The sequence below is a fragment of the Enoplosus armatus genome, chromosome 7 (genome assembly GCF_043641665.1).
Source record: "Enoplosus armatus isolate fEnoArm2 chromosome 7, fEnoArm2.hap1, whole genome shotgun sequence".
In the NCBI taxonomy this organism is placed as follows: Eukaryota; Metazoa; Chordata; class Actinopteri; order Centrarchiformes; family Enoplosidae; genus Enoplosus; species Enoplosus armatus.
The window spans coordinates 6,717,249-6,769,820 of NC_092186.1; the positions used below are offsets into that span (position 1 = coordinate 6,717,249).

General features: G+C 40.6%; 2 protein-coding genes across 5 annotated transcripts; one reads left to right on the plus strand and one right to left on the minus strand.

The window, feature by feature from the left end:
* Positions 1-283: 283 nt before the first annotated feature.
* On the minus strand, positions 284-25,143 carry gabrb3 (gamma-aminobutyric acid type A receptor subunit beta3). 4 transcript variants are annotated; one of them, XM_070908539.1, is made up of 10 exons: positions 25,064-25,143; positions 24,876-24,967; positions 24,682-24,749; positions 13,598-13,818; positions 12,129-12,211; positions 11,374-11,511; positions 9,352-9,504; positions 3,291-3,535; positions 1,770-1,850; positions 284-631 (listed from the first exon to the last, which is right to left on the minus strand). In XM_070908539.1, exons 1-10 carry the CDS (start codon positions 25,141-25,143, stop codon positions 284-286), a joined length of 1,509 nt encoding a protein of 502 aa, XP_070764640.1. The 4 variants fall into 4 exon arrangements, with proteins under 4 accessions (XP_070764640.1, XP_070764639.1, XP_070764642.1 ...); XM_070908538.1 differs by having other exon boundaries at positions 1,764-1,850; XM_070908541.1 differs by lacking the exon at positions 1,770-1,850.
* Positions 25,144-29,555: 4,412 nt separating this feature from the next.
* On the plus strand, positions 29,556-49,452 carry gabra5 (gamma-aminobutyric acid type A receptor subunit alpha5). The gene is made up of 9 exons (XM_070908542.1): positions 29,556-29,641; positions 29,856-29,980; positions 31,766-31,833; positions 32,386-32,606; positions 35,964-36,046; positions 42,761-42,904; positions 47,357-47,509; positions 47,757-47,968; positions 49,162-49,452. The coding sequence occupies exons 1-9, from the start codon at positions 29,559-29,561 to the stop codon at positions 49,450-49,452; spliced, it is 1,380 nt and encodes a 459-aa protein (XP_070764643.1). The 5' UTR covers positions 29,556-29,558.
* Positions 49,453-52,572: the final 3,120 nt, after the last annotated feature.

Genomic DNA, 52,572 nt, shown 5'->3' on the forward strand with positions numbered 1-52,572 from the left:
GCCTCTACCCGTGAGATACAATGTCCCAGATCTTCACAGGTCAGAGCAGAGAGCAATTCACAGGATGTGAAAGTCTTTGTAAGATGCATGTTCTGTAGATAAGTCCGTGCATATACAGGTGCACACGATCTGAGTGACGGTCAAACTCATCACTCGCTATGATAAAAAAAAAGTTCGAAAGGATTTTACCGTATTATGTTCCTTACATAAAGAAGTCTTCTGTCATTCAAAAAAAAAAAAAACCAAAAACGAGACAGAGATGGGTTTAAAAAACACCAACGTGTTAATTGACGTAGTAAAGCCAGTAGATTAAGTTGAAGAGGGAGAAGCTGAAGGGGAATATTATCCGTGACAATCTGTCGATGGCGTTCACGTCAGTGAGGTCTGGGATTTTGATTTTGAGCTGCGAGGATCGTCTCCGCAGACGGGTTTTCTTTAGGTGTGCGTTCCTGTCCAGGCTGAGGCGGCCCGACTCGCGCAGCCCGCTCGGCTTCCTGTACTGGACCCCCGAGTTGTCGAACACCATGGAGGAGGAGTTGTGGGTCTCGCTCACGGTGGTCGCGATCTCATTCCCTCCCACCTCGTTGTGGATCTCCAAGGTTGTCAGCAAAATGTTCCCCTGGGAGTCGACCTAGGCACAACAGACAGGAGCGCTGTTAAAAATGGGCTGTGAGCTGAGGCTTCAGTGACTGATGACACATGTGCAGCACGCGTCAGGCCCCCGGGGCCCGCCGTCTTCTAGCTGACAGATTACAGCCCGGGAAACAGAGAGCGGCCTTCAAAACCAGGTTTCCCGTCCCAAAGTTAAATCACTTCTCACAAATCAGCTCAAGGTTGGACTGGATGGCTCTAATACTAATGTCACGACAGCTATTGCTTCCCACACAAAAACATATAAATCATTCAGACCTCTGTGGCAAAAATAGAGGCACAAGATGTACAACAGCAATAAAACAATGTGGTTACAAGACATGAGAGGAGGTGACAAGGTGAATATTTATTTTCTTACTCTGTCAACTTCAGTGCAAACTAATGACAGAAACCGGTCTTACTCCTTGATGTAACAATAAAATATGAACATTGTGAGACGCACCTCAGACCTCATCTGTAGGTCATCTAGATATAAAATAAACAGCCTTCTACACCGGGTAAAATCCACAGATCAAGAATAGAAAAAAGGTAACCTTTTGACTTTTGACTGACCCAGTGATTCTAAACAGGGTTCACATTTGGAAATTGTCCCAACAAGCTGTGAATCACACTGAAATACTCTCTCCCTCATTAGCCTCATGGAAAAACCAATGCTTCATTATATGTAATGGTGTTGTAAGAAGCAAAGAGGTCATTTCTGCATATGTTCAGGTCTTGTGATCTTCAACATATACATATTTTATCCCTGCGCATGCTTCATGATATATTGCTAAATCCTCAACTTTGTTTATCAGGTACTAATAGACAATAGACTTTATTATATAATATGATATAATAAAGACAAAACATGGATTAAAATCCTTCCTTATAGAGTGGTTTGTTTGCATTTACCGTACAGGATATCAGGGCCACAAACACATAAAGACAATAAAAAGGTAAGACACCACAGAGGAAGAGGGAATGTACTTATATGTGATGGTGATTATGACAGAAATGGCTGCTGTGTATTAAGCATGTTCTTTTGTTAAATGAGGAGGTCAAACTTTGCCCCGCAGCAGCAAAGTTTCAGTGGAGGTTTCACAGATGTGACACAACAGGCAGTTGTGGCAGACACTCACCCGCCGTGAGTGACGACGCCCTTGTACCTGATTGGACTGTTTAACGGACGAAGACTTGCAATTGCCTCCTTCCAGAACGGACTAGCCGGGAGAAACACAAACAGAAACCTCTTTCGTCTGAGCTTTGGTCAGGTGTTAGCTTGAGGTGCTCGCAGAGCGTCACAGTCAGGAGGCAGAGAGGGACGGTGGGAGGACACGAGTCCAGGGTGGACAATTCATTTGAAACCATTTCATCAAAGTGAGATTTCATTCCCACCAATGTGCATGTGATACAGATGAAAATAAATAAAAATCTATACTCAAACTTTCACTTTCATTTCCATGTTTAAAAATTGACACTATAATTCAATTGTAATCCATTAACATCACTTTCAATGTACTCTAATGGATAATCCTGCCATTTTCAATGTATGTAAAATGTACTTTTGGAGCTTCCATTGTCGCGTGTTGGATCCTGTCTTTAAGAGTAAGCTCTGCTTACGGAGACTAAACTTGGTTTTGTGCAACAGTTCCTAATTTTGAAGAACAATGACAGATTTTCAGAAACCAGGATTTGAGTAAACTTGCCTACTTTCAAATTAAAATTTAATTTGTCATCTCACAACATAACATACATATAACAATAACATTTGTGCCATTGGAGCTTCTGTTTTAACTGTAATTGCAACTACAATGATGCATTTTCAAACAAGGAAATTTGACTATTACATTTTAAAGGGCCACGCCACCAGTTTTAGAAATAAAGGTCAGTTTACTAGACATGGAGAGTACGACTCAGCCTGTGAAAACAGTCGCATGATGTTTTCGGTGGCTCTGGAGGTGCTTTGTCAAGTCTGAGAAAATAATCCTAGTGATGTCACCAGAGTTATATCAGCTCGGTAACACAGGAAGCCTGATTAAAAGATGTGGGTCTTAACCAAGCGGTAAGGGCCCAATGAAAAGATGCTGTTGGATGTGTCGTGGGAAATAAAGGATACAGCGTGTTTGGACCTTAAACCTTACGAGGGACTAAAGATCAGGATCTGTCTCTTATGAGTGCAAAACTAAACTGAGGGAGCATTCTCTGAATTTTTTCTTACATCATGTGCACACAAATAAGAAATTTAATTTCAATTCCACTAAATGATGGCAATTTGATATTTGGAGCTGTGGACTTTCAAACCTTATCAAACCCTGCTTAATGCTACTTTTGTTAAAAGGAATTATCATTACATATAATTATACCATGATGTGGACATACTATATTTATGTATATTATGTATATTTATACCATGGCTATGGAGAATTGCTCCACTGGAGTAGTAAAGGTGAACATTGCATTAGTATCATCCACAGTGAATGACCACCACTGGGGGATTGGGAATTTTCAAATTATATGCAGCGGCCGACAATAAAGATTAGCTTTACTGCAGCTGGTTGCTAACATTGCTAACAGCCTTTAAAACACCATGGCCCATTGTTCTGAACCTGTGAAATGATGAGTGTAACTTGATTCTCCGGTGTTTGGAAATGGATTCTCACCTTGGGTCTATCTAATTTTCCCCGGTCATTATTTGCCTTCTGCGCCTTCTCGGCCAGCTTCTTCTGCATCTGAGGACCTCTTCCAAAGAAGATGTAGTTGACGAAGGCATATTCCAGCAGAGCCAGGAAGACAAACACAAAGCAGCCCATCAGGTACATGTCTATAGCTTTGACGTAGGGGATCTTGGGCAGCGTCTCTCTCAAATGGGTGTTGATGGTTGTCATGGTCAGGACAGTGGTGATCCCTGGAAGAAAACACAAAAGAAAGAATTGAAATCACCATGTTGCAAATTAAAAACAACACAACTAACCTTGAATATAAACTGCAAGGTCATGAAAGAGTACAGATGCAACTTCCTGAAACAACGATGGAAGGTGACACTGACTTTCAGCATAAACTTGCAGCAGTTAGTACCTTTAGTTGGTGAAATGTGGTTTTAGATCGTCACTGACTGATATAATAGCTTTTTCAATATTTAGTGTAGAATTATTGTTTCCTTCTATTTTGTATTTTCTTTGAATCTTAAGTTGTGTAACAAAAGTCAGTATAACAACCTGTGCTTGATCAATGCAGTAACCTTCTTTATACCTTTTCATGCACAAACAATTACGTTGTTAGCCGTGTTACTGGTGCACCACTGTTTGGGCGAATGCGTGTAAATGTCACAACTACAACAAAAAACTGCTGACAGGACACCTCGAACTGCAAACAAGGTCAATTGTTTAAATTATTAATTCCTTGTATTATGAATTTTTAAACCATGAAGGTTTTATATTTGCAACTTTTCCGGAGCCTAGAAAGGCAATGTTTATGTGCGTGACGCCATCTATTGTAAAATCTATTGGCAGAGTGGGAGCGCTCGGGGGCGGGGCCAGGGAGAGAAACCCTAATGCTCATGTGCAGTGGGCCGCTCGCCACGGCTGTGGTACTACTCTCTATATATGTGTATGTGGGAGAATTCATCAGTTATAATCCTACCGCCATGTGAAGAAAGTCCAGCTTGCTAGGCTAACAAAAAAAAGTCTCTTTAAGAGTTTCTTTAATTACAACTTCAATTAAAAATCAATTTGTAGCATTACGGGGCTGAAATGAAGGTATACTCATAAGAAGGCTATTAAGTCATTAAGAGAGAGCATTGTTCTTTTTTGAGTCTAAACATGAGTCATTCTCATCAGGTGCAGGCACAAACATTTCTATCAAACCTGATTATAAAAAGGTCAAAAAAAAGCAAAAGCCTTCAAGACTGTTCAGATGAAAGTTATTGGATGCCTCTTCTGGGCCCGTTTAGCTTCGATAAGCAGAAAATGCTCCACTGTATGGTTTACTGCTCATGTAGCATACAACGGGTGAACAGACTCAGCAAATACACAATAAACAGCAGTGTAGTAATTCTCTCGATAATGTGCACCATCAACAATAAATGTGTCTGTGTTGTTTTTGTGTCTCCTGGATGGCTCACCAACCTGGACCTGTGTGTCTATTTCTGTCGACTCAGGCTTACATAATTAAACCAAAAATGTTGCACTGTACAGCACCGCATGTGTGGGAGTGTCAAGAGCACTGTGGGTTTGTGGCATCGATTTCTGCAGAACAAAGGGAAGAGCAAGAATCTAAAGTCTGTCGGAGCTCAGAGGAGAGGGTTACTCAACGCTCAATCCCTGGAACATTTGCAGCGCAGTGCTGCAGAGTTTGCTGTTGTCTTTGAAATCACATCAGCAAAGAGAACAGGGACAGATAAAGAAATGATAATCACAGGTGACATCTTGTAGATGATTACTGACCGTGTGCTAAACCCCTCCCCCGAACAGCGATTGTCCAATCATAGCCTTAGCGACCATAACTAGGCACAGCAGCTCTGTGAAGCTTTGGATTTTTTCACTTGTTAAAGCAACGTGCATGGGGCTGTAGTGAGAGTGATACGTGGCATTTGAATTGATTTGGAGGGTGGTGTCTTTTTTAGCTTTTCAAAACCAAAGACACAAGAGCAACAGTGTAAGTAATGGGATAAACAGTGTTTATCTGTTGTAACGTAAGCTGCAATCCTTAGCATGTCCAGCTAACTAGCTTACTGCCTACAGAGTGTTACTTAAAAGGCAGAGGAGCACATCATCGGCTAACTTCATTAGTTTGTGGGGTTACAGGTTATGTTACATACATATCAAGACTAGCATATACACCGTAGTATTTCCCCACTGCATGGAAGCTTATACAGGATGCTATCAGAGTTTAGGGTAATGTTAGCAGCTCTATTCAGCTTTTTATTCTAATTGGGAATATTTACAATCCAGTAAACCTAGCCAACGTTACCCTTGATAGCGTTACACTAGCCAAACACGTCGGTTAATACTGATCCTAAAAGCCGTTTCTCTTTTAATGTTAAAAGTGAAAACATACTATTTGAAAACACAAACAAGTATGTGAGCTAAGCAATACAAGAACATGCTTGTTTCTTTCAAAATCAGCCAGAGACAGAGTTTTCAGCAAACCAATGGAGCTAACGTTAATTAGCTCGCTAGCTGCAACTGATAAAATCTGCCGGTGTCAGTTGGCATTTCACCTGGCAAAATTGACGGTCGCCAGCTAGAAATGCAAAGCCTGTTGTTGTCTACAACTTTCACATATCAAGGATGCATAGTATCAAAACTCTTACTCAGAATTTTGATAGTCTATAGTATAAACCATGAAGCTACAGTGAGATTCCAAGTAAATACACAGTGTGATCTCTTAATGCCCCACTGCAAAAGTCATTTTCCACTGCTCTTATATGAAGCCTGATAGGTATCCCTGCAAATATAGCGTTCCTCAGGATACTCATACCACCATAATGGCAGGGCGAATGGAAACCTATAGTAAATCATCACATAGACAGTGATTGAATTTGGACAGTACAGTAAGTGTAAATGTTTTCTAACTGCATCGATCTCACAGTGTCTCAGACGGCGGTCTTCTAAATGAGACGAACCGACCCCCGAACAGGTCTGACCCTGCAGAGGTGCTTCCAAATCTAGCTGCTCACCAGGCCCCTCAAAAGGCACTACACTCAACACATAACATGCTCTTTCTTACAGTCAGTATTTTGTGTGCATAGATGCTGAATGAGGATTTCCATTAAGGCAAATATTCGAGCAGAGATCAATGCAGTTAAGGATGGCAGGGTGTTTTCCAGTGGTGAACTGAGCCTCGTATTTAAGTCCCAGAGGACACTGGAAAGTGTGTGAAAGATTCAGTTCAGTGTCGTTTTACAGCCTCAAACAGACTGAAAACACACAATACCCGGTTAAAAGTTTGACTGTATGACTTCCAGTATGGCGCTGAGCTGACAAGACAGTAGCTTCCTTGCTAACACACTCAAAGTACACATTTAGCTTGTGATAAGATAATTTTTTTCCTTTTTAAACGTTCTCTAGACATGTCCGGAAAGGGCAAGAATAACAATTAAAAGAACAGACATGGAAACCCACCCGAAGAGGGGGGCAGAGCCGCTAGCCATGGTGGCTACTGGTAAAATGCTAACCATGGATTTGTCACTATGAGCACCACCTTTCAGATTACACACTATAGAAATATTTAATGGTGCAGCTTTAACTCCAAACACTGCTCTGAGGCTTTAATAACATGTGGTGAACTTTTTCCAAAGTTGGAGTTATATAATGTGATAATGTAATAATAGAGTTAAACTTTAACATAACTTTAATGTAACATTGTGCTACGGACCTCTGAGACTCCAAACTAACAGCGGAAAGGAAAGGATCACTTTGTGTTAGTTTTAGAAACATGAATTGGAAAGGTCAGATCCCCCCTGTTCATGTCCTCTGCTGGCCAACAACATCCAACCCATCATCCTCTCAGGTCACAGAACGGTAAATTACATGAACTTGACATGATCTCCCAACAAACTCAGAGAGAAGTGGAGTAAAAAAATAAAACAACTTCAACATAAAAGTTTGAGTGTTGTTGTCAATGCTTACATCACAGTAATCTTTCAGTGGGTAGTCTATGTTTTTGTGTAATAGCTCTCCTTATGACACATGATGTTAAATCTGCTCTTTGTGTCCTATTTCTATAACCGTGTTTGATTTGTTTTAATTGACTGCACCTGATCCAACACACCTGTTTTAAACTGGACTGTGACAATCATTGAGCCTGCACGCTGAGGAAGACAGTAGGTGAAACATTAGTGGTTGTTTTACTTCTACATGGTAAATGAATAAATACACGACTAATCACAAATATGCAGCTAAAATTTAAATTTGTATTTCTGTTTACAGCTGACACTCACGGACTGTTTAGCACACGAAAATGTACAATTAAAGTAAAAATAAAATGTGTAACATCAGAATATTTTGCAGGTTGACTTTTGATACATTAATGAGTTTATACCATTGCAGTTTGCATTGCAGTTTATGGACACCAGTGAGATGTGATATAATAATATTTTGTGTTTTTTTTTGTTTTTTGTTTTTTTTACATATTAATGTTGAATTTGTAAAAAACTGTTTCAACTGGGGGAAATTCTGAATGTTAATTCTGTAATGTTAAAATATAGTGATCTGTGGATTTTCATAAGACAATAAATCGACTACACTATGACACTACGACAATTTAGCATCAAAATCTAAAACTACAGCAGCATCGCTTGAGCTCAACTGAGCTACTTCATATCATCACAAAGGATCAAAGTGTTGTTTGATGGAATGGTATGAACATGTCAGACCCATGAAAAAATACAGACTGACAAATTTTAACTAAAAGTCTAATCAAAACGCCCAGGTCACTCTGTTTAATGAATACAAGCTAAAAGGCTGTTTTACTTTTGGTTCAATATGTCAGATTCTCTCCAAAAAGCACCCACAGAGTGCTTTGTGTCTCAGAAAATTTGTGAAATGTTGGTGCAAAGTTACTCACAACACTGACCACTAACACTGAATCAGTAGCATCTAGGGGTGTTAATAATTAACAGTTTAACTGTTAACCGACAATAATAATTTTGATCTTTTAATACCATCAGTTAAACAGTTAAAACAAAAACAAACAAAATAGCCACGATGTTGCTCCTGGGAGACGACTGCAACCCCCCTCATCAGGCTAATGACCCAGAGGCAGAGGGGGACACCTGTATGAGACACCCCCCCCCCCCCCCCCCCATTGGATACTAGACCAGTGGAAAAGTATTCAGACGTTCCCCCTGAGGCTGGCCACTCCAGCGAGGCGCTGTCTCTGCGTTCCCCGGACATCGGGACCATCTGAGCGGGTATTCTCTGCCGTGGGTCTCAAGGGCAACAGACTGCGCACCAGACTAACCCCACAGCATGGACATGTTGCTATTTCTGAATAAAAACCAGTAGACAAGCTGTCCGCAAGTCAGGACTGAGGCAGGCCTGCCCTGTTTATTTTATTATATATACTATTTTATACTGAAAAATGCGACTACAAGTTTCTGTTTTTGTTAACCTGTCGGCTGCCTTTGATCATTAATTACAAAAGTCTGGCTCCTGTTTGCTAGACTATTCATTTTAATAAGCTATGAAATTTTTACTGTTATGCCTTCTAAAACTTCTATACAAGCGGTCTCAGCGCTGCAGGATTCAATGTGTGTCGATGTGTGAATCCTCATGCTCTGTTGTTGTTTTGCTGCTACTGCACATATAAAAATAAATAATTTCTTATGAGTCTTAATGAGTCGCAGACATTCGTCCAATCTAAATAGTTCACTTTAATCTTGTCGGTTAACGGTTAACGATTGGTTAATGAGGGTCGGCTATCGGTCAGAAGAAAAATTCTAAATTAGCATCCCCAGTTGCATCACATCCAAATTCGTTATTTTCTATAGTTTGAACCTGAGTGTTCTTTGATTCCCAGATAATTCCAGATTCATTCTCTGTGGATCTGTACGGTCTCTATGATATCATAGTTTAAAGTCTTCTGTCTGTTTCTAGCTTTGGGGCTGAGGTGGTCACTGAGCGCAAGCCTGCAGGCCCAAACTATGAAACACGACAAGACATCTGGCTGAAGGTGAAACTACGGGGCTGAGGTCAATCTACTGCACGGGACACATCATACCTAATGCAACTCTGGCAGCTGAGGCATCATAATTTATCCAGAACGACACCCAGGATAGGATGGTGATGAGGATGGAGGGCATGTACGTCTGCAGGATGAAGTATCCGATGTTTCGCTTCAGCTTGAAGCTCAGAGACAGTCGAGGGTAGGCACCTGCAGGAAAAGACAGCGAGGAGGACAAAGCCCTCTTTAATTGAAGAGGAACAAGGGAACGTCTCGCACTTTGTTTTGGTTCCTATGGCGATGGCCTCATGAACTGGTTTCATCACCATGGAAACAAGCAATCGTGGTTCAAATTGCAAATCATCTTATGAAACTTGGCCTTGAGATTGTCTGTGTGCAAATGCCACAATGCAGAGCAAAATATAAACTTTATCTATATCTATACAGTGTTAAAGGAACAGTCTGACACTTTGGGAAATATGCTCAAGAGTTAGATTGGTTAGATATCTGTTCTTTGAATTGTTAGTCTTGCCCTTTCCAGAAGATGAAGATTGATAACACTCCTGTACAATAAATATGAAGCTACAGCTTAGCAGTTAGCTTAGTTTAGTATTAAGACTGAAGACAGGGGGAAACAGCCAGTGATTTAAACAGACAAGATATAATGTGCTAATGAGGAAGCTTCAGAGGTGCTGGTAGTCTGATTTTGTTACCTTTGGACCTTTAGCTCTTTTTCAAAGCTAATATTTAAGCTAAATTTAAGCTAATCGGCTGCTAGCTGCAGCTTCATATTTATCGTACAGATATGAGAATGGTATCAATCTCATCTAACTCTCAACAAACAGATGTTTGACATTAATACATGCAACACTTTTATATAATTTACTGAATGAGTGGAGACATTGTACTGTGCGGATACTTTATGACAGCTATAACTTTAACTTTTGCTATTGCCAGAGTGACTTTCTTGCTCACTTACAAGGCACAAGACTGTGGATGAGATTGTACCTGAAACTCAAAGCAGTCTCTGTTAACATTAGGTGACCTTATTGCCCTTTAATGTTTAAGCCTGCAAGCTAACAGCGTGACTACACATACACCTGTGTTGCTCCCTGTGTGCTCGACCCACCAACTGAGAAGATGTTAGAAGCATCTGTAGACACCCCCTTAGAGCTTATTTGCATCCAGATTTGACCCTGATTGTAATGAGCTCTAATAGCCCTCTCAGTATTATGTGCTCAGAAATGTTCAGACAATATCCATCCAACATGTCATTAATTCAGCTGTGGGGATAATCCCTGTTTTGGTGCCTCTGAGTTTTTGTATTATAGGAGAATAATTCATGCTGTCGGCGCTCTTCCTCATGAATACATTACATTACTGTAAGTACAGCCCCCATTCTTTTATCAGGAGCTTGAAGAAACAGAGGGGTAATTGTCTCTCTGATATGATTCTCAGTTCTGGTGTTACAGTGAGAGAGGCCATGGTATGATGCAAATCCTGTAATCAGGAAAGCCTAACGTGTACAGGAGATCCACTGATATTTGGGCGTCTCATGAGAAATTTTATTTTCTCAATCATCTTTTTACTATGAGTGATGGGAGCTGACATGAAAACATTTTCTGCCAAGTTTTGGTTATTTCACCTGAGAGATTTCTGTTGTTTTTCGCACTTGTTTGAAGTGGGCGGGGCTCAGTGGGCAAAATGTGATGTCACATACTTCTGTGCACCAATCAAGATTCAGCAGCTTCTTGAATTAAAATCTGTTGACAGTTGTTGTTTTTTTTTGGCTCTTTCAATCATACTAGATCACACCACACAGTCCTGATGGAGCAGATTAACTGAGTTTTTCAGGGTTAAACTTCATAAATAATAACTAAAGTTTGTTTCACTTTGATGTGGCTTAATTACACGTGAATATTTAATGTCATGGAGAAATACATTTTACGTTTTCAGCTAGTTTAAGGGCATGAAATTGAACATGAACACTAGTGCAGGGGGATTTGAGTTTTGTAGTGAGGAACATATCTGATGTATAAACAATTAAATAGCACATTATTAGAATTATTGCCAGCTCACCTGTGGAAAAGACCACGTTCCTGGAAACCAGTTTGTAGTTGACTATGGAGAACTGAGGGAGCTCGATGCGTGTCACCCCGGTCACAGCAGTGTCTCCTCCTTTCCAATAGAACTCTATGTCATCTGTTGTGTAACCATCTGCAAACAGGGTCAGAGGAAACAAGGAAAGGGGTGATTCTTATGAGCTGAAAACCACTGAAAAGTGCAGCCACCTCGTTTTGTCAGAGGGCTAAAATTAATAATGTATTTTTATTTGCTTAAGTGAAATCTGGGGGCCTAATAGCAACAGTTGATTTACAGTAAGTCCTATGAATCACACGGACTTGGCTGGCTCTAAGTGCTGATTGCATGAGATGTAAATCCTCATGGGGATGTGTGTCACTGTAGGCAGACAGACTTACACCACATGCATGGGATCCATAGTTTTATGGTAGCACAGACAGTCAAACATATCGTCAGGACTGGTGAAGTTGGACTATGCTCTACTATGGAAATCACTGTCTGCTTGAAACCTTTCTGGATAGACACAGCAGCTCTAACTGGAGAGGGTGAAGCAAGCAATCTCAATGAGGTACGACAGCTTAATAAATCGAAAGCAATTCAGCAGTTTGTGCAGTTTCTGTCTGCACGAGATGAGGAGTGTAAGAACTTTTTTTTATGAGAATCACGGTGCTGTTCATATTTTTAAGGGATGAAAAAGTACAGCTGTCCGCTGTATTTCTTTACTAAGCACAACATGTGGGGCTTAAACTTACAACTCTCAATTTCCAGAGTGCAGTTCTGTTCGTCCAGCGGGTATCTCCTCAGATCCATCATGCAGGCTGCTGTCGTCGTGATTCTGAAGCCAAACAAAACCAAAGGAGAGGTATACATTTAAACTTACCTTCTTTTAAATGGTGTGGTTAATTTACGAGATGACATTATCAAAGCATAACGTCAAATAATATAGATATGCTCCCTTACAGTCTGTGTAGAGACAAGATAAAACTCATTTCAAACAGAACAAATTATTACAGCAAAACACAAACATCTTGGCAATGCAGTGAAAGTCAGACTCAATTGTCAATTACTGCTAATGGTACTTTCAGGCTTTTCAGTGCTGCCGTGTTATATTGAGAATCCAAGCCGCAGTCCAAATGAACATATGAGATGAGATATGAGCTGATGGGAGACGCACTGTATTGGCAAGATGTGAGAATTGCAGCTTAAAAGGCTTCAAGGAAAACAAATAAAACATTTAGCCACTCCATGCACCTATATTGGATAGCTATGTGACAACACAGGAGCCGCGGGTAAATGCAACCAACAAGCATTAGCGATGGATTGCTAGCCAATCGTTAAAACCACCACGGGAGGTGGTGTGAGATGTTGATAATGTGTAAATACATCAGTTTCTCCAAGACAAATATGTAATCTTTACTGCTCTCTCTTGGGTCAGACTGGAATGCGTGAAGGAAAACCAAGACTGATCCACACAGATCTGGCTAATGGAGATGCACATACTGTATGTATCAGTGCCAGTAAAAGGGTATCATATCTAACTTTTTCGGTCTTTTATCAGGATATGAGACACATGATTGGCAAGTGTAAATAAGGCTTTAGCTGCAATCAATACTTAAATCTGTCTTCAAGTAGTTGCTCCAGTTGTTCCATATTCTCCTATTCCCTCCTGGAATGTGAATTAATGGAGGGAATTTTTTTCCCTGCAAGAGGGCTGCAAGACATTTAATGTGGATATACTGGAGGAATATATTCTGTTTGTACTTTATTCATGGTTCATTCATGTTGCCTTTCATTTAGAAGTTCCTAATGGTTCCCACAAGAAACCTGGTGACGCTGCTTTCTGTTTTTATGGCCCTAAACTGTGGAATACCTAAGATCCAATGAAGCCTTAGAACAGCAAACTCGCTTTGTATCTTTAAAAAGAAATTAGAGACCTCTCTGTTTAATATGGTTTTTAATAAGTGTTTATATATTTTTTTCCTGTTGTTTATTTTTTTGTTATCAAATGTTTTACTTTATTGTTTATTTTCATTTTTGTTTTTACTGTTTTTACTGTTACCAAGGTATTAATACATCTTTGCATGAGTGGTGCTGAACAAATAAAGTACAGGTAAACATAGAGGATGTTTCGAGTTTGCATTAATTGGGGAACAGTTAATGCACGGAGGTAAATAAAGGTCCCCACCACTATTTGAGAATTTATGCTAACAACAGCGCTCACCTGAGGCCATAGAGAACAGTGCCGTCCGGGTGCAGTCGAATCATACGGTTCTTTACAGTGACACCGTGAACAAAAGACTTCTTGTCATTGAGGAAGTAGGTGTCCGGGACCCAGAGCTGGTCTGCTACTCTGTTGTCCAGAGTCAGGTTAAGAGGGATACCTGCATAGGCCAGTCTCTTATCTCTCCAATACTGCTGGAAGTACATAGTCAACGTGTAGTCCTGCAGGGAGTAAAACAGCATGATTTAGTTATACCCAACAATAAATATGAGTCAGAGAAATGCAGTGATACCTTTTGGCAGATGCCGTATAAATAAAGTAATTTTGTTTCAGACGTTTGCAATTTCTGGCCGAACTGAAGCCAGACTTTCTTACAAGGTTATCAGTTTCAACGCTGAATGTCTGCAGCCCAGAGCTCTGGATGGATTTTTTTGTAACAAAGGTGATATTTATAGAATTGTCAAACAGCTCTGATTCTCATCAGTCTGCCCTGGGTGACCATATTTCAAGACCTGTCTCAATGAGAAACCCCTCTCAGCTGTTCTGTGCACAAAAACTGGCACTGGCCCTCAGACTATGGATTTCCATTACTGCAGGCACAGCATCAACCCCAGGTTTCAGCTTAGCAACTGACCACTTTTACCAGCATGTCAAAACTAGATGGCATATCTCGAGTATACAGATAGATAGGAAGATTTCATTACATATTACCGGCCATACATGCGATGGCCATTTCAATAATTTATTGGGCGTTCATTCGGCAGCTAGCTCCACAAGTGGATCCATCAGAACACAAAAGCTTTTCCAGGCCTTTAATGGAGCTCTTTACTAGCTCGCTTGGCTTTGTTCTGCTGACTAATGTTCTCTTTAATAAATAAGCAGGTCTCAGGAAATAAACAAAAACTTGGCCCGTGCTGAAAATGCCTACATTTCAATCCCCTGGTGCAATAACATATTCGTAATAAAGTGTTCAGAAAGGCCTAGATTTCCTTTGGATATAAAAATCAATACCAGTGTTTCCTTTTTCACGCTGAACTTATTTTTTACTACGAGTTAGTCTGTGTGATTCCTCACCTAGGAAACTGCTGACCACATTTTGACAAGAATTGCATTATTTTTGTTTGATTCTCTCATTACTTTGTACACAACACACATATCGGTGCAAAGGGGCAGCTGCATCATGCATGGCTGACAAAGTGTAGGCTTGTTTTGTGTTTGGAATGAATTACACTATTTGACTGACAGTATAATATAATATTGATTCCTATGAATAATTCAGTGTGTACGTACAATCAGAAGATATATTTATTCTTTTGCCTGTTACCTCTAGTTAATGAAACTGTGTGGGTTTTAATCCAGTTAATGTCCTTTTTGCGAGTATTTTGCCTGTTAAAGAACGATGAAACTCCTGACCACATTTCTCTTGAATCTGCATCTAAAAAAAAGGCAATTTTTTCAAGTTGTTAGAGGTTCTGTAGTAGTTAATGTTATACAATCTGTTTCCAGAAAATCCCTGGCTTGAGACTTGGCTCTTTCATTCTTTGAATCTCTTTAGAGATGCCTTCGCCCTCCCAATTCTCTTTCACCCCCTGTGAACAGAAGATGCCCTCATTACGCTCCCTCCCACGCGCAGCAGAGGTGTGGGCTGGGTGAATCAGCTTTACACAACAGCTCTTACACTACAGAGATGGAGCCCACCTACCAGCCCTCTCACTCGACGTCTGGACCACAACTATTTCAGTCTGCTTTAGATCTTCAGATCAGATCAGCAGTTGTCCTTAACTGCCTTGAGCATTGCTTTAGCATCTCAGAAACAAAGCTGTGCCAGATCACTCTCACTGTACAAACACTGTACAGTACGCCCTCCTGCTCCCGGCACCCTGTGTGACCTGCAGGGCTTGATTCGAGGGCTGGGCGTATTCTCCACAGGGGTGACACCCTCAGGAACCCCCTCTAAATGTCAGTGTCCAATGGAAGGAAGTGGCTCCTAAAGAAGTGGCTCAAGTGCTGGATTATGTCAAACAGTAATTCACTTGAGAAAATATCTGCAACAGCCGTCTGTTTTTAGCAAAAGTAGGTCATTTCATCACCATCATCAGACGAGTTCCCTTTATACAACACTTCTACTTTACTACCAAACACTTCCTGTTTTAATTTGTTTTGGATTTTTTTAGGTAAAGCCTTTTACACTTGATTGTTCTAGATGTTCTTTAAAGCTCTTTCTCTCTTTTTTCTTCAACACCGCAAAAGGATCAACATCGAATGTATTTGATAACATTAATAAGGAAATGTTATTGTGATCTCCTACAGTCAGCACACTTCAAAATTGTTACCAGTCATATAAAGTACAGCAGAGCTATTAATATCAGCCAATACTATCTTCTTCAGTTTCAAGGTCTTGGTCTTACTTGATGGAGCCCCTTAAAGAATGTGAGTAGCAACGAGGATCCTGCCGGGAGAACGAATCCCCCCACATATTCAATTTTACTCAAATCAACAAAACCAAAAAAACAAATAAGGAGGAGGCTGGGCGTGGTGGAGGGAGCTGTGGTAGCAAAGGGTGTTGTCATAATACATATCAGCAGTCATAGTGAGACATGTCAGGTCATAATAGTCGCGTTGTACAACTGCATGAATATGATCGGACATCACTTGTCAGCCGATGGCCACACAGCTGGTGAGTGAGCCAGCGATTGTGAAGCATGAATGAAACAGCTGATGCCAATCAGCTAATGCGAACGTGACTTCAGTGCAGTGCTAATGCTGTGGTCCCTTTATGATTACAAATTGCTTCTGCTTAACAGCAGAATTCTGCAAAACGCTAACACAACATGTTCATATCAACGATTCCACTGAAAGTTATTAATGATAATATTGAATTATGTCCCAGCACTATTGAAAATGAACCTTCAGTGCAGACCTTGTAGACTGTTTGATTGTAATACTCCATCATATGGCAATTACATTACCAACAGCCATATCTGATACCCAAAAGCTTTCATCCAATGGAGGATTTCAAAGCGTTAACTAATGAAACAATTTTTAAAAATACACGTAGATACTCCTTACTCCAGCTTGTCTTTGGGCACCCTAAAGGGTGGTGTTGTTTGTTGCCAGATATGTAGACCACAAGAGACAGAAAGAGGTTTGTTCTCAGCACCAGTGAGTAAATGAGGCCCAGTGGGAGGACGAGACTGTCGTGTCATCTTCGGCTGGGAGAGTGCACAGTCTCATACTCAGACATGGTTACTGTGTGCCAGTCAAACATCGTCTACGTCAACTTAACACCAGGATATCTGCTGGGAATACAGAAATAGCACTCAGAGATGGCTTGCCCCGTGCAAGAGGAGGGCTTTTCATCACTCCGTAAGACAGCTAAGTGTTCCCAGTGGAATTCAAAAGTCTACTATATATGTTTTACAAATCATGCGTTTAATCATTTCAGTCTGTGCATCCTCCCACACAACATTTCACAAAGCCTTTCATTAAAGGATTTCGTTCCTTTCACCATCTTATAACAGTGTAAGTACTATTATCTTAGGAGAGCAAAGTCGCAGGTGAGCTATTTTTGTGGAGCGGAGGGATGGGGGCTCAGGATCAGACGTCATTCTCTACAGAACCATCATTGGTCCCGTGACAAACACTGGATCTAAGACAAGCTGAAAGAAAACAAGTCTTTTTAGTTCCATATCATTTTGGTATTTATGAAATCATTCAACCACAAGACAGCAGTCTTATAGGATGGAAAAGTTAACCAAAGTAAGACATGAGCTTCACACGTGGATGCATCTTGCAATATTATAGGCCACATGTTAGTTTAGACGCTCAGCACTTTGGTTTCACCATGAACTAGTCGTGAGAACAATGGCGACAGTCTTTATCATCAACTTTAAAAGTGATAGATTATGAAGCTGTCATTTAAGAACAACCATAAATTAACCGGTTTGTTAAGTATTTATGGTGCGTGTTTAGATGCAATAAAAGCCTAAAGTCACGATGGATCATAAGATATCTCTCAACATATCAGTAAGTGAGGAAACTAAAAACATTAAACAAGTAAAGCCAAGATAAGACCAAACCCACATGAGCTTACTCATTTCTCATTGGAATATAATAGGTATAAGAAACATCATTACAAAGTTTTGAAATCCAATATTTTGATCATATTTGGACAATGTAGCTTATTAATTAGCATTTTAAAATATGTACGTTTGATATGATGGTTTGCAGCAGTGATCAGGAGTAGGTATAAATATGGGGCAAATTATGACAATAGTCCGAGGACTGAAACATCTGTCCCCTTTGCTGCTCAATGCTCTACTATGTTCACCGGCTAACGTTAGTCGCTAACCTTGACTGTCTGCCATGTGGTGCTGTGCTGGCATGTACAGTGGCATTTAGATGGTGTGTGAAGCTCTTACAAATACAGTGTAAAATGGCACGATTAAAACATTTCTGATGCCCTAAACCCATGAAGGAATTGTGTGCCAGATGGAGGTCACCTCAGCTTAAGGTTCTCAGCAGTCCCTCACATTGAGCTACTGAATGCATCTGATTGCATAAATTAAAAGTTCTTCAGCCACAATTAGTTTCACCTGAGTCAGTTGTTATCAACCCAATAAAAGCACTTGAAGTACCATTTTTATTTTGAGCACCTTGTTAGAGTGACGAGTAAAACGATTCTGCTGCACAAAGGGTTTATATTCCTGCAGGGTCACATCCCGTTATTGTGTAACACTAAACGCAGCATTGTTCCAGCACAGTAGAAAACTCAGAGGACTACACTAGTACTTCTAGCCAGGTTCTCCTTACCTTGTGAGTGGCTGGAGCCCGAGGCTATTTGGGATGTTGTGTGGCTGACTTATTAACTAAGCCCTTCAATATAAATCTGGGAGAACATCTGTAGTATGAGTATTTTTAAGGGTAACGCTTCCTCCAGGCAGAAGGTGGATAATGTTAAAGTGTCAAAATGGATGGGTGTTTTAGCACATGATGGATTCGTCTTCCAGCTGACTCATACTGTGGCTGGCTACTGAATAAATGTGTAACAACACTTCTGGGAGGATCTGCTTTACAGCTTAAGGTGGTTTATGTGCCCGGACAGGTGCTTCTTTTCAAAGTGTAGAAATTGTGGGGGGTCACATCTGAAGGAGCGATGCCTAATGAATACACAAATATTGCATTTTGTTCCTGGAGTGCACTTGCATAACATGGACGTCTGGTTAAGTGAAGAGTTTTAAATATAACAACAGAATGGAAAAGGACAGAGAGCAATCTTAATTCCCAAGCTAAAAATAAAGGAGTGGAGAGAGAGAGTAAAGTCAGAAATATATTAATAATCTCATTTCCTAGACAACAAGCTCTGCAGCTCGCCCACACAGGCTATAATGGGCCAATACCTTGTGTGACTCCGGCTGTGTGAAAGCACGCCGGCTACACCACTTCTCTGAAGGAGAAAGAGCAAGTTCTGCTTTGGTCTATACAAGGACCACGAGCAGTCATCAAAGTTATTTACATTGATTTAACACTGGAAGCAGCTCTAAGTCCTGCACTTTAGATATTCCAAATGAATAATAGAAATTATAGAAGTTAACTTACAGTATGTGATGGTAAAACAGTGTGATGGCTGGCAAATAGTTCGACATTTTGGGAAATACGTATATTTGCTTTCTTACTGAGAGTTAGATAAAAAGATTGATACCACGCCCATATCTGTCTGTATTAGATAAGCTACAGCCAGCAGCCGGTTAGCTTAGCTTAGTACACAGTTAAGACTGGAAGCAGTGAGGAACAGGTAGCCTGGCTCTGTCCAACAAAATCTGCAATCAGTGCCTTTAAACTTAAACTTAAAATTAACACGTTATATCTGGAAAGCTAATACGTGTATTTTTTTTTTTTAACAATTTTGACCACATTCATTTAAAATGTTGAGAAATCGCATTTAAAGGTTTGAAGCTCATTATGTACACTTCGAATGGCTGGATAAAAGCTACAGTAACAGACAGGTTTAAGGTGTCATTTTGGAAAAAAATGTCTTGGGTTTTGCTCTAACACTTCTTATAATTCACACAATTCCCTATGGGAGAAAACTTCCACTAAGTAAAGAATAGTCTGGTTCAGTGTGAGGTATGTGGAACAGAGCGGTGTATCACATCCAAAAACATCCAGCTTCTTCTAAAAGTCAGGGAGATGAACTTGATCTTGAGCCAAGTTTTCTCCATTCTGCTCTTCTTTTTCACCACTTTACAACCTGCCTGTCAGGGAATCAGACACTGCAGCATAGACCACAATCGCAGGTCTTTCTTCGAGAGCCCCTGAACATTGAGTCTAGCCCAGTGGCAAAAAGCGCACACACACACACACACTAAAGACACATCTTTAAAGTTTTGTAAGAAACTGCCTGAGATAATGTCACATTTCAAGGTAAGAGAGGCTCCGGTGTAATGGCTACGACCCAAGAAACATTGATCATCCCTCGATAATCACAGCGGGTTGTCAGAAGTGCGGTTGGACTGCAGATAATTCAGAGAGACACAACTTCCCTACTCCTCTGGACTACATGTGAAGGAAGAGAGCCACACTACCACAAGGACCTCGTTGAAGTGTATGAAAAGAGACAAGACATGCACTGCACTGCAGATCTAATCTGTCTGCTTCCCACCTCTCTTAAAGCACGACTCTAAACTGAGCGCCGACAACTGATTTACGCTGATGTACTAAATGTAGTCTCTTATTGTATTAAAAGCTACTGTAAATAACATACATGCGCAATCATGCATGTGCACACATACACTTACTTACACATGTACATACACTACAAGCAACCTATCAGCAACTCTGGCATTTCAAAGGTGAGCAAGAGACATTTAAGGGAGGCTTATAATTTAGCCCTAAACTAGTAGTTAGCGTTAATGGAGGGTTTGTTCTTTTTTAACCCCTTCACACAAACAAAAATAGTTTGTTTTCCCTTCCTGTCTGTCCAAAGTTGTGGCTTCTCTCGATGTGGCAGCTTTGCACAGCACAGATTTCTTTTCAATCAATTCAGTTCAATTCAAGTGGCTTTATTGGCATGACTGCATACAGTACAACGTTGCCAAAGCATATCAACATAAATAAACAAAATAAACAACAACAATACTAAAGGGCATGCAGAACAAGAGGGGCTATGGATGGTAGGTAAGAGTAATATAAGATATAAACATGCAACAGATTAATTATTGATGAATAAACATTCATTATTAGCCATGACAAGCTGTCAGCGAGATGACTGACAGTTCTCATCTTCACTCAGACTACAACACGAAGCCTGACTGGACACTGGACATGCCACTCACTCACTGGGCTGCCATCAGTGTTTGCCTCAGATTTCAGACTGGAATGGCATGGCAGCTGCTCCGGAAATGTCACATTTCTACCAACAACTATTCATCACAATAGGTTTTCAAAGGAATCTGAGACAACAACAAAAAATGCCATGCAGTTGCAGAACCATACTTCCTTTAGCTTCAAGTTTCAAGAACCTTGAGCCTCGTTTCATCATCCAAACACATCAGTGATTGGTTGGAAATGCATCTGCTGGGCTCAATAGATTCTCATTAGACTTGAATCTTGTGAAAACTGAACTTGTAAGTAGTTGTTCAGAGAACATCTCAAAGGGCCTTGAGAAACCCAAGAATCAAGGTTTTAAGAGTGTAAGAAGGAAGAGAAAAACAACAGTTAGAGCTGCTACAGGTACAGTGAATCAGACAGACTGAGGTCATCAACTCCAAGTATTCAAGCCAATGCAAGAAAAGACACACAACCTGCTCCTCCAGGCTCCACCACTGACTAGGTACCTGCTTGGGGCAAATGATAGGATGGACAGAAAAATCCCTCCTCACATTTTGAAGGAGCCTCATTTTTTCTAACCTTACTTAATTTCTATAACTTCATATTAAGTGCTAGTTTTCTTTTTTTAAAAGTAACTGTGTTTTTGTCCTACTTCCATTTATTTGCGTCTCAAAGTCTCTTTTTATTTCTCTTTGTTTTTCTTATTTTCTTTTTCAGAATAACAGGACAATGGTATTAGAAAATGAGGAAATATTTGATGTGAGTAATCGCATTAATGACAGATTATGTACACGCAGAATTTATATACACCTAGACAAACGTTACAAAATGTACTTGTACTGTGAAATATGAAAGCTTGCTGCTGGTCAAGTAACACAACTAACCGACACATCTGTGAGGTTCTGTTTGGTGAAAACTGATGCAACACACAGGTTCATTGGAGACATTGAGATGCTCCAGTGAGCAAAATGTGAGAAGAAGCTACAAATGTCAAAGCCCTCTGGAGGGGGAACTGGAACGGCACTTGGACAGAAAGGAACAGGACCACAGATAAACTACAAGTGTTTGCGAGCTGCTCAGAACACCCTGATAAAAGTGATATATAGGAAAAAAGTAGTGCTGATGTGAGGTCACTTTGCCTCCTGAGTCACAGCAGAGTCCAATATGTTCAAGCAGCCTGACCAGTGATCAGTGATGGTGTGGATATTTTTGGATATCTGGCAAATCAAACAATATAATGCCTCACGGACAGGACGCGATCGGCTCCTGGTGTCCCATCGCTTGTGTCATGAGTGAATCATTTTTAGCACATGCTCGTAAGCAACTGGGGGAGTTTATTGTCTAGATGTGTTCAATTCCCTCAGCAATGAGGAGGAGATGTATCTTCCTCTGTCCCATCTGCGTGCCTCGAACCATTAACACAGACAGGCTGATGTGATCGCCACTGAGGAGGCCAAATGCTTTCATGCAGACAGCAACTCTCAAGTTAAAAGCGGGTGTGGTCTCTACCACGGAAATTAGGTTTGGCCCATTAAGTGCTGAGACTTAGTTAACTGATTGCAGATTCTTAAAGCTAATGAGATATAAAAAAAAATATGTTTGTGTCTCTCTTTGCTTGCAATCAAAGGCTTACATTAAAATAAGTTAAGAAGTGAAATTTTGTACTTAGGTCCACAATAACAGTTGCTATCAGAACAGCGAAGCTGACTAACAAAGGACATTATTCCTCCTATACATACAGCCAATTACTGTATTTAACTGTAAGTCTGACACTGTAGCCCCCCCTCAGACAACATTGAGAAAACTGCACCCCCTCCTAACATTTTGGCTAATTGGTACCATTAAAAGTGTGCCAAATCAGCTATCAGCAGTTCCTGTTTGCAGTGTTCCCATGGATGTACAGACAGCTGTCACTGGATTACTGTGACACTGAATAAAACATAAAAACGTGATGATTATCAGGTTCTGGAGTTAATGGGAGCATATTTTTTCTGTGATGTCTATCTATATTTCTATTTATGGACGTGTATTTGCAATGGACATCAGACAGATGTGGCAGTCACGGGAAGTGCCAGTCTCACTGGATCTAAAAATATGTGTAGCATGTCTGTGTGTTCAGATTTGATTGAGTTGTGACGGATTTTGACACAAATTGCGGCTCACGCCTTACGTCCGCACCCCCCTTCAACTGTCCAATTCAGTATCAATTTTCAGTTTTTTTGAAAACCTCTGCAGCTAACTTCATATTTTGCCATTTTAGAAATCCAACTACAAAATGCAAATTAATTGCACAGAACATGATTACTTTTTATCCATGGAAGAAACTGATCCAAGTATCTATAGCAACAAGACAAGCTTGATCTGCATTTTCTTAATACAACCACACTATTTAACATGACAAACTAAATTCCTAATACTCCACCATCTATCTCACAGAATATGGATCTCAGTCGTCTCTGAAAGTGTTAAGTTTCTCTGTGGTTCTCACTTAGCCACACTCCACTGCTGTGTAGAGATGCATTAAAATGCACCACGGGTACATTTCATCACACATACTTGTCAGGACAGCATGTCAGGGGCTATTTCCTCTCTGTAGCATGCGATCGGGCATCAAGCACCGTCAGCAGTTCAGACCAATGATAGACGACATACAGGCATTAAACTGTAGGGCTCATGGTGTGCCAACCTCAGCACACATGCACACTGACACTGGCTTCTGAAGGTCCGGCTTGTTTTTTCATATTTGAAAGGAGAAGACGTGGCAACCGAACTTACTGACCTCATCTTATAACAGGACCATTAGGGCATCGCTGCTAGAGTCACACAGCCAGTGAACCAGGACTGTAAACCATACCACTAGCCATAATCTGATACAGCAGATGACCAAACCGCTCTAGACAATACAAGAGAGCCCCTGTAAACTGCTTTCTGTTTACATACGAGACTGGAGCAGTTCAGGATGTTTATTTAGATTATTGTACGTTGTAATGTTTGTTCTAGATTTGAAACCACTTTCTAATAAGTCACCTTTTTATAAAGTGTTTGTGAGTAGTAACTAGTTGCTTATAGATAATTTATAATGCAGCAGCATAAAGAGGTTTTGGGTTGCCAGGTTGTGAAAATTCATTTTGGTACTACTTTTGGACCAGGCGGCATTTATCAAGGGTAATAAGTTGCAACTAATGGCTCAATTTATGGTTAATACATAATTTACCAATGACTTGTGGATCAGTTATGAGCTATTATTAAGAACAACGTCAGGGTTGCCAAGTCAATTTGCAGAACCATCTGGAGCAAAAGGCATTTATTAGCAACTTATTAACATTCACAACTGCAGACTGGATGGGTTATTGTAAAAACCCTAATGACTTGGCACCAAATATAACCGCTGACGTGATGGCTTATAAGGAAGTGAGAAATCCATAATTTGTTAATGGATTACCAACATTTACAATTGTACCGAATTGGTCAAGCACCGGTAAAGGAGATTTTTCACAACCTGGCAACCCAAAACTTCTTCTTAATAATATAGCTAAAAACAGGTCTATAAAGCATTAGTAAATGATTAGTTAATCATTAATAAAGCAATTAGTTACAACTTATAACCCCTTTATAAAGTGTGTTTTACAAGAAAGGGGTACCTTAGATTCTAATGAACTTAACCCCTTTGTATAACACTTTTCATTAATTAATTTGTTGTATATTAATGGTAAAAAGCAAAACTACAAATGACAGAGAAAATATATACAACTCACCATATTGACTTCTGACACCATGTCTATACTTGCCACGTCTATACTCATGCCAACAGCAACCGGTGGACCTGAAAAGACACAAAATGAAGTTAACAGTGGACTACACTAATTCAGTATAATAAAACAGTAGTGCAAAGAAACATACCGGGGAGCCATTAGGGTGAAACACACCAAATGAGGGACCCCCGACATACCTCCAAAGTCTGGCCGAAGACGAATATCATATCCTTTCAACAGTTTATCCACAGTCTCTTTGACGTAAGACATGTTCCCCGGTTCGTTGACGCTGAAAGAGAGAATAAGACAACAAGGTCTGTGGTAACTCTTTTGGAAGATGGACAACCCGCACCGGTGTCCGGTTTTTAACCCCACAGACACTCACCTCTGGGCACAGCACATCACTGCCACGACCAGCGGCAATGAAAGAATGTCAAAGAGCCCTGTTTTCTGGGGTCCCCACATCCCTTGTGTGGTGTCTGGGTGGATGGGTGCTGTCCAGCGTTCAACCAGTAACTAAATGAAGAAGCCACAGTGCTCACGCTCCCGCCGAGCTCCGCTAAATCAGGTGAGACTTCTGCCTCATGATGTGTACCTCTGGCGCAGCCTGTGTTAACATGCTTCATGAGGCAGAGGCGCGTTTACTTGGATGTGTCCGTCGCTGCTTGTGATACGGCAGCGGAGCCGTAAAGCCTCACGCAGGCTGCTCCGTATCCCCATCCTCCGGTTAGCAGGTTTCGGCTTTTTTTTTTCTTTTTTTTCGCGGGGTTAGCACAACAAAGTGAGTGTACGCATGAGTGTACAAGTCGGCTGTTTACAGGATGCGTCGTCGCTCGGGTTCAAAGTAATCCCTCACAGAGCCTGTTCATACTGTGGCTAACTCTTGAGTTTGAAACATGACTCTTAATGTCAGTGTGCGCGAGGCTGTCCTGGTAATGATTAGAGCCCACGTGACAGCGTATAGAACCTTCTGTGGTTGTCTCGAGACGGAGCAGAAGTTCAATTACGTGAAGGTGCAGTGGCGTGCCGATGGGGTGGGGGGTAAGGTAAGAGGTCTCCGGCCCTTTTCTGAAGAGCTTTTTAAAGAATAGTACGTGTGTGCGCCACATTGAGACACCTCCATGTTTTATTTTTGCTCAACCGTCAAACCAGAGGGGGACTCAAGCAGGCCAAACGCCCCCTTATGAGTTGTCCCACTCTGGAGTGACAAAAAGTGGGCAACCAATTAAGCATTGTTTTTCTAGACCCCCCCCCCCCCCCCCCCACTGCCCATAGGAAAAATACTCCTACCTTTGTGAATATCTTAAAATGAGACTAACTTGAAAAAATGAAATAACGTTAGCTAATGTTAGCTAACGTTAGCCAATTTTAGTTAGATATTGCTATTGGAGTTTTAGCATTTAGCCCACCATTAGCTCATGATTATCACTGGAGACCATGTCAGCAGCCTTTCAGTGAAACTTACATAGACTCGCTTTGAATCCAGTTTGAAGAAATTTTGCATATTTTCTTTGGTCTAGAAGATGTATAGAGATGTAGAGGGATCATCTGACTGCTGTTCAAATGTTTTCAGGTTTGAGAAATGGGAAAGATCAGTGGTAGAAAGGCAAAAGGGGGTTTGGGAGGACACATGCACGATACCTATATTAAAAGTGTAGATTAATTCTCATAGATTCATCTCACATAAGTCTCCTATTGTCTGTGGAGTTGCTTAAATCTACTCCTGATAACCTTTGCAAGTTTATTCTTGATTCTTGGCAGCAGAAGTGAGAAAGAATCTTTGGATCTGGTGTTAAATAATTTTGTGTCACTTAATTAAAGTAACTCCTGTGAAGATTTCATGAGACTGCTATCTGCATGCTTTCTCTCTGAGCTCTTTTTCCTCTTCGCTCTTTGGCGTGGTGGAAGAAGTTCAATATTACTGCAGGGGATCAGAGTGGGCTTGAACTGGACTCTTCCCAACACAGTTCTCCTTCCATTTATTCAAGAGATAGACCCTGGTTACATTTCAGAATTAACACTCTACTACTTTTTACAAAACATGTTGGGGAGTGATTCTTACCTTGTATCATAGATGGCGTACAGCTTTTTGTTCCCGTCAACAGCATTCCTGTAAATACAGAAGAAGGAGGAATTACTTTCTGTGTCAATACAGCGCTGACTTTGCCTGACTTTATACACGTCTGGAGATTTGTTTCTGAATGCACACTGTCAGGAAACACAAGCACCAGAAGGCTTTCACCTTGAGTCCAAATTCATAACGGTGCGTAACTCTTTGCACTTGTCCTTATATCTTTTAAAAATGTAAAAGTAATCCACCTCCATACTCCTGGTGGAGATGAATGCTGAGTGGTGAAAGATGCCGTAGAGTTTTATTTGTGCTGCTGGCAGACTTGTATGACATATTGTCTCCTCCTGCAATCTGGACCATTAACCATAAAAATCAGGACTCTTGTTTTGTCAGGTTTGTGTCCCACTTAAGTCATGCCTGCAGAAAAGTAATAGTTTAACTAAAAGGATCCAACATTTTCACATGATTCCTGTGCCTAAAATCAGTATATCTGATACCAGTGTCCTCTGTATAACGCTATCTCACTGCATGGAACTATGAGGCTGTGACTAACACATCATTGCTTAACTACAAGCGACAAGGAGACATTCAAAGATCATCTTTTCTTTTAGGTTTCTGCATGTTTTAAAGATTGTTTTAGACAGCGTAGGAAATGATATAATGCAGTTCCAGTTTGACCTCAGGGCTGTTATCACACTCGACTTGTCAAATACATGTAACAAACACAGTTCACGCCGGAGGAGCTCACCTCAGCAAATGAACAGATTGTTTTAGTGCGTAGCGAGGATCTGTCACATACCGGATCTGCTTAATAAGGACAGTATCAGGCCCATAACAATACCACGGATTGGATCGGTGCATCCCAACTCTTCCCTGTAGCTACGTTTGCTACCACAATTGAGTTTACACAGCGTCACTGCATACCATTTAAAACACTAAAACACGGTTAAAATGTAAATTAGAACCACTGTCCGCTGTCACATTATTTTAGTGAGTTTGTTGCAACATTATAATAATATACAGACTATGATGTTTTGTGGTGCTATAGTTTGCTGATGAAGCATCATTAGAAGATGATTAAAGCTTTTAGAGGTTCATGCTGTTGTGGAGATCCCTCTTTTGGTTTTCATTGATACTACTGATACTTTATCCTTTTATTCTTTCCTTCTCTCTCTCTCTCTCTCTCTCTCTGTCTCTCTCTGCCATGTCACCCCCTCCCCTATCTGCCATCTCTCTACAGCATCTCTCCTCCACTCCCTGGCCATACATCCTCCTGCTTTTTCTGGCACTGCACTGCACGCTCGTCTCGTCAATTCGCACCAGAGTCTATTTGCATTGTAGGCTACTTCGCCTTTGGATACAGTATTGGATTTTCTGCAAGGCTTGCTGTGTGCTCGAGGCTCCTCGGAGACCAAACTAAAGGATGGTCAGTCAGCAGAAGTGTTGGGAAGCCTTTATTTTTCTGCTGCCAACCTTTTAATCGCTCTGGGGCGAAATAACCCTCGCTGACAGTGAAATTAGTCCACATCTTTTTTTTCTTTTTTTCCTTTTTTATTTCTCTCTCCGTCTCCCTCTCCAATATGCAATTGTTGTGCGCGGATGGAGGTGACGTTCTTCAGAATTGATGCCAGACACCAAACAGCGCGATCTGCCGTGTGAGATATCTGCGGAGCTGGGAGAAGTTTGACTGCGCATCGTCTTGTGTGGTAAGCTTTGACAACTGCGGCTCGGCGCCTGTGCAGCAGAGCGTTGTTATAGGCCAGCGTACAGTACGGGATGTAGTGGGACGTGTGGGCATTGGAGGAGAATAGGCTACAGTAGTGTGTGCCCGCGGTGTGCTGCTGCTGCTGCTGCTGCTGGAGAGGACCTGGCTGCACCGGGAGACTGTAGACTTAGAGAGCCGGAGGAAGAGCGGTATTCACACTTTCTGTCCTACTGAAGGGACATTAGACGTCTTGTAGGGGCGTGAGTGTGTGAGTGAGTCGTGAACGGAGGGGATGCGGTGCAAGGTGCGTACAGTCACACAGCAACGCTGAGCTGATGGGGTATTCACTGCATGTGAAGAGTCCAGCTGCGGTGCAGAAGGGATTGCGGGATTACAGCTGTGCTTGTGGAGAACCTCGGTGTAGATATATACAGGTGGAGGCATTTCACACCCTCTGCTTTGACTGGATATCCAGTGGTGGAGAAATACAGCACAGCTCAGCCTGTGTCCTGTCAGGAGTCACCAACTTAAAGGGAACGTTAATTAGTGGAATTCAATAGAGGCTCTTGCAGGGAGGTGGGTGGGCGAGGAGATGGTCCAACACAGAAGGGTCTAAAGATCTAAGAAAGAGGAACTTTGCGTTATCAGCTTTTCTTTTAATTCAGACATCAGCTAACATCTGCAGGTCCTACAGATGTTGTCATGTAGTGTTTAGAAAGGTACACCTTTAGGTGCATGGACATTCCTGCATCAGGTATCATGATATTGTCAGCACGTTGCTGTGCATTTGCTTCTGTGGTGTAGTAGTGAAAACATTTGTGGGTTAAAATATTACAAGCTGCCCGTCAGTGCATGCAAAAAAAAGCTGATTGCATTAGGCTACAATACTGAGCCTGTTTATGATGAGAAATATGTATTATTTGATATTTATTATTTCGTTTTCACAGTGAAACTGCAAGGAGAAGGGGGGGTATACAACAAATCATTTAAAAATCTAATTCTATGAATGCTGCTTCAATTTGAGATAAAACCAGTCAGTCAACAATGCTGGTGAAAAACACAGTTGTTGTAGTTTTAAACAAGTGAGCATGTCTCGTTTCAGGAATGGGCGATGGAATGTGCTACAGCTTTGCAATGAGACGTCTGTGGGTCTGTGTCTTGCTTGTGAGCATCACCTGCCGTCTGAGGTAAGGAACTGACTCCTGTAACTTTGCAGGCGCATTTTGAATAATTCACCACTTAGTAGATAGAAATTGCTTCTGTAATAATTGCATGAATGATTGAAATTTAGGTTTTAAATTACTTTAAGTTAGACTATCTTCATTTACATTATGTTACCCGATTTTAAGAGTTTGTAGTCTTCTAATTTGAGTCTCTCTAAAGTCATGCTTTTATATCCAGCCTCTCCCAGGATGTAACTGGAACTCCCAAAGAGGCTGAATTGAATGACAACATCACCATCTTCACACGCATCCTGGACGGACTGCTGGATGGTTATGACAACAGACTCCGCCCTGGACTGGGAGGTAGGCCCTTTGAATATACAAACCTCAACACCTGTGCCATTTTGGTAATTAATACAGTCACACATATGCTAGGTGAGAAATGATTATATCATTCTGAAAATGTCCTGGAGCAGGGTCTCTCTGTGCTAATACAGAAAGCTCTGTAATCTGGATTTAGTTGAAAGAAAAGTGTGTAGTTCAGCCTCTGTATCGATAGCTCTGCGTGAAAGATTACAGGCCTTCAGTCCACACAGAGAACAATGCCCTGCACTGCAACATCTGTCTTCTGCTTGTTCCAGACAAGGAAAATGTGTCTGTATTCATGAAGTCTTTGACAAAGAGACATGATTTGCTGTTTACCTCTCCTCTAAGTATGATTTAATGCCACTATGAACGCACGCTGAAGCACACAGTGTGCTGGTGTGACCTTGAGAAAGCCATTATTCCTGCCATTAAACAGCAGCTCCATTGTTCTCAGCTAGAAGCAGACCAAAGTCGGCGACGGCTGAAAAGTTCTCATCGTAAAGGAGAAATGAAAAGACGCCAAATTTTGTCAATGCAATAAGTAGAGAAACTTGTACTTCTACTGCTCTGTGGCTTTAGTATGGCAATGTTTTATGAAACAGCACAGTGTTGAGATCGTTACAGATACACATCATTAAATAATTATGTCTCATGAACTCTGTTTGGCCCCTTTAAAGTGAAAATGTTGTTGTACTCTGTCTGCATCGCACTGGTCCTGCAGATGTTTGTCCCGACGACACTGAGCTGCTCTGATAGCTTCAGCGTGTCAATGCTGCTTACGACATGCTGCATGCGTCTGGAGTGTGTCGGTGAATGCAACGTAAAGTTACAGGATTCTTTCTCAATAGCTACCAACATATGCACTTCATGTATTGAGTATAATGAAATAAATGATCTTTTTTAGAAAAAAAAGAGGATCTCCTTTGAAAGAAGTCCCTTGGGTATTTGTTGAATTACTCAAAACATAAGGGATGCCTAAGGGGTGTCTTTTTTATATTACCACTAGGAGTCGCCAAACTCTGAACTTTTCACACCTTATATACAGGAACTTTAATTAAAACGATTAACACAGAGAATTAACACCATAGATAATGATATATAATAATATGATATTGACTTTGGTGTGCAACTTGAACTTTACCTAAATGTTGTATGTTGGTTCTCATTCTGGCTTTCTATAAATGTGAAGAAGTGATTGTTTCTTTGATATTTCTTCTCAAACCGGCACTCGTCCACACATCCAGCCATCTTTTTTATGGGTGGAAGGAATGAAAGCACTCTGTAGAGCACTTATTCTGCCCATTCAGACTGTACTAGTGTTAAAATCTGAGCACGGAAGTTGCTATGTGTTAAACATGGCAGATTTCAGAGTGAATCAGCTGCTTAACTAACACAACCTTGAGATCCTCGGTTAGCCCCTGTTACCTACTACCTAATTAATTGTCATCATCACTTCCAACCTTCACCAAACAAAACCCAAAAGTTTGACTATTTTTGGAACAACTCAACTTTAGCAAGTCACAAACCCAACATCAGAATCTCAGAACGTTTGACCCTCCCCAATGGTCCAATCACTAATTATTGTAGAACTGCATTTGCCAATAAAAGTTAATTTGATTCATGCTGCACACGGTAGACACTGCAACAACCTCTACTAAATGCGTTGTTAGGGAATTTGCAAAAACCTTCATATTTAGAACAGATGTTCTGAATAATAATGCATGCACTTAACAAAATACAAATGTATTTTAAAGGCTCACAATACAATGTTTATTCTTACAGAAAAGGTGACGGAGATCAAAACCAACATCTTTGTCACAAGCTTTGGTCCGGTCTCTGACACTGAAATGGTAAGAAGTTCCTTTTTATTAAGTCCCATTATTTATTATTATTTTATACTAAAGGGATCAGGAGATTTGAGGTTATTTTAAATATTTTATTAAAAATCCAGCATGCATTTTTTCACATAACTGCACTATATCTATAAATATGTCTAAATATCCCATTAAAATATACTACAGTGCATTCAATTTTATTCTTTTACAGGCCATTAGTTAAAAATCAGAGTCAGTTGTGAATTATGTTAAAAAGGAAACTTGTTAAAACAGGAAATGACATACTACATATTGCAGCTTTAGATTACATCCACATTCAAAGCAATTGTATCATGGCTGATTCTACCTAATTTGCATCCTGATGTAACAATAACAAAACAAATCTGTTTTGAAATAACTCAGTATATCATCAGTAGTGTGTAACGATGAGGCTCCATGTAGACAAACAGCTGTAGACCTTTACCTTTTATGACATTAGTCCCCACACATGTGCAGTATTTATGCGACTAATCAATTAACATGTGTTTTCATTTTAACATGTGTTAATTTAGTTATATTTTTCTGCAGGAATACACTATTGACGTGTTCTTCCGTCAAAGCTGGAAAGATGAAAGGCTTTGCTTTAAAGGCCCAATGGAGATGCTTCCCTTGAATAATCTCCTGGCCAGTAACATCTGGACTCCGGACACCTTCTTCCTCAATGGGAAGAAATCCATCGCACATAATATGACGACACCTAACAAGCTGCTGCGGCTGAAAGATGATGGGACTCTGCTCTACACCATGAGGTAAGCTCTCCCCACGGTGGACCTTTAACCCTGCTTTGGACCACAGGAGGATAAACATTTCTTTTCCAATCAGTCTTACCACTAAAACACTGAATCATAAGAGTTGATGAATGTGGTTTAGAAATGTTATGTAATCCAATTAGAAGAGATGAGGAGAGATGACTAAAACATCCATCAGCCTGTAGTACTTCTTTGGTAATGGTTTTTAAGACCCCTGCTGCACTAATACAGCCCACACACTCATACTACATGTCTCAGTGGTGCATCGATGCGTCATCATGTTGTCCTCTTACTGTAAACTGGAGGTCAGAGGAACTTGAAGTGTTTGCTTTGACCCAGCGCTCCTCCTCCTCCTCCTCCTCCTCCTCATGCGGTGATCTCTACCAATAGCTGTGTCACACCCATCACAGAAACCTTTACTTTGACAGCCTGACCTATTCTGCCTTTTACGGCTCTTACACTCAATCACATTTTATATATTGTAGCCATGATTTAAATGATGTGTAATCATATGAGCTGCTATGGTGTGAACTACATCCTAAAAGTTACTTAAGAGTTGACAAGTAATTTGTTTTTTATCTAGTCAATTTGGACTAATCCATTCATTATTAGTGCTTAGAAGGGTTTATAGGTGCTTTTTGGGAGCAATACATTACAGCCCACACTGCAGAAAGAGATATTATATCCAAGATAGGAACATCTCATTTTCATCCACTTTCATGTCATCATTTTATCAGGATAATTAATCCTCCAAATCAAATAACAACAGAGGAAGTTGGAGGAAATGGACGTGAGTGCATGTCAAAAAAGACTATTGATCCACTGACTTTAAAATTGCTACAAATCTACAGTACATTTGCTGAATACTACAAACCATTAGAAATGGGTCCCCGGTGGCCCATTAATGCGTCTGTGTTCTGGGAACAAGGTTTTTAGAGAAACATTTTATGCATGCATTACTCTCCAGTAGCGTGCCCGGCCCTCGCCAGTGTACCATGAAAGAATCTCTCGGAGGAAAGACAGAGTTTCGATCCAGGCAGTGCACGTCTTATAGTACTGTATATTTCAGAGACGCTAGTAATAAGATCACGATAACTGAGACGTACCTGTGTGAAATGAGAATGAGAGCAGCAATGTAGCTTTTTTGTTTCAGTTGGTAATTAATCTGCTAGTCTGCACTGTCCTTATTGGCCGTTATGATTTATTGAGGAGCCAGTACCTCATATATTTGACTTCACTAATTAAAGCCATTCAGCGCTGCCCGTTTACTGTCCCTTTGTGGATATTAGTCATGCTCAGAACAATGTCAGAGCTATGCAAAGCCAGATGAACCTGGATATCATCTTGTAGTTCTGCACTTTGGTAAGAACACACTTTATGTTAGTAATTCATGTCAAATAAACCCTCATTTATATGAAATAACACTCTAACACCATAACTACTCACAACCCTACAGAAGCAGATAATTACAGTGGTCTTTGCTGTTACTGAAATGATGATTGGGCTCAAACTAATGATTATTTTCTTTATCAATTAATCTGCCCGTTATTTTCTCAATGAATGGATTCATCTTTTTGTCTATAAAATGTCAGAAAATAGTGAAAAATGGCAGTTATAGTTTCACACAAATTCAAGTAGCTTGTTTTATTAAACCCAACATTCAGCAAAAGCAGCAAATCTTCACAATTGAGAAGCTGGAACCAGAGAGTCTTTGAAAAAATTAATTAAACAAAATAGTTGCCAATTCATTTTCTGTTGATCGACTAATCGATTGATCAAAAATTGTCTCTGATTCTTTCTGACTGAGACTAGGACATTAAGATAAATCACAGAGGGGCACTTTGTATGCGATACACAAACACGCACAGGGGTGTCTCAATTCCTCAGTTGAGCTTTGCATAATGGTCCACTAGGGAGTGATGTAAGACATTACACAGAGCCACTGAATAGGCCACAGAGCAAAGATTATTATACAGTATAATATTGTCTTCTGTAATATATCACCACACTTTGTATAATGCAATGCAGTCCAGACTCATCAGTATTTCTGTTGTCTTTCTATTTCTGTTCTCTTTGTCACTGCTCACATATTAAGGCTCGTGTATGTTGATGTGGGGCATATATTTACTAATACAGCTGAGACAGCGGATGGCCTTTAACATCCTGAAATCCCTCCTCTGTGGTCTTATTTATGCATAGTATTAGTATAATATAGCATGTGGTATTATGAGTAGATGTACTCAGATCCCACTTAAGTAAAAGTAGCAATACCACACTTTGGAAAGTATTCCATTGCAAGTGAAAGTCCTGCTTTCAAAATTTCACCTAAGTAAAAGTATTAACAGCAAAATATAAAGTATCAAAACTGTACATTACTGGGCAGCTGCGCCCCTTACCATAAAGTTTGCCCCTTATTCCACACTGTCCGACTGCGTCATTTATATATACAGTAAGCTTGGTCCAACTTATCATTGCTAAATTATGCTTACACTAAGTACAATATTAAAACAAAGACTCTGTGTCTGCATTTCATCAAATAGAAATATTCTAGATTTCTTGTGCACCATTTGTTCAAATTTCCATAAAATCCAGCCTGACATATTTGGTATCTTGGGAAGTCACTCTTTTAACTATAGCTGTAAAACAAAAGTAATGGAGTATAATACTTCCCTTCCTGTAGTGGAGTAGAATTAGAAAGAGTATTACCTAGTATTATGGTATAATATTGTAAGTAAGCATTTAAATGTCTGTCAGTGTCACATTTTTTCTGGTGTCATCAGACTGTATTTGTGTAGATTTCCATGGTGATGGCAGCAGCTTGACTATTGTGAAAGTGGCCAGCAGAGGGCAGCATTAGATAAGGCTGTGTGCTTCGCTGTCCCCTGTGTGGATGAGTAGTGTTCATGCATTATACCCGCTAGATGAGCTCATTTGTTTTCGTGTTTCATTTCCAATAAAGCTTTATTTGCAATTCCACAGACAGGTGGCAGTCTTACTCCACAAAATAATCCTCAATTGCTTTCTCGAATAATTCTCAAGCTCATTTTGCACATTCAGTTGCATCATTCTTCCTAGATAGGTATCATCATGGGTCCCTCTGGTGGCTCAGTAGCTTATTGCTCTGTGCTGGGAAAATTACATTTCACTCTGCTGTTAACTATCCGAGACACACTAATGAAGACGGACTATGATTTTCATTGGTTAATGGCTGTATACGAAATGAAGCAAACCCAAATGAAACAAATTATTCATAATAAGAGGATATGTTAATTTGTGAAAATGGTGATCATGATGATGATGATCATCTCACACAGTTCATTTGCTTTCTGACTTTGGATGCACGACTTCTTCTTTCAGACTGACTATATCAGCAGAATGCCCCATGCAACTGGAGGACTTCCCAATGGACGCCCATGCTTGTCCCCTTAAATTTGGAAGCTGTGAGTAAACACACCCATAAGCAAACGCACACAGTGAGTAAAAGCATTAAATACTGCAGGAAAAGGTGCAGTGTAGGCACCAGTGGCACACGAGTACTGAAAGCGTTGCCAAATGTTTCTAAAAACACATGAGGTCACCAGTGAGAAAAGTGGCATGTGGTTTTGACACGGCATCAGTTTCAGTGTCTTTATCCATGCGGGGAATATAGGGAGCGATCTACCTGGGTGTGTTTGACAGCCCGTGTCCCTCAGGTGCAAAGCTATTGTTGTGGCGGTGCAGGAGATAGCCATGTAGATACTGACACACTGCTCCTGATTAAGCCATTAATCAACATGTCAGAGCTGTTCTCCTGTATCCTTCACTGCCTCAGCTACATTTAATGGGAAATATTTGAAACACACAGAGTGGAAACAGCTAGAGGCGCACACACCAAACTTACATTTATCACCATGATAACCTTTAAAAATCCAATCCTAGAACTTGCACAGCTAAACCACTCTTATGGCTGTTGTCCAGCCTTCCTCGTGACTTCTAAGCTATTTAGGTTGCCTCGCACAGCTCCAGTGGTACGAATATATCTGGGGAGCTCCGGTCAGCTTAAGATTAGCATTTGAGGTCTTCCCTTCCCTGACGTATGGAGGGTTATCTCTGCCTTCAGCACTCTCTGGGCTCAGAGGCAGAGCTACAGAGTGCTGCATGCTCTGTGTCATGACATTTAGCCACGCCCACACCTGCTTTGGTCACCTCAACCTCAACTGAGAGCGGGGATGGCTATAATCAGAGCACGAGACTACATTGGCTTGTGTACTTGTGTACTAGCTATCTGATGTCGATTAACTTCTCAGGGAGCCCAGAAAGTCCAAACCTGCTTGAATTAATTATACGAAGTTAAAATACAGAAGTCTTTACCTGGTGCCCTGTAGGATCAGTGTAACTAAGATTACAGGTGACTGAGAAACTTCAGTTCAATTCACTTCAATTCAATACTTTATTGCAGCAGCATTTCCATCCGCCTGATTTTGTGTTCATTTTCAATTTGCACAATTTGAGAAGAAACGCCAAACATTTGAAAAATAAGATAAAAATGTGGAAATTCAATGGATACAGATGTTGCAAATTATTTACATATTGTCTTTACAGTATTATGTATTTAGACACATATGTACTGTATTTTCATTTAAAGAGCTTTTATAAGATGGGTGAGAGTGTTATCACTAACTACTGTGACATAGTCAGTGGCACAGCATCCAAAAAGTATAGGATGCCAACTTAAGAATAAGAACTACTTTGTTGACCATAAGTTGAGAAAATCAAATGTCACAGTAAGAATACAGCCCATATGAGGTTATAAGCTGTAAAAGTTACTGTGGTGCAGTATATCCTGTTTCTCGACTCCATTAACCCTAGCTAATCCTTCGACCTAATGGACAGCACTCACCCATGAGCTCAAGGCTTTCAAAGCTACAGTAGACCTGTCCTTTGCCGTTGTGTTAATCACCTCTCATGGACTGAGCTCTACTATCACCAGTCTCATTCTCTGCCTCATGATTCTTTTACTGTAGCTGGTAACAGTCTGTGACAGTATATAGTTGTAAATTTGCAAAATTTCAGTGATGTAAATACACTGAAACTACATTAAAAATGTGATTTTCTGCTATTAGCAATGTTGGCGTGAAGCTAGCCACATGTGAGTGATGGTCTTTTGCACTCGTTTTATTCACTCATTTGCATTTAATCTCAGGCAGTAGCTCTTTGGCCGACAACAAAAAGTCACACGCGGTGAGCTTTCATTTTGAGTACATTCCCATTTACTCCTTCAGTCTTTATCAACTGTCCCCCAGTTAATCTTTCTAAACCTCTCCACGGTCAATTAAATATGAATCAGCCAGGAGACGTCAGCTTAGAAAACCTGGACACAAACAGATAGTCTGGCCTTTGTCCAAAGGTTAAAAAAACCTGCTTAGCAGCACTTCTAAAGGTCAATGATTAACATGTTATATCTTGTTTGTTTAGTCGGCACAGAAACCCAAGTGTAAAAAACGACGTGGTGATTTTACGTTTTATATTTCTTGGCCAGGTTGCTTTTTCCCCCTGCTGTCAGTCATTATGCTTAGCTAAGCTAGCCATCTCCTGGCTGTAGCTTCATGACTAAAGGATTTAAATATACAAATATCAGAGTGGTATCGATCGTCTCATTTAAATTTAGCAACAAAAAAAAAAGCAAATAGGCGTAAAATGTCAAACTTTTACATTAAAGCCACTGACAACACAGCTGAGGTCTGAAGAAAATGGCAGCGGGTGAAGAAGCTAAACAACAGCACATAGTGAGAGGAGAAAGACACAAAAAGGAGTGAGTTGGTAAACTATTATGAACCATACCACATCGTTCATTAGTTTTCTTGTTATCTTAACTGCTCTCTTCTGGTTTTTGTGCCTCTTTTCTTCTTTTTCTTTTTTTTCCCTTATGTATTGAGTGTTTTATTCTGTGCATTTACATATACTTTTACAATTTTACTGTGAAAAGAAAACAAGAGGTCATATCATTGTAAAATGCAAATTTTGTTGTTTGTCCGTCTAATTCACAGCTGAACTAATAGCTTGCATCTCACAAATGAATAGAGGAGGAGCACCTGTAATTGACCTGAAATGCAAATAGAAAGCAAAATAATACCTTATTTCTTCTTTTAGATCACATCCTGGTGCTGAAATTATGCAGACAAACAAACTGTTTATGAGGCTGTATTCTTATATTTTTATTAGCCCATATGTCTCTTTGCACTTAATGATGGACAGAAAATATGTAAGACATATATCATCATTTCCATCAGCTGGAGCAAAGGCAGCTTTAACTATTCACTGACAAGTGCTCTGGAGTAGCCTGTGAGCTCTACATGAGACAGAAAGACTTGGATTAAGACAGGGACCAGGGAAAAAGCTGTGTGTCTGCAAACTGCCACTAAAACAAAGGACCAGACATTTTGACCCATTTGATACTTCCATCTTTCTCTGTAAAACCCAAACTCACTGTATACTGTAGGCTTAGATGTTATAACAGCTAGTTGTTACGTGTACCGTGAATATCTCTTCAGGATGACTTCTAACAATCAATGCTAACTATGCTCTTGAACATTACAAGCGCGCCTGTCAACCAAAGGTTGCATATGACGGTAGACTTCTTTGTATTAGAATGATGGTATTCAGCCTTAGCTGCTGAGGACTGGGAAACATTTCAAAACAGAGATTGTCCCTAAATGTCAGTGACTAAACATTACAGGAACAGCATAGAGTATTTCTAGTGTACAACGCGCTTACAATGAATTGTCGTGATTCGTCTATGATTTTGAATAACACATTTTGGTTGGTAAATTAAAAGGTTCAGTGTTCATATGGGCATGTGAGTATTGTTTTAAGACAAACTTAAAACATTGTGAAACTATCCTTTAAATGTTTTTGAGAAATTAGAAAGCTAACTGCTGGTGCAGCTACTCCAGCTGACAGTGCTGCCATAGTTTTCTTGCAAAGGTTTGTTGTAAAGATCATAGAGTGGTCTCATAAACAAAGGCATTCCTCAGACTCAGAGAGTGATGATACAAAAGAGACAAAGGGGTCCATCTGCATTAACAATTTAGTTTCCTAGGCTAGGTTAGCTTAGCATAAAGACTGGAAATGAGGAAACGGCTAGCCTGGCTCCACCTGCCAGCACCTCAAAAACTCTCCCACTAACATGTTATATCTCATTTGTTAAATGTATGGTTTTACGGGAGATTATGTGCTTGTCATTACTGTGAGGTTGCCTGGCAACCACCAGCAATTTATAAAAGACTAGCATATAATAAATGTTGTTTATCTTCTTCAGCTTCATGATGAATCTCAAGTTTGGCAGATGCTTTTTATTCTGAGTTAAGAGAGTCTTGTTAGAAGTCGACAATATGTTAAACTCTCGTAACTATCTCTAACATAATTAGAAAAGTAATTGACTCCTTTATTTGATTTCATATTGACCATTTAAATCTAAAAAACACAAAACTCTCTTTTGCAGCTTGTCCAGAATGCAGCAGCATCACATCACAACTATGTAACCCTCAGTCTTTGATTACACTGGCTTAAAGTTCATTTTTATATGTTACTTTTAAAGAAATTAATGATTAAGCCATTACATAATGTATCTTTTATCTTCCCAGACAAAGCTCTCTCTTCAAGTGGAGTCCTAAGTCATTAGGAGCAGAAGAAGAATTGTCAGTGACATATTTTTTGCAATTCTTTACGCATATAATGTGAAAGGAAAGTAAAATAGAATAAGATTTTACACTGCTCATGTAACGCAGTTCCACAAGGACTTGTTTCAGACAATGCAGCGTGTCTTTGAGATGATAATCCACAGACTGGCTGACTGGGGTCAATCTAAATTGCTGTGAAGTCTTCTAACACCACAGTTGCTGGATTAGTGCAATAATGTTAGATTGGAGTACGATTGAGAGACACACACACACACAGACACACACACACACACACACACACACACACACACACACACACAGATTTAGTGCATCTACAGTATGTGTGCGGGTTGTACTACAGTACAGTACGAGCGAGTAAAGGCTGCTTTTTGCATTTTGCAGGGCTTGCTTGTTTTCAAAATGAACTTGTATGAATGAATGTAACTGTGTGTATTCAGAATGTGTGTGAAATGCAGAATCTGAGGCTTACTATCACACAACAGTAAACAAGCGGCTAAAATACTAATTCCAAAGCTAAAAGGTCAAACCCCCGTAAGCGAAACCTAGAAGCATTCGAGGCAATCTCTCAAACTGTGCCAACATTCACACATAACATCATACCATTAGTGACATCTGCGTATTGTGATACGCTCAAACTGATTACATCGGATCCAAACACGAGCTCTTAACAGTGACACCAAGTTAATCTCTGTGTAATGAAGCAAAGTGGGTGAAAGGTCAAGTGTTGTATCACAGCCACGCCACATTTCTTAGCTCGAAACATCTTAGAAGCCGAGGAATAGAGTAACACCAACATGTAAACTGAAGGAATTTATCCTGCTATCAAGTGTTGTCTATGTAGCCAGATGTGAGATACATATATTATACTGCCATACAACCAAACGCTTTTGTTGTCATCAGTCTACAAAAAACACATAACAAAGCCCTATGTAGTGTATTTAGAAACAATTCTGGTATATCTTTGATCTGTGTATCAGTGTGCAGCTCCGTGTGGTCACTGAGCATGCTCAGAGATGCGGTTTCTTGTTTACATTTCTTGAGCCGAGAGTAATAAAGTGCCATGTTAGTGGCTTGTCAAATTCGGCAGGACGACAGGATGGCAAAATAACTGAACTATGTGAGTTTATCTGCTTAACGGTGAGTCCATGTACGGATTGTTATGCTGTCAAAGTTCACAGGGGGAGCCTAATATGACAGAGTACCTGTACCTGAAAACCAACATTACCCTTACGTAATTGTATTCACGTAACATGTCATTTATCAAACTCATCTTTGCTTGAGAGGAAGTAACAACATAAGCTCATAGAGGACATGGAAATAATATACGAAACATGCACCTTTACGAGTTGCAGCCACTGTGGATGGGGCTTGTGTGCAGGCACATGCTGTTCAGTGTTTGAAATCAGGAAATGATCTAGTCATCTTGTTTTGATCCACTACATGACATTACATTCGATTGACTGAAGCCTTTATCCAAAGTGAATTTTACCCTACACACATCAGGAGCAAGTCAGGGATCAGTATCTTGCTTCCACATGTAGACAGGAAGGCCCGGGAACTGGACCACCAACCCTCCGTTAACAGTCTGCCCTCCCAACCGCCTGAGCTACCGCCACCCAGAATTAACCCTTTGTGGTTTAGGAATAGTTAAAGAATGTGATTACATTTGTCACTATTAATGTCCATATTTCATTCTAGGTGACACACTGATCTACCGATGTACCTTGGATCTGAATAACCTAAATAAACAGAGTAACAAGTGTTGGCAAGACGTGCAACAATTTTATAAACTTTTGAATGTAATTCGTGATAGCATTTGCTGTAAATTTCCTAAATGTAATGTCCTCTTATTTAGCTAATCCTGAAGCTTTCAACAGTCGGGTGTGGTTGAAAGCTAACTGGGACTTGTTTCCCGTTGGTCAAAATGAATCTAAACGGTCAAAAATAATTATATTATTAGATTGCTCAAGTTGTTGATGTATGAACATCTCTACTTGTAATTCATTTGTGACGTGTACACATTTTAAACAGAAGTATTAAGAGCATTGGTATCCGATTAGTGCTGCTACTAATGATTAGTTTCATGATTGATTAATCTTAAAATCATTTTCTTGATTAATTGATTGTTTTGTCTCTCACCCTGTCTCTCTATTTCCGTGTCTGTGTCTGTGTTTTCTGCAAAGCACATTGTATCTCCCCTGGAATGAAATGCGCCATATGAATAAAGTTTTGCTTGTATGCATTGCTCTAAAATGTCAGAAAATATCAAAAAAGTGAGTCCAAAAACCAGTTTACCCTCATCATGTGACAAAGACAAGCATCAAATCTTCACATTTGAGATGCTGGAACCAGTGAATGTTTGGCATTTTTCCTTAAAACGATCTAACCGTTGAATTAAAAATCAAAACGGTTTCTTTAACACATGTAACAGATGCAAAAATCAAGTTTGTGCATCTTTCTGTCTTGTTGTCGTAGATGCGTATCCGGTCTCGGAGGTGGTCTACACGTGGACTCAAGGAGCAGCCAAGTCGGTGGTGGTGGCAGAGGAAGGCTCTCGGCTCAATCAGTACCATCTGATTGGTCAGACTGCAGGGACAGAGGACATCTACACCAGCCGAGGTACAGTGAAGCGAGAGTAAACCGCCACCTTACCCCGGACGACCAGGTCCCGGATTAAAGATAACCTATTCTATCGTACATGCGACGGTCCTCACCTTATCTTAAATCACTCAGCCATTTCCTCCCTTACAACACCAGTCATACAGTGGCTTCAGGCAGGAGCACTGATGTTAAGCCCCCTATTATTCAGCTCGGTGTTATTACAGTGTGTGCCATGCAAAGATGTGGTGAGAAGAAATGCTTTTTTCAAATCAAGCTGGATAGAGACAATGAATGAATCACAAGGATTTGAGAATGCCTCCCACACATAGCCAGCTGTCTCTGGGGCGGCCAAGAGAAGAGAAAGGGGGGGGGCAAAAAAAAATCACTTATCCGTGGTCTGAGCCACTGGGTCTGTAGGGTTAATCCGTACGCAGGCCCATCAGTTGTGCTTTTACCGAGTGACGTCACAGCTCGAGGATTGGCTGCAGCGGCGGAGACACGTGGAGGGGGGCGAGCGGCATCTGCTTAATTCTGTTATGTAAAGAAGTATGATAATACATTTCTGCTGCTTGTTGCTGGTGAATTTATTACAGGGGTGGGTGGGCGTTCCTGTAACTGTAATGTATACAGAGATAGTTGCTTTATGCTGCTGTTAATACTGGATGATGAGCGAGAACTAAACATTTACCGTTAAGTATGCCACGGTGCTTTTCAAGCTACAGGAGAAAATCCAACAGCGCCGGTGCCGGTGAGAGACCCAGACTCGAAGTGCTCAACAAGTTCAGATTACCGCACAGGTTGCTGTATTTCTCTGTGTGTAACTCCATCCCCACCCGCCACTGCTCAGACACACAGAGCCAGCATGGCCTTAATTAGCATTGCTAATCTGAGGTACAAACCCTCTTTAACAAGCCAAGAATAGCTCAGCAAAGGGCTCACACTGGGCGCAGGCGACCTTTGACCCGACAGGTTAAGCCAAAGAGGATGAAAATATAGACACAGGAACCGAACTGATGATAGGCAAACCTTGTGATTTCATTACATTACACACATCAGTGCCTTCAGATCAAAATAGACAGCGGCAAAGCTCAACAGATGGTTTGGATCTGTACTTACCAGTTGACCAACATAGCCGCGTTGTTCTCTGCTATGAATGGCAGTTCCCCGCAGACACTCCAAAAAGCAAACAGTAAAATCCACCACAACCGCATTTTCACGCCTCGGAGATTTCCATCCACTTCCAAGCCCAGCAGGCGGTCAGATCAGAGAGGGGTTGGCCCAGTCGTGCCACCACAGAGCAGGGCTGCCGGCTAGTAGTCCTCGGAGCGAAGGCAACACAGGTGCCCTTTTAATTAAGGACATGATGCTTGTCGCCGCATTGCACGGACCATCCAAACTTTCCTCCAGTCCCGCTCAACCCCCCTCTGCTTCAGTCATCTGTGCACCTGCTCGTAATCACCGCTGATCCAGGTCTGTTTTAGTGTTTCGAGCTGAGGCAGGCAAGGATGTATGTCCCCAATCAAGAGTGGCCTGGCCTGACAGAATGGGATGGACTGTTGCACACACACACACACACACACACACACACATTCACTAACACACACTCACACACATAGAAAGAGAGAGAGGGAGAGAGACAGAGGGAGAGCGAGAGAGAGATATACAGGATGCAGATTGTGACAAGGGATTAGTGAGACAGAAAAATCCGATTTTGCCAGGAGAAAGCATCAGTCATCTGTGGATTTTCTATAGTTTATCAGACTCCATGGCTCGACAGGATTTTTGAGAAAAAAATCCTTCAAATGCAATCTTCAGTTGATTAACAGGATATGATGATTTCCCCACCAACCTGTTTTTCAATAACTTAGCTCACACTTTCATAGAAGAAGTCTGACGTCTGTCCTGGAGGGTTGTCAAGTAAAGTTTGCTCGTACAGCCCTTAATCACAGCCTCCGAGGGCTGCACAACATCCACTGATAGAAGGAAATGAAAAGAACACACCAACAAAAACATAATGAAAAAAGGAAGGACTTTAAAAAGGGTCTCAGAGAGAGGAATCCTCCTCCAAAACAGGTCAGAGATAAAATAAATGAGCATAAAAGAACACAAGCACCAAACAGGTCGTCAGTGTTGTCATCAATTCAATTCAATTCAATTCAATTTTATTTATTTAGCGCCAAATCACAACAAAAGTCATCTCATGACACTTTACAAAATAGAGCAGGTCTAGACCGACTCTTTATAATGTTATTACAGAGACCCAACAGTTCCCACCATGAGCAAGCACTTTGGCGACAGTGGCAAGGAAAAATTTCCTTTTAAGAGGCAGAAACCTCGAGCAGAACCAGACTCTAGGTGGGTGGTCATCTGCTTTGACCGGTTGGGTTTGAGAGAGAGAGAGAGAGAGACAGACAGACAGACAGACAGACAGGCAGGCAGAGATGTATGGCAGCACTAGCAGTAGAAATAGCAGCTTATAATTATAATAATACTGGAAATATGACTGATAATAGTAGTTACAGCTGTAATAGTAGCTGAGATTAATAATAGCAATAACAGCTTTAATAGTAACAGAACTACGACTAAACATAATAACTGTAGTGATGAGAGTCAGGCAGGCCCATGGCAGCAGCACCCAGGCGTACCAGGACCACGATCCACAGCAACCTGCGAGATGAGAAAGCACAAAGAAACTCCGGGGAAGATATAAAGTTAGTAACATGCATTGGACTGTGATGAATGTGCAAAGATGAAGAGGGAGAGGAGGAAAGCTCAGTGCATCATGGGAAGTCCCCCAGCAGTCTAGGCCTATAGCAGCATAACTATGGGGCTGGTCCAGGCAAGCCTGAGCCAGCCCTAACTATAAGCGTTGTCAAAAAGCAAAGTTTTAAGCCTACTCTTAAAAGTAGAGAGTGTGTCTGCCTCCCGGACCCAAACTGGGAGCCGATTCCATAGGAGAGGAGCTTGATAGCTGAAGGATCTGGCTTCTGTTCTGCTTTTGGAGACTCTAGCAACCACAAGCAACCCTGCATTCTGGGAGCGCAGTGCTCTAGTGGGGTAATAGGGTACTATGAGCTCTTTAAGATATGATGGTGCCTGACCAGTAAGAGCTTTGTAAGTCAGGATTTTAAACTCTATTCTAGATTTTACAGGGAGCCAGTGCAGCGAAGCTAACACAGGAGAAATATGATCTCTTTTCCTGGTTCCTGTCAGTACACGTGCCGCAGCATTCTGGATCAGCTGGAGAGTCCTCAGGGACTTATTGGGACAGCCTGATAATAAGGAATTGCAATAATCCAGCCTAGACGTGACAAATGCATGGACTAATTTTTCTGCATCTGTTTGAGACGGGATCTTCCTGATTTTTGCAATGTTACGGAAGTGAAAGAAGGCAGTCCTTGAAGTTTGTTTTACGTGGGAGTTAAAGGACATGTCCTGATCAAAGACAACTCCGAGATTCCTCACGGTGGCGCTGGGGGCCAGGGCAATGCCATCTAGGGTAACAATATCCTTAGATACTGTGTTTCTGAGGTGTTCAGGGCCAAGAACAATAACTTCTGTCTTGTCTGAGTTCAACATCAGATAATTACAGGTCATCCAGGTCTTTATGTCCATAAGGCATGCTTGGAGCTTGGCTAACTGATGAGGTTCTTCTGGCTTGATCAATAAATATAGCTGGGTATCATCTGCATAGCAATGAAAAGTGTGAGTGTTTTCTAATAATATCCCCTAAAGGAAGCATATATAAGGTGAATAGTATTGGTCCAAGCACAGAACCTTGTGGAACTCCATGACTGACTTTGGCGTACATGGAGGATTCATCGTTAACATGTACAAACTGAGATCGATCTGATAAATACGACTTAAACCAGCTTAGTGCGGTTCCTTTGATGCCAATTAAATGTTCCAGTCTCATCACGGCCATCATAGAGAAGACACTTTAATTGTTAACACGACACGTGGCATTACTTAGAATAGAGAGACTGCCAGTGTTGGTCTATCTCTTAATACTTTCCAATTCACCTTACCTGTTGTAATATCCTAAAACAGCTGGGCACTGTAGTTTTAAGAAACATTACTCAAACAGGTGTAAATAGTGCATTTGTTGGGGACTATTTTAATCTGTGGATTATTACGCATTTGGTGCTCTAGTGTGTGTTTACAGCAGCAGGATGGTGTATGTGTGATTGACTGAAAATAAACAGTGCTTGTGTTCATGGTAGCGAAGGTGAATGATGAATATGGTTGTAGTCTATTATTATTGCTGTGCTAAACCATTGAGGCTTGAGACAGGTAGTCTCCTGACGGACACATAGATTTGGTTGATGTTGTAATAAATCATATACTCCACCACTTTCTACATCCCATCCCATTTCCTTCAGTATTACTGTATGTTATGTTCTTCACTATTTCAGAAAACTACAACTGCTTTGAACATTTCCTCCTCTTGTGTTCTGCTGTTTACTGCAGGTCAATACACCGTGATGATGGCTCACTTTTACCTGAAGAGGAAGATCGGCTACTTTGTCATCCAGACCTACATGCCTTGCTTCATGACTGTAATCCTGTCGCAGGTTTCCTTTTGGCTCAACCGGGAGTCTGTGCCAGCGCGGACCGTCTTTGGTAAGTTATTGACACACAGACACATCGGCCAGTAAAATAACTTTGGAAATGACCCATGATTTTACAACAAGATGTTTTTCAATCTGAAGTGTTAATGCCCATGTGTATGTCTAAAAATTTATATTTAAGTTGAATGAAATCTGGTGCTGCCTGATTCGTCTATAATGCTCCGTGACTTAATCTGTTGGAATGAAAACACAATAGTAAGTCTGGTTAGTAAAACTGACCCAGTTTTTTCCACCACCAGGTGTGACCACGGTGCTCACCATGACCACTCTCAGCATCAGTGCTCGAAACTCGCTGCCTAAAGTGGCTTACGCTACAGCCATGGACTGGTTCATCGCAGTGTGCTACGCCTTTGTCTTCTCCGCCCTCATTGAGTTCGCCACAGTTAACTACTTCACCAAGAGGAGCTGGGCCTGGGATGGGAAAAAAGCAATGGAGGCCCAACAGCCCAAGGTATACACTGTGTGTGTCTGTGTTCTTGTTGATAACACATTGTGGAGACCAAAAGCTGGCAGCTATTCTGGGCACTGAAAAGCTGATCTCCACAAGTGTAGCGGTTTATTTTGGGGCTAAGACTTGATTTTACGGTTAAGGTTGGTATTGGAGGCTAGCACTTGGGTATGTCTGCAGTCGTCGCTGTTTTGAAATATGAACAGAAATAAAATATAATTTCACAGTCCATATTAGACCTAAAGCCACTGTCACCTCCTATAACCACAAAAGGAACTTTGCTTTTGTTTTTTTACACGTGTCAGAACTCCACAACAAGCATCAACAAACATCACACACACATTTGACATATTATGGCCTTGATATAGCTAACATGTTAGGAAACAGCTGTTTATTTACACATCTAGCGGATACAGAGCAACATTAGCATTAATTTGTGTTTCTGGCTATATGACAAAGACTTCTTATAGCAAGTTTTTGGTCTTCTAAATGCTATGTTCACTAGCTAGTCGCTAACTTTGTCTGTCTGACATTTAGTGCTGGGCAGCTAGCATACAGTGGGTTTATCAGAGCTTTATCACTGAAAACAGCTGCCTGCTGTGCCTGGAAATGAGGTTGATTAGAGAGGTGAGAGTGAACCAAAACAGTCAAGTTAGAGCTGCTAGCCATAAAATCAAAACAATGACCTGAAAGATCCAGAAACGTTCTGTAGAACTGAGAGGAATTAAAAGGTTGGGTGCCACTGTGGGTTCAGGCTATGTCAAGAGCCGTTCAAAATTGACTCCACTTTCCCTTCCTTTTCTTCTCTACCCCATTCTGTCTTCTCTGTGTTGCTTCCTTACGGTAGAAGAGTGGTAGTGTGGAAAGGGAGGAATGGATGAGGAGTGAAAAAGTTAATGTCACACAAGATAATAAAGCAATTAAGTAGAAGTTCAGAAATGGAGGATCAATACTTTCACAGTTCAGTCTGCCTTCAGTGTGGGGGCACAGTGCCAGTTCATTATTGCACAAGGACATTGATCACCACTTTCAACCTTCACTGGCCAACTTTTATTGTTCTCTTTGTGTGTATGTGTGTGTGTGTGTGTGTGTGTGCCTGTGATATTAACTACCTGTTTCATTATGTTGGGTGAATGTGCAGCACCTTTTTTTGAGTTGCCTGTACGCTCAATCAATGCGTTTCTTTCTCCCCACAGAAGAAGGACCCTTTGGCTCTGTCAAAAAAGCCAAACAACACCTGTTCAGCCGGAGTGAATTACACAACCAACCTTACGAAGGACGCATCCATCTCTACTATTTCAAATAGCACGGCTGTTCAGCTCAAACCGTCTGAGACCAAGGCCCCAGACCCCAAAAAGACTTACAACAGTGTGAGCAAGATTGACAAGATGTCCAGGATAGTGTTCCCGGTGCTGTTTGGGACCTTCAACCTGGTTTACTGGGCCACTTATCTCAATAGGGAACCAGTGATCAAAGGAGCTTTGTAAGCTCTGCAATCGGGGTCATTCATCGTCCTGACAACCACTTCAGGATTTGTTAACTGGAACGCACCCAAAATCAATGCCAAGCACTTAGTCCTTGTATCATAAATATGTTTTTTTCAGGTCATTGGATAACATTGCATGTCTGTTGCTTCAGGAAAATGTTGCCATGTTTGCCTTGAGTTTGTACATGTATGATATACGACGTTTCTTTAAAGACAATTTAATTTATCTCATTTTAGAACTCCAGTCACTGATTCGTTTCTGCCAAATTCTGATATTTAAAGATTTTTAGCATTTGGCATTTATATTTTCTTCTTGAGTCTACAGTAGATGATGGTACAGCAAGGCCAAATGCTATGCAAAACAACATTTTTACTGTGTTATTACTCAAAAAGCGGCTTTTACCTTTATAACTCTTACTTTGTACAAATGGGCTGGAGGTCCAGGTATGCGAGGCTGGGCCCAGGCACATGGACCTTTGCTTCCTTGTTAAAAGCAGATGAATAGCCATGCTAAATGTGTTGCCTTCAGAGTGTGATAACTCATTATGAATGCACTGAAATCTCCTGCAGTTTTTCAAGTTCTATTAAATAATTTTACCTTTTTGTTCATTTTAGTTTTTGCTACTTTTCTCTCAATTTTGAATGGCCAGTTTTCCATTTTTTTTCTTTGTTTATGTAGAGATTAAATGGGGACAGATTTCAAGCTAAAGTGATAGCGGCAGCTTCTGTTTCCAGCTCACCATGTTGAGAATCCTGTATGTATGTATGTAGTTTAAGAAACATGTATATATGCCCCGCTTTTAGAAAAGCACCACTAAGCCAGTAAGGTTAGCTTCTATGTTATGCATATACAGCAACACAGTGTTATTCTAGTTTAGTGCTTCATTGACTGGATATTGAGAAATGAGCAGAATAGCTTGAGCTTTAGCAATTTTGACAGAATATACAATGCTTTTTTAAAACATTTTGTTTTTTAGATCAGTTTGTTGTTTCTATAAGCTTTGACGATAACTTGCTTTGAGCAGGATCACTTTTTTGTCATAATTTAGAGTAACTGCTGTAGTTAAGAGACTGACCTGAGCTTCACAGGTTGTCAGGCTAATCAAAGAGACAGAAAGTCACAATGACCAGGTGATTGCATTTTGACCATTGTCATTTTTAAATCATGATTTGTTACGCAAAAACATGATGTATTAATATATAATAATCTATAATGTCATTAAATGGCAGTGTGATATCTTAAAGGAATAATTTTGGGAAATGCGTTTATTCCCTTTCTTGTTGAGCCTTAAATGAGAAGATTGATACCACTCTCATGTCTGTACAGTAAATGTGAAGCTACCGGTTAGCATAGCTTAGCACAAAGACTGGAAACAGGTTATTCCATTAAAGGAATACTTAAACTTTTAGGGAAATGCGCTTCTTTGCTTCTTTATCGAGACTTCATACCACTCTCATGTCAATACAAAGCTTCAGTCAGACGACAGTTAGCTTAGCTTAGCATAATGGCTGGAAAATGGTAATTCTATTAAGGGAATACTTAAGACATTTTGGATTCAAATTTTGGAAATATGCTTATTTGCTTCTTTGTAAAGTGTTAAATGAGAAGATTGATACCACTCTCACGTCGGTACACTAAAGCCAGGGGACAGCTAGCTTAGCTTAGCATAAAGACTGGAAAGAGGGTGAAACAGCTATCCACTTTGTTAAATTATAGCATAATTACAGCATCATTTAACAAAAGTAGAGGAGGTTCAACTGAATAAAGTGGTGAGTTACAACTTAGCAGTGTGTTGACTTAATATTTGGCATTAGATCAAACTTGCGTTCAGCTGGTGCAACAGGCTGCTGAAAGTCACTGCACCCGGCCAAGAGAAGGTCCAGCATGTAACCCTCAAAACCACAACTTGTTTTTATATTTCAGTTAGTGCTTGAACAGATTAAACAAAGGTTAGTGTTAGTTATTTAGTGAGCTTTAGAGTTGGCTAGGCTAGGTGTTTCTTCCTGCTTCCAGTCTTTATGCTAAGCTAACGCTCTCTTGGCTCTAGCTTGGTTTTTACGGTTCAGACTTGAGAATGGTATCAATCTTCTCACCTAACTCTCAGCAATGAGCATATTCAGTTGAATAACTTCAAATTAAAGCACTTTTAGAGTCACCTTTGGACCATAGAAAGTCAAGCTGTTTCCATGATACTCACTGCGAAGGCCGCATGCACTGCACTCACTTCAGCAGAGTAAGTTTTGCAGCCTTCACAGTTCTCCCAGAAATGAACACTTAACAATTTGAGCCTGTTGTCTGTTTTGGGTAAAAGGGTTAAAATATGAATGTGATCTACTCATGTGACTTTATGCCTTCTGTGTGGCCTGCCACTATTTAATAAGTTTATGGAGCACACCAGTTGTATCGTATTATTACATTTAAGTGAATTTTAGGTACAGGCTGTTCTTTAAATGCAAATATCTGAAGCAATAAATAATGCTCATATAAATAAGGACTTCTGTTTATGGTATGATCATTTGACCTTCATTTTGTTGATGTCTTTTTATCCAGACTTTATCCTTTTGGCAATAGTCTTTTTCTATATATGGCTATACTCTGATTCATTTTAGCGCCGCCCTTCAATCTTTGGAAGCACAGTGCTCTCTGACCATGTTAAATATATTTATTTGTATTTATTTATTTATTTAAATTTAAATTGTCATTTTTTTAAAAAGAAAAAATAAAGACCAGTGCAGATGACCAATGTAAGGGTCTGGGCCACTATTTAAACCGTAACATCTCGTCTTTCTTAATTGTTATGCATACCTGATTCCAAATAAAGCTTCTCTGACTACATCTGCCTGCTGTTATTGGTCAAAAAGCTCAGTGATGACGATGTCATAATTGACACAGATCAGAGATTTTCCTGTTTCCTCATGATGCAGTAGATAGTGTATGAATCTACATATTTAGATACATTTAATGCCGTCGATGTCATAAAACGCTGGCTTAATCTTGCTGGATGGAACAACAGTATGCACGTGCTGTTTCTCCTTTGATTACACACATGCACATCCAGATCATGCAGTTGCTGGACTGGTAAATCCATCTTGGGGGTCTCTGGGGCGGTAACATCTGGCT

Coding starts and splice junctions, on each gene's coding strand:
- gabrb3 (XM_070908538.1), bottom strand. CDS start 25,143: ATGTGGGGACCCCAGAAAACAGGGCTCTTTGACATTCTTTCATTGCCG. Junction 24,968..25,063: donor GTGATGTGCTGTGCCCAGAG/GTGAGTGTCTGT, acceptor TCTCTCTTTCAG/CGTCAACGAACCGGGGAACA. Junction 1,851..3,290: donor GAAAATTAGATAGACCCAAG/GTGAGAATCCAT, acceptor TCTCCCGGCTAG/TCCGTTCTGGAAGGAGGCAA.
- gabra5 (XM_070908542.1), top strand. CDS start 29,559: ATGGGCGATGGAATGTGCTACAGCTTTGCAATGAGACGTCTGTGGGTC. Junction 31,834..32,385: donor CGGTCTCTGACACTGAAATG/GTAAGAAGTTCC, acceptor ATTTTTCTGCAG/GAATACACTATTGACGTGTT. Junction 32,607..35,963: donor ACTCTGCTCTACACCATGAG/GTAAGCTCTCCC, acceptor TTCTTCTTTCAG/ACTGACTATATCAGCAGAAT.